This window comes from Fukomys damarensis, unplaced genomic scaffold, assembly GCF_012274545.1.
Source record: "Fukomys damarensis isolate Sample0158 unplaced genomic scaffold, DMR_v1.0_HiC HiC_scaffold_17, whole genome shotgun sequence".
Classification (NCBI taxonomy): Eukaryota; Metazoa; Chordata; class Mammalia; order Rodentia; family Bathyergidae; genus Fukomys; species Fukomys damarensis.
Window position 1 is genome coordinate 44,437,316 of NW_022900929.1, and position 67,105 is coordinate 44,504,420.

Here is a 67,105-nt window from a genome sequence, read left to right on the forward strand (position 1 = left end):
ATTACAGGCCTGCACAAACAACCACATCCAACAATTACAATCTTTTACACATAAGAAATTTCTTATGCTAAAAGTATTAGAAAATCATAAAGGATTTCAACATAATGTTGTTTATCATATTTCTATGTTTAAGTATCCACAATCTTTAATAAAAAGAAGAGAATTAAAGGAATAGAAAATTAAAGGAAAATGTCCTAATGAAGAAATATAACACAGTGTGAACTAGAACAAAGTGAGGCTCACACAACAGATAAAGCCTAGGAAAATATAGATCTCAATGAAGATAATCTCAACAAAGTTTCAAATGAGTATTAAATTTTAATTGTTTAATTGTTTTAATTGTTAAAAAGAGAAATACAGCAAAGAGAGTATAGGAATATTTAGACAAACAAGTTGCAAAATCCATTCATTGCATATTCCATATCCATAAACCATAGAGAAAATAAAATATTATCCAAAATATTAAAATATATATATTATATATACATGGATAGGCATGACATTGCACATTGATATATAAACAGACACTTTAAATGGAGACATAAGTACTACAAATACAAAAGTTAAAATAAACTGGAAAATAGCAACTGAATTACCAAAGTAGTAACTTTTTTCTGCTACCAGGGATCAAACTCAGAACCTTGAGCTTGTGAGGCCGGTGAGGGGCCCCTGAGCTAAATTCCTGTCCCTAAAGTAGTAACATATTAAAATAAAAATTATCTTCCAAATAAATAATAAATAAAAGGCCTGGCCTAACAATTTAAAAATGAACAAATATATAAAAATGACTCATGACAGGAGAAAACAAAACTCACTATGTGACTAGAAAAAATACCAGTAATTAAAGAAACAATACTTTAAAAATTATATACCTAGGATAAAATGGAAATATATTACACACAAAAGTAAAATAAATTGGTATGAGAACCATGGACCCTTTGTAGTCAGAAACTTCAATGTCGCAAGACGGGGTAGGAAGAGGCATCCAGAAGGCTAAACACGGAGCAGGGATTGTAGCCAAAGGAGAAGGGATGTGAGACCCAGCCACTGATTTAAACATTTAAAAATGTATACATGTATCAAGAGTCACAAAATACCCAGCAAATATGTACATCTTCAAGTTTTTATGAATCAGTTAATTTTCTTAATTTAAATTATTTTTGAACAAGGGAGAAAGGGGCAATCACTGAAGTGAATGACTGACTGTACGTAACATATCACAGCCGCACCACCAAGTCTGCAAGTTTTTTTCAAGCAACATGAGGATATTGAGATACACATATTCAGGAATAAAAGAAAAGGTATGTTCTGTATGTTTCCAACTTCAAAATGCAGAAAATGTGTTCAGACCAAAAGAAAGTATAAAACAATTCTGATAAATATGTTTTAACTGAGAAGTTAGAAAACTGCCTGATTTTTGTTTTCTTTTTTAAAAAATTTGAAATTTCTATATTTTTATACAAAGTGTTCTTCTTTTGTGGATTTTAACCAGGAGTGAAAAATTATTCTCATCTGTTGATTATGGATAATAGAATGAGCAATACATTGACACCAAAAGGAGGAGTTCTAAGTTTTAAAGTAGGAAAATATGCACAAGTAACTCATCAGGGACAACCTCACAGGTAAATGGTCCATAAATAAATTTATTGACATGTACTTTAATTAATCATTGGGAGTTTTATTGTTTTTTTATTTTAACAATCAAAAGGGAAAGAAAAATTAGGGAGAGAGAGGTAGGAGGCAGGTGAGAGATTTCATTTTATTTTCAAGGTTTCAAACTAAACGTTACTCCTAAATGCTGGTAAATTACACATTGAAAATATTTAGTAAAATTTATGATGTACAAATCTTTTTAGCAAACATTGCATGTATGTGTAACATATGCTTACACATATACACATAGAAGGTTATAATATATGATTCTTGCAATTCATCGTGTCAATTCAGTATGTCAAATTATAGTACATATAAACAATGGAATACTATTTATTATTAAAATTAATTAAATTTTATATACAAATATCTGGATATATTTTTAAGTAATAAAATACTGCACAATAAAATTAGTGATATGAAAATTTCTGTCTCAGTTCTAATTTAAATTTTCTCTTAAAATACCAACAAATACCACTATTGGTGAATCCTGGATTATATATGGCTTTCATTTTTTAAGGTCTGTATTTCTGTATTGCTAAAATGACCTAAAAAAACTTTAGCTTTTGATTTAAAAGTTGATTCTATAAAAATACAAAATAAGAGGTTCAACATAAATGACCCTGTAAATTTTATGTAGTCATATCAGAATACTTCAAATAAGCATTTTAAAATTGTAACAAAATTTTACGAATATGAAGACATTTCTCATTGAAAAACAAATCACAATGATAATTTAACAGAAAATGTACTCAGTAAGAAATTCAAACCAAGATAAAAACTTCACATCTCACATTCCTGAGCAGCCTGTTGCTAGTTTCTTTAAAATGCATCTGCTTTTCAGTTGCTTGATACCAGTAAGGAAAGAGATAAAAGGAAAAGGCAGAGGAGGGAAAGAGAGAGAAGAAACATGCACAAGAAAAGAAGGAGAGAAGACCAAAATCAAACAAGAAGGGACCCTATAAAGGTTAAACTTTAGGCAGTTAATATAGTTTACTAAAGGATGATCTTCAAGTTTTCTCTTGCTGACTCTGTGCTGGTAGTACTATGTGACTTCTGTTTGCTGAAGACTGGAGAATAAATAAATGCCTCATCAATAAAGCTCTTGGAATCTGTCAAATGACCATCTCCTCAGGCTCTCATTTTTCCTGTCTGATTCAAAAATCTGAAAGACATGACCACTTCTTCTTTCATGAATAATTTTACTCAGACATTTTTCCACTAATCCCAGATCATTTTTATTTAGCTGATTATGTATTATAAATTTTTATCCTACTCATCAATTCATCAAAGATATCACCCTCTCCACTGCAGTCTGAATTAGATATCCTACATCAGTGCTCTTACATCAGACTTGCAAACTTCTTTTGTTATGTGTTCCACAGTGTCACTTCCAATACTTTTTTTTTTTGCTCCCTTGCTAGGTCTCTGACTTTCGTGCAAGTGGGAAATATATATTATTCAAAAATCCTGGCCCATATCAAGTGCTGTGCTTTTGAGAGTAGTGATTTGTTGGATAGATGTATATAAATACATGGATAATAGATAATAATGATTACTTGATAAAGATGTTCACCTACATCTTGATCCTATTGAAAAGCGATGCCAATGGAACTATTAAAAATAATTGGTTTTCTAGAAATTATCACATGGCAGATTTGAGATAATTCACTATAAAACTGAAACCAAACCTCTTTACTGGTCCCTATGTAATATAATAAATTTAGAACCATAAATTTCCCTGTAAAACAAGACAGAATCAAGGTATATGGTGCAATAAAAATTTTAACTTAAAAGAGGATATCAATATTTACTTTTGAAATAAAGAATAGAAATAAAGAGGGAGTTTTAACATAGAAATCAATGCTATACATTACCTACACAAGCAAAATAATTAATAATGTTAGTTATTGACTTTGGTTGTGCCTTTCCCACTTACCTAGCTATTGGAGGAAAAGATGATATAAAGCAGTATTTCCAATGTTCTTGGAGATCCAAGTCCCCTGGCCATTTATTATGGGAATTCTACTTTTAAATCCCCATAGCCTTAAAGCGAAAGAGTATTCAAATTTTTTTAAAGAAGTAAATGGTAAGCAAAGAAAAGTATGACCAATATGGGTGGGGGGCCAAGATCTTCCCAGAATGACCCCTGACCCACCCCTTACCACTGAAAACCCTTGTTCATTCCTTATGTGCTTGTGACATGACTTGTTTCACCACTGGATACCTGTTTAATCAATATTACCTAAGCAAGTATGCTTGTCAAAATCTTATTGATTGTTCATAGTTCTGTCCACCTTGTGATTGCTCACTGGATCACTACTACTTAACCAGCTATACTTATAATCTTACTAGTTAACTACAGTTTTGTTATACCTCAAACCCACCTCGCTTCATGGCATTGTCCCATACAACACCTTTGAGAAATCAGGTGAGCGGGCAACCCATTTTCTAGTCTCCCTTGATCTCTTTTAGACAAAAGCTTTCTTTCAATAAATTTTTCCTACTCTTTTATTTTCTCATAAAATTTATTGGTACATATTAGGTATGCAGTACAGTTACATTCACCATTGGGCTCTTGTACCTTTACAGGACAGGTCTTGGTTCTCATTTTTTCTGCTTGTCCCTGCCTTCCGTTCACCTCCTCCTCCCTTCCCTATTTACAAAAACTTTATTTCCATTTTTTCGTTTTCTCATATTTTTTCTTTTCCCTTATTTCCTTTCCCCTACCATTCCCCCTTCCCCTACAAATTTAGCCCTTTTCTTCCTATTTCACATTGTCAATTATACCATTAGGATCTTATTTACAATTATAGCATTTCTCACCAGAGAAACTATTCAGTAGTTACACATGTATGAATTATTTATTTCATTTAAGAGTATAAGTTCACTATGCATCCATTTTCCTATCAATGACTCTAATTGCTCATTCTTTATGGCTAATTAGTATTCCATTTTATAGGAAAAACACATCTTCTTTATCCATTCTCCAACTGATGGGCAAATGGGCTATTTCAAAATTTTAGCTATTACAAATTGTACCGCTATAAACATGTTTGCACATATATCACTGTAGTATGATTCTTTGATTCTTTTGGAGAGATACCCAGCACAAGGATGGTTGGGTCAAATGTAACCTCTAATCCTAGTTCTTTGAGGTATCTCCACATTGGTTTCCATAGTGGCAGCACCAGTCTGCACTCCCACCAACAATGGAGAAGGGTTCCTTTCTCCCCACATCCCTGACAACATTTGTTTTTGGTTGATTTCTTGATAGCAGCCATTCTTTGTGGGGTGAGGTGGAATCTCACTGTTGTTTTCATCTTCATCTCTTAAATGAACAGTTATGTGAAACATTTTTTTCATATATTTACTTGATACTTTTACTTCTTTGAGAAATGTCTGTTGATTTCAGATGTGCATTTTTGAATTGGGTCTTTATATTTGGGGGGGCTGATGTTTTTTAGTTCTTTATATGTTATAGATAATAGTCCTTTGTCTGAGAAACAGCTGGTAAAATTTTTCCCACATCATAGGTTGTCTGTTAGTTCTGTTGGTGGTTTCTTTTGCAGTGCAGAAGCTTTTTACTAAGATGAGATCCCAATTGTTGATTCTTTGTGCTAGTGCCCATGCTACTGAGGATTTGATTAAAGTCTTCCTATGCCAATGTCTTCAAGAGTTCTGCCTAACTTATCATCCAGCAAATTGTGCCTTTTTTAAATATTTAGGTCTTTAATTCACTTGGATTTTAGATTAGTGCATGGTGAAACACAAGGGTCTAATTTTAATCTTTTCCAGGTTGAAATCCAGTTTTTCCAACATCATTTATTATAGGCTATCTTGCCTCCACTGAGGATGGTTGTCAGAGATGGGGTAGCTGGGTACATCTGGAGTTGTTTCTGTATCTTCCAATATGTTCCACTGATCCTCAGGTCTGTTTCGTTGCCAGTAATATGCTGTTTTTATCACAGTGGCTTTGCAGTATAGTTTCAAATTGGGAATTGTTATACCCGCTGAATGTCTGTTGCCTAGGATGGCTTTTGTTATTCTAGGTCTCTTCTGCTTCTGCAATAATTTTTGGATTATTTTTTCTAGTTCTGTGAAATATACTGTTGGAATTTCAATTGGCATTGCATTGAATCTGTTTTGGTAATATGGCCATTTTCACTATGTGGATTCTTCCTATCCAGGAGTAGGGAATATCTTTCCATTTTCTTATATCCTCTTTGATCTGTTTTATTCAGAGTGTTGTAGTTTTCAGTGTAGAGGTCTTTTGCTTCCTTCATTAGATTGGTTCCTAGATATTTCAGTTTTTTGGATGCTATTGTGAAAGGAATTGTTTCCCTAATTTCTATCGCAGTGAATCTGTTGCTTGCATACAAAAAGGCTATTGATTTTTGAGTGTTGACCTTGTATCCAGCTACTCTGCTGAAAGCGTTGATTAAGTCTAGAAGTCTTCTGGTGGAGTTTTTGGGTCTTCGATGTAGATTATCATATCATCAACAAATAATCACAGTTTAGCTTCTTCTTTTCCTGTCTTTATTGCTTTAATTTCTTTCTCATGTCTAATTGCTGTGGCTAATGTTTCCAGAACTATATTGAAGAGGAGTGCTGTTAATGGGCATCCTTGTCTTGTTCCTGATTTTAACATGAAGGTTTTCAGTTTTTGGCCATTTCCTATGATGTCGGCTGTTGGTGTTTCATAGGTAGCCATTATTAAGTTGAGTTACAGAACATCTATTCCAATTTTTTGCAGGGTTTTTATCATGAACAGGTGTTGAATTTTGTCAAATGCTTATTCTGCATCTATTGAAAGGATCATATGGGTTTTGTCCTTGACTCTGATAACATAGTGTATTACATTTATTGATTTATGTATGCTAAACCATCCTTGTCTTCCTGGAATAAATCTGACTTGGTCAGGTTGTATGATCTTCTTAATAATCCTCTGTATTCTGTTTGCCAGTATCTTATGAAGGATTTTCACATCTGTATTCATTAAGGAGATTGGTCTGTAGTTTTCTTTTTTAGTTGGGTCTTTCCCTGGTTTGGGAATCAAAGCAACACTTGCTTCAAGGAATGAATTTGGAAGTATTGCATGCCTTTCATTTTCATGTAAAGTTTAAAGAGTAGTGGCAGTAGTTCTTCACTATATGTCTTGTAAAATTCAGCAGTGCATCCATCAGGACCTGGGCTTTTCTTCATTGGTAAACTTTTAATTACATTTTCAATTTCACTGATTGTAATTGGGGTGTTTAAAATATTTATATCTTCTTCATTCCACTTTGGTAATTCATAAGTATCTAGAAATCTATCCATTTCTTCATTTTCCATTTTTTTAGAATACAGGCTGTCAAAGTAAGCATTGATGATCCTCTGGATTTCTGCTGGAACTGCTGTGACTTCACCTTTTTCGGTCCTAATTGCATGGATCTGAGCCTTTTCTTTCCTTTTTTTTTTTTTTTTTGACAAAACAAGCTACAGGTTTATCAATTTTATTTATTCTTTCAAAAAACCAACTCTTCAATTCATTGATTTTTGTATCATTTTCTTAGTTTTCATTGCATTGATTTCTGCTCTAATCTTTATAATTTCCTCTCTTGTATGAGATTTGGGTTTTTCTTGCTCTTCTTTTGCTAGGAACATAAGATTCATTATTAGGTTCTTTATCTGAGCTCGCTGTATTTTCCTTGTGTGGGCATTCACTGCTATGAATTTTCAACATAGAACTGCTTTCATTGTGTCCCATAGATTCCTGTATGTTGTACTGCCATTATCATTTATTTGTAAAAACTGACTAGTTTCTTCTTTAATTTCCTCTGTGACCCATTGATTGCTCAGGAGAGTGTTATTCAATTTCCACGTGTCTGTGAAGTTCCTACAGTTTCTTATTCTATTGATCTCCAGCTTAATTGCACTATAATATAATAATATACATGGGATAACTTTGTTTCTTTGCATTTATTCAAACCTATTCTATGAGCCAGTATATGGTCTATCTTGCAGAATGACCCATGTGCTGCCAAAAAGAATGTATATTCTGATTTTTTTTGGTGTGGAAAACTCTATAGATGTCTATTAAGTCCATATATTCAAAAGCCTGGTTCAGTTCTGGTATTTCATTGTTGATTTTTTGCCTAGATGATCTGTCTATTTGTGATAGTGGGGTATTTAGGTCCCCCACTACAAGTTAATTAGTGCTTATTTGGTTTTTCATGTCCTTTAATATCTTTATATAGTTGGGGGCATTAATATTTGGTGCATATATATTTATGATTGTCATCTATTCTTCTTGAACTGTTCCTTTTACAAGGGTATAGTGGCCTTCCTTGTCTCTCTTAATCATTTTTTGTTGAAATTTACTTTATATGCAAATAAGATAGATACCCCTGCTTTTTTCTGGGCTATTGTTGCATGGAGAACTGTTCCCCATCCTCTCACTTTCAGTCTGTGGGCTTCTTTTTGCAATAGGTGTTTATTGTATACAACATATTGTTGGATTTTGCTTCTTAATCCATTCTGCCAGTCTATTTCTCTTGATTGGTGAATTCAGGCCATTGACACTGATGGTTATAACTGATATGTTCTGACTTATTATTGTCATGTTATTGTCATTTTGTTGACTCTTTTTACTTTTTCTCCCCTCTCCTTTCAGTTTCTTGCCTTGCCTATTTGATTTGGTCTGTTGAGCCTCATGGTATTGTGACCTTCATCGTTCTTTTCTAGGATATTATTTAGAATTCCTTGTAGTACTGGTTTGGTGTTCATGAAATTTCTCAGGTGTTCTTTGACGTGGAAGTATCTTATTTCCCCATCTATTTTTAAAGAGAGTTTTGCAAGATACATCAGTCTAGGTAATAGGTTGTTTTCTTTTAGGACTCAAAATACCTCACTCCAGGTTCTCCTTGACATGAAGGTTTGTGTTGATAAGTCTGCTGTGATTCTGATGGGCTTTCCTTTGCATGTGATTTGTTTCTTTTCTCTTACTTACTTTGTAGTATTTTATTCTTCTGTTGGGTTTCTGGGATAATGATTATTATATGTCTAGGTGTAGATTTTTTTTTTTTATCATGGCTTGTTGGAGTCCTATATGCCTCATTTATCTGTATGTCAAATTCTTCCCCTCTGTTTGGGAAGTTTTCTGTCATTAATTCTGTGAACAGCTTTTTTAAGTCATTTTTATTTTCTCCTGCTACTTCATGGATTCCTATCTGTCTTATGTTATTATTCTTTGTTTCATCTAGGAGTTGTTGGATTGATTTCTCATGATTGCTTACCTATTTTTAAGAGACCTCTCTTTTCACGGTGACTGACTGCAGTCCTATCTTCTATACCTGAAGTTCTATCTTCACATTCATTGATCCTGCTGCAAAAACTTTCAATGGAGTTATTAATCTCCTGGATATCTGTCTGAATCTGTTTCATGGATTCTATTTCTTTCCTATGTTGGACATTCACGGTTTCCATTTCTTTCTTATGCTGGGCCTTCATGGCTTATGTTATGGTCCTGAGCTCATCTATTTTTTTGTCAGTTTCTGTTCTGGAGTCTCTAATCATGTCTTTTATTTTGCTCACCATCTCTGCAGGTATTGGGAAATTATTTCTGTTTTGAATTTTTCTAGAACCCGATTTATCTGTTTTGTTACTTCCTGTCTCCTGGTGGTTTGATTGTCAAATTTTCAACCTCATTTCCTCTAGAGTTTGCCATTGATGAACTGAAAGTCTGTCTTTATGTCTTCCTTAAGTGTTTTCTCATTTTTATTTTTATTGTTGCATCATCCTTGGTTTAATTCCTTGGTTATAATTTAAATCTTTCTATATAGTTTCACTTTAGCTTTTGAGACTCTAGTGACTCATAGACATTCTCATTTTCACAGTATCAAAAAGGCCAACTTATTAACTCAGTCACAACCCTTAGCCCAATTGAAACAATCAGCAACACAATAGGGTCAAGCACAGCTTACAAATTGACCATTTGTGTTAGTCATTAATCTATTACCTTTAAACCATGTGAATTAAATCAAAATTGAGAGCAGCCCAAAATATGTTTACGATGAATAAACTCTTCAATATAGCATCTTTATGCTTTAGGATGGGGGCTTACACAGAGTTAGGAAGAGAGGAGTAGATAGGTAGAAGAATTGGAGAATGTTTCAAGTGAAGCCAAAGGACCAGAATGACCACAAAAACCTGTTGAAGACAAAAGAGAAAGACAGAGTGCAAGAATAAGGACAAGAATATAACAGTGTGACAGTAATTGGGGCTCACTTTCCTTTGAAACTACTGACACTTGAGTGAAGGAAAATGAGAGAAGAAAGAAAATAAAGAGAAAAGAAAAACAATAAAAGAAGAGATCTGAGTTAGGGCAGGAACACGAATAGGAAGGGAAATGAAGAATAATATGGGGGAGCAAGAGACTGAGTTGGAAAAAGGAGACAGGAAAGAGAATTTGCAGAGTGTAATGAGGGAAAGAAAGAAGAAAAAGAATTTGAAGGGCCTACTTCAGACTGTATCTCTGCTGTCACAATAGACAATGTGCATAGCCATGTGCAGGACTAAGTCATTTAGTCTCAGCTAGCCAACGGCTGACTCCTGAGATTCAGGCTGAAATTGAACTGCAAGGCCAAAATTGAGTTCCCTGACCTCCTGCAGGGTTAAACTCTGCAAGGTTCTACTGCTGGTTCCCTCTGCCCTTTCTCTGAAGATATTCAGTGTTCTGATGGAACCTGGTGATCTCTCCAACTTACCATTTATGGAGATATGGAGATCTGATGTGCCTTTACTACAGTTGTTCACTTGTGTTCCATCTTCTGAAGCTCAGAAAAATGACCTTTATGACCACTTGTGCCTCTGCAGAGTGGATCTAAGAACTGGCACAATCAGGAGGCCTGAGAGCACATGGTGGGGGGCTTACTGCAGAGGCATGACCCAGACCTCCTGACATGAAATGTATCTTGGGTGTGGGTATCTAATTGTTCTATTATCATTTATTGGAAAGACTGTTTCTCCTTTGTGTAACAGTTTTGATACTCATCTGGAATCAATTACTATACATATATGTATTTATTTCTGGAATCCCATTTTATTGTAAATGTCTACATGTCTGCATAATACAAGCATCACTGCTTCTGTTTTGATGTGGAAAAGAGGAAGGAGATCCAGAAATGGGTAGAGGGGGGGAGGGAGGAAAGGGAAATGGGATTTTACAAAAGACATTACATTGTATTATGACCCTGTATCAAGTCCCACAAAGAATGAAAACATTATGTACTACAAACATGTAGTAATAAAAAATTTAAAATTAGAAAGTATATTTCCAATTTTTTTGCTTTATTCAAAGGTAAATTTATTCATGCTGAAACAATTTCAAAATATGAAACAGTATAGAAAATTATATATTTTATATAAAGGAAAACATCTTCTCTTACAACCTATACCCCAAAATGACCACTGCTAAATATTTTCTTTAAAATATTAAACATACTGTCTTAGTTTTTATTTTCATTTAGATTATTTTAATTTCAAGATTTACAGAAAAATTGACAAAATACAAGAGACTTCATAAATTTCACACCCACACATTCACATACACACACATTTGACGAGATTGGGTGCTTTCAGGGTGGTATGACCATACATCACAAGTTTGATAGTTTTCTTTATTATTGATACCAGTGCATTAGTGTGTGATACTTATCATTAATGAATCAATATTGATTGATTATTATTAATCAAATACCACAGCTAAATTGGGTTTTCTTATTTTTGCCTAATTTTTTTCTGTCACATCTCCTTAGGTTATTCTTAACTGTCACAATTTCCTAGGGTGTCTTTGTGACTGATTATCTTGACAGTTTTGAGTAATATGTGTCAGGTGTATTATAGGTTGTTCCTCTATTAGAATTTGATGCTTTTGCTATAATATATAAGTTTGTGAATATGAGGGGGGAAGACCACAGGCAAAGCAAAATGTTAATCATATCATATAAAAGGAATATTTTTCAATGTAATTTATGTCTATTTATAGTCATAAATTGACCTTGATCATCTAGTTGAAATAGTGATTAAAAGGTGTTTTGTTTTGTTGCAAAGGGTTTTTTCCTCTTTCCATACTATGCTTTTTAGAAATATGTTACTACAATCAGCCCATATTTAAGAAATAGAAAGATACAGTCCTACACAATTTATTGGGATTCTGCTATAACACAGAGTTGATGCCTACTCCCTTATTATTAATTCAATCATTCATTTTAGTGTGTCCTTATTGATATTAGTTTTACAAAAATCAGTTTCTCCTGGGACTAGTAAGTAATTACAGAAATTATTTGACACAGATTTAACTTAAAATTAGTTCAGATCTACATATACATCTAGAGATGCATCTAGTTACTCCACACCATTTGGTGTAATATGTTGGGGTTTTTATATTCATTAAGTTTATTGGTACATTTTAAGTATACATTGTGCAGTATAATATGTTCTATTGCTTTTTCACATATATTATTTAAGAAACTGAAAAAAATTTCTGTTTCTAGTTTGCTGATAATTTTTATCAAGAATGGCTGTTGGATTTTGCCACAAAACAAATGTGTCACTTGAGGTAATCGTGTAATTTTCTTTCTTTACCTTACTGATGTATTTGCAGCACTAAGGAAGCCTTGCAAGAATATAATAATATACCAGTTGGACCTGGGTGTAAGATTTTTTTGTTTTTTATTAACATATATTGATTATTAATGTTAATGAGGTTCTGCATAATATCTTACACATACATATAATCATGCATTGAACAGGTACATCATTCTTCTACCACACAGGCCCTCCCTGCTTCCGCCTTTCTAAGTCCCTAAAATTCACACAGTCCTGTTAAAGAATTTTACACCTGTTCGAAAGAATTGTTGGTTTGTGGATTTCATATTTTGTAATGTATATAAGCTTTGATATGAAGATAATACTAGTCTATAAAATGAATTAGTGTCAGTTTCTATTTTTGGAAAAAATTTTAAACATTTAATATAATTTTTTTAACAATGTATTGTAAAATTCAACAATGAAACCGTAAGTCAATTGCATTGCTTTGAAAATTTATTCAGTTTCTTTATTAGATTCGTGTCTATTCATATGCTATATTTTACATGATTTTTAATAACTTGTATATTTCAAGAAATGAGCACATTCCATTTAGGGATTAAATTTGTGATTTTAATATGGTTCGTAAAGCTTTTGTTATCATTTTAATATCTCATGGGATCAGAAATTATTTTTTGGTGCCTGAAATTTAACTTTTGTCTCATCTCTCACTCTCTGCTTTGTTATTGCTTTTTGATGATGATGATGATGATTGCTTTTCCTGACTTTAAAAAAAATCGCCTTTTTTGCTATTATTGAATTGCTCTACTGACCTTCTGTTTTCATGTTCATTGATTTCTTCTTCCATATTTATCCTCTGCTTTTTTCTTCTTTACTTTTAAAAGACAACATTGCTGAATACAGGGTTATAGTTTAGGATTTTTCAACACTGTAAACATTTCATTGCAGTATCTTTCTACTACATAGATTATGTAATAAATCTAATTCAATTTGTATCTTTGTTAGTATAGAGATAAACTGATACTTCCCTAACTTTTGCATTTTTTTTGAGATTTTTCTCTTCTTTGGGGTGTCTGTATTTGTGAATGATATACCTAGATGTAAAATTTTTATCTTTTTATGTCAATCCTACCTATTAGGTTTTGGTTTTGCTTATTTCTTTCATCAGTGGTTTCATGTCTATCAATACTTTTGGGAAAATCCTACCCATTATTGTTTTAAATATTTCTTTTTTATACATTTCTTTCTTTCAAGTATTTCAAATATGCACATGTTGTACTCTTTTTAATTATCTCAAAATTCCTACATATTCTATTCTTATTCTATTCTTTTCTATAAATTTCCATTTACAATGTTTCTATTGACAAACCTTCAAGCTCATTGATTCTTCCCTCAGCTGTGTCCACTCTACTGCTAGAATGATGGATACATTCTCCTGTGTTCATGCGCAGAAGAGAACAAAACAGGTAGTTTTCAGGGATTCAGATACCACAATTTCATATATTATTTAGTGTCACTTTTCTTCTACAAATTTTTCCTCCATCTTTCACAATATAATGTCTCAGAAGATAGATTTGATTAACTAGTATACAGATTTGAAGATTAAACAAGGATGAATTATTTTTAGTGAGAAGCAGAGCAAGAGATGGTGTTGGGGAAGAGAAGAAAGAGAAAAGGAAGTAGAAAATAGAAGAAAAATGGGAAACAAAGCTCTGTAAATAGAGGGGAAGAAGAGTTGAAGAGTGGGAAGGGAATTGGGGAATAAAGGAGAATCAAGACATTATGTACAGTACAAAATCTCTATGATAAATGTGATCATTATGTATATCAAACTTTACCAATAAAACAATATTTTAATATGTATAAGATTTTGTAGGTATTTACTTATGTTTTTAGGATAAGAATAAGGCATTACTTTCCAGCCACCACTTTACCATTTAATGTATATTTCATATTAGACTGCAAAAGAGGAAGTTATATTAATGAGTAAAAATATCTACTACATAAAATCTTTGAAAATTTTCTAATATAATTTTATGCTATTGCAGTTCTGTCCAATGATTATGTATTGTTGCTTTAAATCTTCTAACAGAAAGCTCATACAATTGATCATTATTTCTTCAAAGCTAATATAAGTATACCCTGTTTTTCAACTTATCATTTATTTGTTTGTTTAATTTTAATTTTACACAGATTCCATTCACTTTAAGGTGCTAATTTTCATTTGTGAATTTATTTGTTCTTTCCTTTGGATACACACAATTTTCAAAAATCTTACTTAACTGTGTGTCTTCTCCATATATGCTAGATTTTTAAACAATTTCAAAAAAAAATGCTCAGCCATTTATAATGTTGTTAAATTAGTATTGATGAAGAGCATGGCCTAACGTTTTTTAAACAGGAAATAAGTAATAGAAATTTCATTTAAAAACAATCAAATTAGCATTTTTATTTCTGCTAAACCATGTGCTGAAAAAAATTACTATCAAACTTTGAGTGTCCATGATTAAAGTATACAGAAAATGATTTTATATTTGTTTTTTTTTTCTGAGTAGCATTTAGTATGTCTGGTGTCAAAGCAGAATCTCAGATTCATGTGAGTTCCTGTATCTATCTGCTACCAACTTTAAGTAAATTATATACTACAATTTCTATTTTAATGTATTAAGTCAAAAGAATATCATTCTTTTACCTTACAACCTTATCATGAATGATTCAGTTCACATATTTTGAAGTGTAAAAGCTATAAAAACTTGTATTTTTATTTTTAGGCATTATCAACTATGAATATTTAATGTGTTAATAGCTACTACCTGATCTGTGATATTAGTTTTGAAGAGAAGTAACTTAAAGACATTCTAGTACCTGAGAATATTGATTCTTTTTGAAGGAATTCCTTAGTTCTTATTTGTTGCATGGATATTTCTTTGTTGTCTTTTAATTTGATCTCAGCATGTATCACTCTTTTGATATTTCTTACTTTTCAGGCATTAGAGATTCCAAGGCAGAATTCCCAAGATAAATGGCCTGAAAGCTATTAGGTCACCCCAAGTACCAAGTGGTCGCTGCAAGGTGAAGTTAATCTTGTAGAGGTCTCATTCACTTTAGTTATGTCCCAATAATGACCACAAGGAAACACAGGAAACATTTTTGAAACTGTATGGGCATATCTGGAGAGACTGCCTTTCAATATTACTTTTTTCCCCCTTTATTTTTCTGGTAAGTAGTCAGGTAAGTAGTAAGATAAATTGGATTTGGTAGCCAAATTAAATCCCAGAATTATAAAAATCTCTGTTTTCCAATTCAACGAACATTTGGTTAAATACCTCTCAAATGTTAACTCACAAGAGAAAGTTAAAACTTTGGTTTCAGGCTCAATTGCTTGCTCTTTAGATCTGGAAGACATCCTGACTCATGGGGATATTTTGTGTCTGGATTATAACATATTTCAGCAGGGAGTAGAACACCTTGAATGGTTGATTCATAACCTCACTGCTTTGGATTGTGCCTTAAAGATTTTTTAAAATTCATTAAATCTAGAGATTCTTTTTTCTATTTCTTATACTGCTGATTTCAATGTATCTGTTGTCATCAGTATTTATTCAAGGAGTTTCACAGACCACATCAGTTTCTACTCCAGGTTTGATATTATACATCTCACAATACTGCAGAAAAACTAATTGCTCTTTAGTTAAATTCTAGGTCTCATGCTTGCTGGGTGAGCAGGAGTAGGAGCAGGGAAAGCGGAGAGATGGGATTCAATGGGCTTGTTAAATTTAGCAAACATTCACCAGGAAATACAAATGTGTAATGATATGTATCTCAAAAAAATGCGCTTTTGAGTTCTGTTAATTACACTTTAGTGGCTTTAGCAGCTTCGTTATTCTGGGGTAGAGAAATTCACTTGAAATTCATAGATCTGTAGATATAAAGTATTAGAAGAATACCTATACTTACAAGGAGTCATTGATTTGTAGACGGCATAAATGTTTCTAGTGTCAAAAAATCTTGTTGGTCAAGTATATATATTTTAATTCAAAAACATGAATTCAACATGTGAATGAAAACAGTGTCTTATCTTTCTTTGGGCAGATATTTAAGATGTTGACAAACATTTTTTTTCATATTTTTAACATTTCTTCAATAGTATGAACTATATATATGCACATATTACTGGCAGGCCATATACTTTTTAGTCATAAAGAATGTGTTCAAAAGGAATGCATTTTTATAAAGACATTTTAAAATATAGAAACAAAATTGTAATGTAAAATACTCCAAGAACATGTTATACAGTGAGCTCAAAGACTTGAGAGATGAATATAAGGAGAATATTTTTGAAATATTACATTATTTATTTTAATAAATTATAACACATATTAAAAAGAGAAATGAGCAGTTACGAAGGAAAGACTCATCTAAGGAACTAGCTAAATACAAAAGTTTGTGTTTCTTTATAAACATTTTGATCATTTTCAATTAGTGAAGATCAGTAGGAAAAAGTGATGAATGAAGTGAAACACTAGACAGCCACAATTATCCTTTTATTTTTTGATTACTTCATTTTTTATTGGAGAAAATAATTTCCACATGTGGAAATACTCAAGACTATAAATGAGCCATAAAAGAAAAGTGCAAAAAATAACTGTAGATGTCTATCGGAGGAAATGGAAGATAAACCTATAATTCAAGATAGAGAAATTCAAGACAAAAATGAAAATGATTTGCTTATAATGACTGAAAAACACCACCAAGTAATTCTTCTTTGATAACAGTGTCATAGCTGCTGCTCAGGTTTCCAGCTCCTGCATCATCACTGAATGAGAAACTAAGTGTATTTAGAAGGAAATAGTGTAGCTTTAAGCTGCAGTGAAAGATACCTTAGGATGTAAGATTTGGGAGATTCTAAAGGTGTAGACTCAGAAATGAATGGAAAACTATTAATTAAAGTTATTGTGGAAGAATTTAAAACACAATAGAGTATACTTCCTAAAGAAAATGAGGACATAAATCTTTAATAAAAGTAATATTTCAGTAATAAAGAACAGGGCAAAACTCTCCTGGACTCTGAGGTGCCAGGTGTGGGTGTCATCAGCAGTGTTCAGAAGTGCAGCCCACTGACTGTACTTTCCCACCTCGCAAAAATATGGATAAGACCATGGATCCTGTGGACAGCCTCTTCAATTAGCATAGTGGGTTTCTGCTGACATGCTCACTTGTTAAGTCTTTCTATCTTACTGCAGGAAATTATTTCCTGGGATATGGTGCTAATGAAGTCTAATTTGTTAATTATTTTTCCATTGAAATTAATTGAAATAAGATGCCTGCATATGCTTCAAAAGTCAATTCTGAATTTAGATTATCCTTTGCATGAACATCCCTTAAGCTTGTTGAATTCACCTTCTTGACAGGATACTATGATAAACACGTTATGCAGGTTTATTTCATCCTGCCAGATGTTTGAACAGGTTTTTTTTTTTTTGGTTGACAATATAGTTTACCTTTCTACAGGCAGGATCAAAACATAGTATGAAACCTATCCCAAGTATCTATATACCCACGAACATTTAAGCAATACTTACTATGAGCTAGAATTTGGGAATAATATATCTCTGCCCTCATAGACATGGCAGAAGCAGTAGACCCATGAGTCAAATGTCAGTCATAAAAATATCACTAAATAGCCTTATGATTGATGTTTGTACAAAGTGACCTGAGAGAATAAAGCAATAAGTCTAGTGCAGGCCAAGAAGAAGGAAGACGAAAGAGAGGAAAGAAAGAGGAAATGGTCCTTGAGAAGGTGATGTGTGAATGGAACTTAAGGATGAGAAGTAGTCTACAGAAACAAATCGGTAACAAACATGTAAGAAAAGAAACACAAATAGGATTATTCAGTTTCCAAGTTTTAGCTATTACAAACTGTGCTGCTATAAACATAGGTGCACATATAACATTGTGACATGATTCTTTTAATTCTTTTGGAAAGATACCCAGCACAGAGATGGCTGGGTCAAATGGAACCTCTTTTTTTTTTTTCAACGATGCAAGTTTTCTACATATAGAGTCTAGTATTTTTACTACCTCATATAATAAACTAGGAATAATATAATTGACAATTTTTCAAATCTATTTTCAATGTTTTCTTTTTTATAAATAATCATACTTTCCCAATGACATTGGAACTGGTATTAACTTAAAATTATTTATAATAGGATTTTCAATAAGGTAATTTTTTTATATTTAATTTATGTTTAGAAATTGTGTCTTAGAAACATAAGAATTCATAATTTGATTTGCAGAGGAAGGTCCCTCATAATTTCACCACTGGAATTTTGTTGTTTTTATTTTAAACTCTTACAGTTTTACATAAAAAAAAGCATTTCTATATTTTTTATTTATATTTTTTGGTTATAAGTGAATGTAAATATGCTTTATATGTATTGACTATTTGAAATTCTTTTGCTCATATCTTTATGTGTATTTATTTTAGTTTCTTTTTCATTATATTTTATAATTACATTCTTATATTTATTTACAATTAAAATTTACATGGATTGTTGAAATTTCAATATTATATTTCAATACTGTTAATGGAAAAGTGTCAAGTCTTTCTGCATAAATCACATGGATTTATGCCTAGAAATATTTTCCTCACATAATTATCTAAATATTTGTATATTTGTCGTTTCCTGTTCTTAAAAAGTTTTTAAAAAACATCATTAAAATTAATTTTAATTTTTAAAGATGTCACATTTTTGCCATATTTGGTAAATTACATCTATACATTTTATTGACAAATTCATCCTTTCTGGATTACTTGATATTGTCTTTTGAGAAACTCCTAAATGGTCTGTCTTCCTTTTCTTTAGCACTTTCTATTCCATCTTTATTGGTAGACACTGTTCACTCTTTAAAGGATAAACATTATTTTAATATTCTGTCTCAGTAGTTTTCTATCACTTTTTAGGTATGAAACAAAACTATGATATAGAATTCTTCTTTGACAACATCTTTACAGGTCTTTAATTTATTCCAGGATTTTTACTTCTTTTTGCCTCAGAGCATTTCCTCTGATAAGTGACTTTTGCTTCTTTTTTTAGTTTATTTCACTCTATCAACACTTTAGATGTTAGCATGTGAATCTTCTAACCAGGGAAGATACAATTGTGATGAGGTTTTCCGGTTCGCCCTTGGTTTTTTTGCTTAACCCAAGTTACTGCCATAAAAATTATACAGATACATGATTACTTACTTTATGCGCAGATTCACAAGTAAACTGAAAACTCCATAGAGATGGGCTCTGTGATTATTCTAGAATGTGGTTCAGTGACTGATATGCTCACTGGTACATACACAGTGCTGTTCTTGATCACCACTCAATGAATACTTGATAAACAAAAATGAATATATATTTTAAAAGGGCTTTTGGGATTAAGGGTAAGAATTTTTCTTTAATACCAAGACAGTAATAACTGATTCTTTTAATACTCTCAGTGCATTCTTTAACAAATATTTCTCTTTTGTTCCTTTCAGATAATACAGACAAAGCCAATGTTTACAACAAATTATTCTCCTGAATTTATATTCCTGGGACTTACTAGCTACAGACCAATGCAGCATCTCCTGCTTGGCTTCTCCACAGTATTTTATGTAGTAATTGTTTTGGGAAATATTCTTGTTGTATTTACAGTGGTCTTTGACCCTCATTTGCATTCCCCCATGTACTTCTTTTTAGGAAACCTCTCATTCATTGATCTGTGTCTTTCTACCTTAACAGTTCCTAAGATGATTTGTGACATGTACTCTGGGCACAGTACCATTTCATTCAAGGGGTGCGTCATCCAGATATTTGTCCTTCATGTGCTGGGTGGATCTGAGATGGTGCTGCTCATAGCCATGGCCTTGGACAGATATGTGGCCATATGCAAGCCCCTCCACTACCTGACGATCATGAGCCCACGGATGTGCATTTTGCTCCTGTCTGGTGCTTGGGTTATCGGTCTCATTCACTCAGTGGCCCAGTTAGCTTTTGTTGTCCATTTGCCATTTTGTGGTCCAAATGAGATAGACAGCTTTTACTGTGATCTTCCTTGGTTTATTAAACTGGCCTGCACAGACACCAACAGAATGGAGCTCATAGTAACTGCCAACAGTGGATTCATTTCCACAGGCACCTTCTTCTTATTGATTATCTCCTATATCTTCATCTTGTTCACTGTGTGGAAACGTTCTTTAGCTGACTTGTCCAAGGCCCTCTCTACTCTCTCAGCACACATCTCTGTGGTGGTTTTGTTCTTTGGACCATGCATTTTTGTTTATATTTGGCCATTTCCCACAGTTCCAGTGGATAAATTCCTTGCTATTTTGGACTTTATGATCACTCCCATTCTCAATCCTGCCATTTACACACTGAGGAACAAAGACATGAAGGTGGCAATGAGAAGACTAAGTAATCAATTTCTAATTCAGAGGAAGATGTTCTAAAAAATTCATGAGAATACAATTACTTAACATTTTTAAATGACTCAAATAACGGGATAATTCACTTCAGGTCTATCTATATTTCTACAAATTGCAAGGTTTTCTAAATTCCATTGTATATATAGCCAAAATATGTTATTTATTTACCCATCAAGGCACACTTCAGTTGTTTCCACATTTTCACAAGGGCTATTATGAGTAATGCGCTATACATGCAATAATTCAGATATCTCAGTGTGAAGTGTAGTTCTGATTTCACTTCCTTTGTGAATATACTCAGAAAAGAGATTGTTGAGTCATATAACAGTTCTATTTTTTAAGCCTTTGAAGAACTTCTATACTGTTTCCTATAAAGACCATGATAATTTACAATCCTATCAAGAGTGTAGAAAGTTTTCCTCTTCTTCATTATTTCACCAAGCACTATGTCTTGATTTTGGACTCTAGCCTTCTTCTCAAGTGTATGGTAATATTTCACTATGGCTTTTATTGACACCCCCTAGTGATTAGTGATATTGAAAACCTTTGTTCATCCATTGCTCATATTTATCTCCTTCTTGGACAAAAATCCATTTCAGCTATCTATCCAATTTTCAATTGAGTAATATGGTTGCTAGACATTGATTTGTATGAGATTTTCATATATCTTTGATTTAATTCTGTATCAGAGAATTTATTTATAAATATATTTCCCATTCTCTAGGTTTCCTTTTCATTGTGTTGATTATTTCCTTTGTAAGGAGATATTTTAATAAATGAGTTAACTTATTTATTATCATTTTTGTTGCATGGTCTTTTGATGTCATATTAAAAGAAATCTTTGCTTACAACAATGTCATGGAGATTTTTCCTCCTTTATTCTAGTTTTACATTTTCAAACTTAAGTTGCAGTCTAAACAATAACACCACAAATTTGGTATAATAGTTGCATTCGTATACAATAGCAATAGTATCTCCAAACAAATCAAAATACTAATATCATTTAAAATAAAATTGAAATGAATAAAATATTTTGGGATAAATTGAACTAAGGAAAAAAAAGAATGTCATACTGAAATTTATTGAACATAGATGAAAGAAACAGAATTGTAATAGGTAAATGGAAAGATAGCCCATGTGCAGTTTCATAGAATTACTATTGCTAAAATCTTCATACTACTTAAGGCAATCTAAATATACAATACAATTGCTAACAGTGTTTCAGTGGCATTTTTTACAGAAAAACAAAATCTACAGTTTCATGGAATCACAAAACCTACAGCCAAAAGTATCTAAAACAAGAAGTGCAAATAAGGAGGCATGATGCTTTCCAATTGAAATTATGTTATAAATAGATATAATCAAAACAGTACTGGTGTAAAATACATCACATGAACCAATAGAATATGTTGAAAAATTAGAAATAAACTCTAACATCTATGGTCAGCTAATATTTGACAAAGGAATACTCATGAAGCAAAGATACTGTCTTTAAGAGATATCTACATAGAAAAATAAAATTAGACACAGCATACATAACCCACAAAAATTAACTCAACTGACCCACGGCTGAAATTATCTAAAAATTACTCTCCAAATCTTTTACTGACATATTTTCTCTAGTCATTTGCCTTACATATACAGTTTCTTGCTCAACAAATGGGTGCGACAAGCATGCATATTTGTATATACACATATGTATGTGTGTCATCTTTGCAAACACTAATCTTTAATTTTTATTTGATTTTCAAGACTAGAAAACAGACAAATTTCCTTCTAAACCATGAGAATTCTGAATATTGAATATCACTGATTCAAAATTATTGGTAGATTATACAAATGGTCATAGCCATTGTTTTCCTGATTATGTTTATTTTGCTGTACAATAGGACAGTTATAGCTAATTTAGAGACCTTACAGTGACACTTTAATATTGTGTGTTCCTGAAATAACAAATGAAATCCATTTGCTAACATTTAGTCTCCTTATGGCAATTGTAATCTCTTTGTTTCTGAAGGTGTAAATGCCAAGATTTAGTAGAGGAGTGATCACTGCATAAAACACAGCAAGAAACTTGCTATCCCATGTAATGCTGACTGGCCATAGATAGGTGAAGATACAAGGTCCAAAGAATGACATCACCAGTGTGATGTGGGCCGTACAGGTAGTAAGTGCCTTGGGTGACTCACTCTTAGAGTGAAGGAAGACAGTCAACAGAATACTACAGTAAGAGATCAGCAACAGAATAAAGCAGATTGTTGCTAGTATGCCACTGTCAGCATTTATCAAATTTTCTAGAATATAGGTATCTGTGCAGGCTAGCTTGATCGCCAATGGAAGGTCAAAGAAAAAGCTATTAAATTCTCTAGGTTCAGAGTCACAGAAGGGCAGCTTCACAATGACAACTAGTTGGCTAATCGAATGTAAAAAGCCAATGATCCATGATGTCATCACTAACCCAATGCACATATGTCTGTTTATGATGCTAGAGCAATGGAGTGGCTTACAGATGGTCACCTGGCAGTCATAAGCCATTGAAACAATCAGTACCATTTCACCTCCTCCAAAGAAGTATCCAAAGAAAATCTGACACATACACCCTACAAAGGAGATGGTCTTCTTTTCTTTTGGGTTTTTTGGTTTTTTATTTTTTTTATTTTTATTTTTTGGTCTTCCTTTCTTTGAGAAAGACTGTGATCATTTTAGGGGTAGTGACAGAGGAAAGGCAGAAATCAATGAAGGAAACGTTAGCCAATAGGAAGTACATGGGGGAGTGGAGTTGAGGGTCAGTAATGATTATGACCACAATGAAGATATTGCCTAAAATGGTGATCAAATAAAGTGAAGAAAATATCACTAGAAAGAAGCCCTGGAATGAGTCACAAAGCTCAAGTAATGAATTTTGACACCAGATTGGTTTACTTCTTCCTTTTAGTTCAGTCTAAATCTATCTAAAGGAAAAGACAAAGCATTAGATTTTCTGAATATGTGAATTGAAAGTATTTCTTAAACATTACTAAAAGAAAAGACTTCTAGATTAATCACTTTGAAAAAAATTGGCCTTATCATAGAACATTCACACAGCCAGCAAGGCCACTCTAAAGATCAATTTTTGCATATGTCTGCAAGCACTGTATACAAGTTTATAATAATGCCCACTAACAAAACACAGTATATTTTCCTGAACCACAACTGCTGAGGTGCTTCTCTGTATGATATAGAAATATCATACTAAAATGTAATAACAAAGGAAATGTGCTCAGAAAGGATCCATTCCACATGATTTCCAAGGTGAAACAAGAATAGTAAAGTAATTTAATACCTTGTAGGGCTATGATAAAACTACACATGAAATTTTTTAAAAAGAGAAAATTTAAGACCTTAGTAAATTCAAGGGAGAAAAGGCCAGAGGTAGGTAAGGTACAAAGCTGAGCACACAAGCATGTGAAGGAATTATAAATTGTTTACTTGTTATATTAGGTCATATTTTCAGAGCTTTAATTTTCTTCAACAAAGAAACAGAGGGGTCATAGAAAAATGATTTTATAGTATGAAGCAAAATTAATTGAATTTAGTAAACCTGCGATTTAAATACCATACATTTTTAAAGTATATTTTATTGCTTAGGAGGTGTTTTTAGAAAAATAGTCCCTATGTGTAAATTTAAAATATTCCAGGAATATTTAGCATATAACTGAAGGTCAATGATTATTTCACTAATAAATAAATGAGTCAATTGAATAAAAATAGAGGTATTAGTACTAGTTTTGATAAAATTAATAAGACTATTTTCAGAAATAAATATTTAAGTACAAGAGCACATTAACTAGTCAAGGAGATGGTGGTTAACAATCTGTGGAAGAATAAATGTCCCAAAGAAAAGATCAAAAGAAAAAATAAAGCATGAGCATTTGGAAGAAAAGTTCTCTGATCATAAGTCCCAAATATTATTAAACCTGTAAGATACAACTTAAAACCTGAGGTCTGCCTCAAAATCAAAAGTCTGGCTCCTGAGAATTAATATTCAGTATAGAACTCTAAAATGCATAGAATACTCCAACTACTATTAAATTTCCATTCCAAAAAAGATGGCATTTGAGAAACTGAAACTGCAAATATCTATGTGAATTAAATACGCCAGAGTCTGCGGTTAAGTCAGAGACAGGGACTATGCATCAAATAATTTAACACAAAAGATTTACAGTTACAAATCAGAACATTCTTGGGACCTCACACTTCTGCCGCATGTGTTCAGAGTTCAATAATTCCTGTTTTCAACATCTTCATCTTCATAGGTGATGTGTCTACTCTCTTTTATCAGCCTGAGAAGCTATGATGTTTGAAATATATCATGTTCCTCTAACCATAATAAAAGGTTTTGCAGTATCACAGTAATGACACATGAGACAATTGGATTCCTTACCAACAAGTTATAGAAACTTTGTCTTTATTCATTTAGCTATTTAAATTCACATCTGTAGAAATTAATTCTGTCAAGTTGGAAAATAGATTTATATTCCTTTCCCTTCTAGTTTTGTCTATTTCCTTCCCCTAAACCCATTTTGTCCTTCCCTTCTTTTTCCTTTCCTTCTTTCTTTTTGTGTCCTCTTCCTCTTCCTTCTCCTTATTCTCCTTTGTATTCCTCTTTATTCTTCTCCTACCTTATGGGCTATGCTAAAATTTAGCAATTAATTCCAACAGCCATTACTATGTCCTACTGACTGGTGTTCATCACCCTCTTTCAAAGTTGCCAACCAGACAGTAGTTTGTTATTGCTCTTGTAATTTCCATTGCTTTTGATTTCCTTTATAGCACAGGTCTATGTTAAAACATTCTAATCACTATTTCATAATCATAATTATACTCATTTTACAACTGGAAAAAGCCAACAAAGAGTAACAGTATGGCAATTAATTGAAGACCTACTAATTAGCTGCAGGAAAACATTTTGTTTAGAGAAAAGTTTAGTTTGATTACAAACAAATATGATTTTTATGAGTCATAAAAATTAATAAAACTTTTCCTGAGAATACATCTCCTATGAAAAGTCATGGCCAAATAGCTATAAGAAACATTCTATATATTTATAAAAATTACATTATTGTTTTTCTTGGCATAATATTCTCCACACGTTCTGCTTGTGTAGTCTGTGTGTAGCCCTGCTGTTGAATATAACTGAAGGTATTGATGTTATTGTTTTAATTCAACAATGTTATAAAATACCATTGATGGCAGTAAGAACAGAATTAGAAGTACCAGATGTACAAAGGGCTTTTGTTATTTCTAGGAGATTAACAAGAATTCAAGTATTTTCTTAATGGATACATTAAATCCTATTGGGTATATCAAATTAAAAAGCAATAAACTCTGAATGTGATGTGTTATACCAAAAAACAATGCATTTTTGCTCACCTTATTTGCTTCAAAAGTCATTGAATTATAAAACAGAAAGTACTACTACTGCAGCAATTTATATTAATATCAGTATTAAAAATACCACTAGAATTAACTTTAAAGCATCCCTAAGTGGTTGATCCTAAAAGTACACATTTATTCATAAAAAGACTCAGAGTAGAACTTTTATAAGAAAATAAAAACTTAAGAAAATGGGACTATTCACATTTTTCTTTCAAATGTAAAGATACAAAATCCCAATGATAAATGTAACTGTATTGTACACCTAAAATGTACCAATAAAAAAGGAAAATAAATAAATAAATACATGCATACATACGTACATACATACCAGGGAATTCTATCTCTAAAATGATAGATTTTATTTTATCTGAATTTTAACTCAATAAAATAAAGACTAAAATAAAGATAAATGAAGAAATATTTTAAATTATGAAGTAATATTTTAATCATTCAATTTGGATTAATAGTTCTTTCAGCATCATACTTGAAATAGTTTCATCTTTCTCTTTGCTTGATGTTAGATAAAAATATACTTTTGATTTGAAATGTTATAATTAATATACTAATTTTTCTCCCATTTTAAATTGTATAGGTTAGGTGTTATATAAAACTTGGGCTAAAAATAGGAAAATTGGAATAATTAATTTTTCACTAAAAAATTAAGCTTAAAATAATGCACTGAAAAGGAATGTGTACAACCTACAACATTAGATATGTGTGAATAATTAGGTAGAATATGATCTCCTATTTGTTTATATATTGTTTATCAAGGCTACTCCTTTCTCATTAATACTATTCTAAATCATATTTAATTTATGAATAGACAATAAAATATCAAATGTTAATTTTCTTTTGAGGTATTTTATTAGGCATAGTTTCCTCTGATTTCTATTTGGTTTCTTAATGAAACTTACAGTGCTTTTCCTCTTAAGGCAATAGAGATTCAGAAGTAGAATTCCCATGGTAAGTGATCTGGGGACTCAGAGCACAGGCCATCCAGTGATCACCAAATTTTGCTATTTGTTTTTAGAGCTAGAGCACTTGTGAGAAGCACTAAACACACAACATCAGAGGAAAACACATCTTAAGAGTACCAAGAATAGTGGAAATGCAGCTCTCTGCCATCTTTTCATGGGCAGAGTGAGGGTACAGGTGAGTATGTTAAAATTAAAGTCAATTTAAACTTGGGTGTGCATATATCACTGTGGTATGATTTTTCTTAATTCATTTGGAAAGACACCCAGCAGAGGGATAGCTGGGTTCAATCAAACAAGAAAAGGGCTAAAAGAGTAGGGGAAATGGGAAGAGCAGGGGAAAGAAAAGAAGAAAAGAAAAAAATATGAGAAAAGGAAAAAAATGGAAACAAAGTCTTTGTAAATAGGAAAGGGTGGAGGAGTAAAAGGAGGGCAGGGGTATGAGGAAAAAATAAGAACCAAGATAAATTATGGAAAGGTAGAAGATCCCAATGATGAATGTAAGCATACTGTATACCTACAAAGTACCAATAAGCACAATGAAAAAAAAAATTAAAGTCAATAGTCTAAAAATATCATGTTATTTTTCTTATATAGGTAATGAATACTGTGAAAACTCATGCACATCTTGCTTTCTGTCTTTTATTTTAAATGTATTTATTAAACAGCCACATATGCCTGAATTTCCAAAAGGAAGTTAAAATTGTCATTGCTCCATAAGCCTGGCTCTGTGGGAAATTTCTGCTTTTATATTTTATGCCCCTGAAGACTCAACAAAGACCTTGGAAATGTGTTTTACAATAAATCTACTCAGACCTACTATTTGTGTGTGATAATTTCGAGAGAAACAATTACTTGTAATAGTTCTGATGGCATCAGTTTTCAATAGGATAAAGATGTAGGATGAACTTTCTTCATTAATAAACCATTATCATCACTTATCTATCCATTTAAATACTTATGCATGCTAACATCCACCCCACCACTTACCTCTCTTTCAAACTCACATTTACCATGAACCAGAATTTAAGAAGAAGATACAGTTCTTGCTCTCAGGAATTTCATGGTTTTAGGAAGGGAGACAAGGAGACTACTATTCATTACATTATGAAACAAGTAATATAAGAGGTTGATGGGATGGTGCGTAAACTCAAAAGAAGACTAACATACTGGAGTAGAAAGGGAGATATTCTTGATGAAATGATGCATGAGATATTCTTGATGAAATGATGCATGAGATGAAATTTTTACAATGAGAAATTATCAGTTAAGTGAACAATGTTTTTGTTTTTCTTTTTAAATATGAGTGCATTCATGAAAGAACAAGAAGCTGTCATGTAGTTCACAGGTCTGAGGTGGTCGGGCCAGATTAAGAGGCTGGGCAGAAACCCATTCAACAAATTACAAGAGCTTTATTGCTGTTCTGAGGTGTTCTTTTTTTTTTTTTTTTTTGGTACAAGGAGTCAAACTGACAACCTTGTGTTTACAAAGCAAGTGGTGGCATCACTGAGCTAAACCACCAGCCCTGTCCTGAGGTGTTCTAAAGACAGAAAGCAATACTCTAAGCAAGAGTAGGTAACAATAGACTCAGAAATCCTCCCTTGGTGCTTTATTTTAACTCCCTCCCTTTTAACCTGTATGGTGTCCCTTCTAGCTTTCTTTTCCTACTTCTATTCTCTCCTTGCCCATATCTCTCCTCTCTGAAATATGCTCTGGTTTTTGCCTTTAATCCCTTTCTTACTTGTATCAAGCAACTAAAGAATAAATGCATTTTAAAGAAATTAGCAATAGACTGGTCAGAAGTGAGGAAAGTGAGTTTTTATCTTACAGATAAATTTTCTTATGGAGCACATTTTCTCTGAAGTAACATTGTGATTTTATAAAATAGGAAAATAATTGTTTTCATACTTACAAAACTTAAATTTTTAAACGCTATTTCAATGATTCTGACATCAGTAAATTAAATTTATGAGGAAATTCATTTTGAATCTTTTATTTTGTTCTTTGAAAAAATAAATGATTAGATAAGACAATACAAGCTTGTTTTAGACCATTTAAATAATACATAAATATAGACCTTAGGAAACGAAATCCTACTTTTCAACGTTAGCCATAGGTATACATTCTTGGAGAACTTTGTTCACTCGCTCATATAAAGTATCACATTACTATTTTTATTTTATATTGTCTTGCTTATTGCATATATGAAATACATTCTAGACCTATATATGCAGGATTCTTTAGATGATGTTAATAGTTTTATTCCATTGTAGACATGTACTATAATATGATTAATACAATCACTATTTATTGATATTTCAGTCACATCCTATTACGTATTTGCATATATGTAAATAAACATGCTACCATTTTATGTGTGTACATATATACATATGCATATATTAAAGTCTGCCTTTGTCTAGATGTCTAGAAATAGATATATTAAAATATAGTAAATATTTTTAATTTATATTATATTAAAGAGTACTTTTATTTTTAAAACCTCAGAAATTCTAGGAATGCTTTCTATTATCTACCTCTTCACTCTCTCTCCCACTCTCTCTCTTCACAATTCTCTCTTCCTATTTCCCTGTGATTGGTAAACAGAAATAATGAGGTACCCTAATGACTGATGAAGCTGAGTACAGCGAATATGTTTATTGGTAAACTTTGTGTCATTCCTATTGTGAGTACCTGTGCAGTTTCCCATTTTCCCAAAGCTTTCTGTTTGTAGAGCCAATATATTGACCTTTCCATGATTCATAAGATTCTGATTGACTGATGACAATATTTTGCCATCGTTTGAAGTTTTACAAATAAAAAATTTCAAGCATTTATAAAATAACAGTAAAACAACAACAAATCACCCATTTTTTATCACTTAGAAAACTAACCCATCAGCACTGCTTTTTTAATTGAATTTTTTGATAGTTACTAAACATTGTCATTCATATTGCATAGACTCCAACCCTCTGAACTTTTTGTAATTCATAGTATGCATATTTTAATTCCATACATTGCATTGTTAAAACTTTTAGATAGGTACATGTCTGAAAGTACTTGCAAGTCACGCCAATTGCCATGCAGTTGGTACCTTCTTATTCAGTTCTACCCTACTTTATCCCAGCTATTTCCTATAAAAGGTCCCCTCCAGCTCCTCATGGAAAACTCTCTAGTATTAGCTCTGCAGTGTTTCTTTTTGCCTACAGGCCCTGCTCTATGGTAACAACACTTAGGATACCCAGTCCTGTGTCAGAGCAAGGTAGTGGCTACTACCTTGTAATGTAACTGCTTAAAGATATAGTAATTTAGAAAATTGCATAAGGAAAAAAATAAGTTAACAAATGAGATTCAACTGAATAAAATTGGTGATATTTGCTCATGTTTTTATGTACTAAAACAATGATTTCTTATGATTCTAACTAATAAGTATATATAAGCCTGGGGATTATCGATTTATTTATGTAAGTATTAAACATGAGCATCTTTAGACTTCACACTAGACAACTTTTTACACTTTATCTTAGTCAAAGGGCCGAGAAGTGATGTTCTAAACAATTTTTAAAATAGGATTGCTATAGTTTATAACTTGCAACCTTCACTTTCTACTTAAATCCATTTACATAATGCAATTATATGTTCTGATTTATGAACATTCTATATATGAGATTGAATAACTTCTTTCGTTAAAAGTACCTAACACAGGCATTTAGTTATGTTACTACAGCTTACTTTTTAATTCATCTATCATTAATTTATTAAGTAAATTTTCTTGAAGTAGTTAGTATTCTTAGTCATGGGTGAAGAGTTTTACATTTTTGAGATGTACTTTAAATGTGCCTTCTAAGACATGTATCAGTTCACACTATCACTACCAGCACTTGAGTGTCTATGTCTTCAGAGCTTCAACAAATTACACAACAAATTACAATTTCTAAAGATTTTGACAATTTATTATCTACAACATAGCTCCCCAGGCTATCCTACTTCTATTTTTTGATTGTATGACTTTGACTTTCAATATGATTGACTATTAAGATCTCATCTTTTGCTATGAACTTTATGTATTTTTTATTTTTAAATTGATTTCCCTTCTTTTCTTTAACCATTTGAAAGAAATAATTTTATATGAAATATGTTGATTATCTGAAATTTTGAAACTATTTTAACAATATTATAATACTTATATTTTGTAATAGTTATGTATCCATATAAAATATATATATATATACCTATGTATACTGTATTTATAGCTCTACCTATACACATAATAATTTTTTTTTTTTTTTGGTACCAGGGATTGAACTCAGGTACTTGCACTTGCAAGGCAGGCCACCGAACCGCTGAGCTAAATCCCTGGCCCAACACATAATAATTTATATTTTAATAGTTTGGAAACTGTTATTTCTTTGATGATTCGTGAAAGTAATGATTAAGAATTAATTTTCTAATCTAATATTTATCCAAGTATTCCTATGTTTCCTTATAATTTGTTTCTCTTTTTAATATTTAAATATCCATTTGAAGCTTCTTTGAGTTTATATTGAGAAGAAATTTTTGCAATTTTAAAGTCTTAACTGTGAGGAACATGGATTGAATGATGTGACATGTTTTTTCAGTAATATCCTAATCTTTATTACAGATTCTTTAGTCTTTTCATTCAATCCTTTACATTGTGATAATTTGAAAGCAGAAATATGATCAGGCAACTATTTATAGTCTTGCAATCCTTCTTATTACTCAGGGTAAAAAGCAAAATTCTTATTTTACTTATAGTTCAGTAGTACCTCCTCCCCCATTTGACAGTCTCAGCAAATGCCACTGTTATAAATCACATTGTTCCCATAATATTCTGATCTCTTACTTAAAATTAATTAATAAAGTACACGTGGATTATGGCTATTTATTCAACTGCCCTTCTAGTCATGATCAGTATTTCATCTTAGAATTTGAAATATTTTCTGGGATATAGTAGATAATTAGAAATATTAGTTGGCCAGATACAATGAATAAAAGGGAAGTAAAAAAATTTTTAATTCAATGTAATAAACAAAAATGTGTATTTAATTCAAAATTTGAAAAAAAATCAAATTCTATTTTTCAATACGTATTTCTGATAAATTCTTTTTACAGTTACGTTGTTTTCTTCTTTAGGTAAACCAGACAAAGTCAATGCATAAAGAAAATTACAGTGAAGTGTCAGAATTTGTGTTTCTGGGACTTTCTGCTTCTAGACCAATACAGCATGTTCTCCTTGCATTCTCTACAGTGTTTTATATAACAATTTTCCTAGGAAACATCTTTGTTGTATTTACAGTGGTCTTTGACCCTCATTTACATTCCCCCATGTACTTCTTTTTAGGAAACCTCTCATTCATTGATCTGTGTCTTTCTACCTTAACAGTTCCTAAGATGATTTGTGACATGTACTCTGGGCACAGTACCATTTCTTTCAAGGGGTGCATCATCCAGATATTTGTCCTTCATGTGCTGGGTGGATCTGAGATGGTGCTGCTCATAGCCATGGCCTTGGACAGATACGTGGCCATATGCAAGCCCCTCCACTACCTGACGATCATGAGCCCATGGATGTGCATGTTGCTCCTGTCTGGTGCTTGGGTTATCGGTCTCATTCACTCAGTGGCCCAGTTAGCTTTTGTTGTCCATTTGCCATTTTGTGGTCCAAATGAGATAGACAGCTTTTACTGTGATCTTCCTCAATTTATAAAGCTTGCTTGCTCAAACACTTACAGAATGGAGTTCATGGTTACCGCTAACAGTGGATTCATTTCAACAGGCACCTTCTTATTACTGATTATCTCCTATATCTTCATGCTGTTCACTGTATGGAAACATTACTCAGGAGGGGCTTCCAAGGCCCTCTCAACTCTCTCAGCACACATCTCTGTGGTGGTTTTGTTCTTTGGACCGTGCATTTTTGTTTACATGTGGCCATTTCCCACAGTGTCAGTGGATAAGTTTCTTGCCATTTTGGACTTTATGATCACTCCCATTCTCAATCCCACCATTTACACACTGAGGAACAAAGACATGAAGCTGGCAATGCGAAGATTTATTAGTCAGCTACTGAGTCTCAAGAAAATTTCCTAAATAATTTCCAAGAACATAAGTGATGTTTTCTGTAAGTTTGTAGCATTCTGTTACCTTGAGACTATTTATTCTCCTTTAGCCCTCCAAAAACTTTGGGTAGTTTATTTCACATTTATAGCCAACATCTTGATTATATGTTCAATTGGTTATCCGTGGGAAATTTTACATAGCTTAAGAGTTTAAATACAGTTTTTATGTGGATCATATATGGATTATTCCATAAAGACTATTTGTTTTATTTATTCATTGTGTTTTGTTTTTGTTTGGTTTGGTTTTTTAGGATAGGTTCATGCCATGTATTTCAGACTATCCTTGAACTCACTAGGTAGCCCAGGCTGAGCTCAGACTTCCGGCAATATCCTGCCTGTGTCCTGATTGCTGGGAATACAGGAGTGCACCACCGCACCTGGCAAAAAACTATAAATTTTCCTCCAATTAACAGTATACTTTTGCAGAGTTACTTACTTAAGTTGATATTTTCTTCTTTCATTGGGTTAAAAATATTCTCAACTAAACAGTATAGTTTTTCTCATCATAGCCTTTAGTGAAGCAAAGCAGATTGAGATTCTATATTGATCAGATTTTTGCTCTTTCTGTCTGTCCTTTGTTCTACTGTTTATACTAATAAGTGTACTGAGTTACATGAACATAATTTTAGAAAGTTTAATTTTTTTACTAAAATACATATTGCATAATATTCATGTATGTAGAAAATAATAAAGTTTATGAAGAAACAAATGTGTTTTCAATGCCATTTGGGATCTGGTCATTAAGAGGACAAAATTTGCCCTCTTCTTCTCAACCTTGATTGTATCCTAGCCCTTTAAATATATACAGTAAGGAAAAGTAGAAAATTTAGAAGTGATATTAAGCCAACAAAGTAAACCAACTTGAGATTCAAATGTATTAAAGAAGGAAGTCTCAGATATGATCTCACTCAACAATTTATAAAATGCAGTAATGAATATCATTCTGTGTTCAGTGATGAAACCTGTGTTCTGAGACACCCAGGCCTGGGAAACTGACCAGCACACAGAGCATCACAGTACCTTTTGGAAAACTTTAATTGTTGCCATTGTCTTCTCATATTGAGGTGTAATTTGTTTCCTTATCACTGACATTGTATAGGGCATCTTAGAGTCTGGAATTGTGGATAATTCACAGTGTCCCTTTTGTATGTCTGAAAATAAATACAATCCTATTAAATTTAAATGTTCCATCTACAAATGAATCTTAAATTATTTAAGTTAAAATTCCCTATCTTGAACATTTAATTATAAACTGTTTTAAACAGCCTGGATTATCAGTTTAATTTGTAAGACCCAATGAATTCTTCAGCAACTATTTCATAATATTAATTTTCTTCAGCAGTTGCAAGAAGTGTACACATAAATTTTAAAAGTTGCTTAGTCGGGCAGCCTCATACAACATAGCCTATTTTCTAATTAAGTAGCCAGAAGGCAGTTTGCAAAATACTTTGAAGGCAATGCAAACTATTTTGTGGTTTGTTGAGTTTTTTTCATACATTTTTTGCCAATGGTCAAGAGATGCCATTGAGATGGTCAACAATATTTCAAGCAGTGCACTGATGAGTGGAATTCTGTGGAATTTGGTTTACTAGAGTCAAAGGGTTAAAAAATTCTGCAAAAGCCAAGGACAAATGGCAGATCTGACTTAACCATCAAGTTCAAGTGTTAGGAATTGTTATAAGAATCAGTGTTATGAGATGAATTTTGCCCCTCCAAATTCATACATTGAAACATATGCCCAGTACCTCTAAAAATAACCCTTCTTGGAGGTAAAGTATTTTAAAAAGTGATGAAGATAAAATAGGATCTAAAGAGATCCTTATCGAATATTAGCGATGCCTTTATAAGAAGAAAGGCAGTACCAGAGATATTCAACTACAGAGAAAGGGCCATTTGAAGAAATAGCAAGAAGGTGGCCATCTGCAAGTTAAGGAGAGAGAGAGAGCTGGAATTATTAATTATTTGGCCTTGGATTTCATTCTCTAGGACAGTAAGAAAATTAATTGCTGCTGTTTTGTCATGTGCTCTATGGTAGTATGAACAGTTCTCAGAATACAAGCTATTAACACAGTTGTGGGATATTAGTCCCATATATACAAAGTCTATTGCTTTACAAAGCAGCAATAAAAGGGGAAGAATCTGAAATTTAAAACAGGAGCATTTACACTACTTCAATAGCAGTATACTCGAAATAATTTCAGTATAATCTAACAAAACTGATTCAACTTGGCTATAATCAAAACTTCCACACTCTGATGAAAGAAATTAAATAATTAAATAGAAAGATGTATTCCCTGTTCATGGGTGGAAAGATGCAATGTTGGTAAGACGTCCATTTTTCTGGGATTAATTTATATATTCACAGCAGTCCAAGTCAAAGTCCTGCCAAAGCACTAGGTGAACATTGAAGAAGTGCTCAAAAGTAAAAAGGAGATAGGCAACGTCACCTTGTCTCACCTGCTGTAGGTTTATACACTATATTGAGGTTTAGTAATGGCAATTCTCTGACTTTTCTTCTCTTTCAACATGCTGTCTATATTATGTATATTTTTCATTATTTATGGAAACAGTAGAAAAAACATACACTACAATCTTGGCAGTGATTAGATCAATGATTAATAATATTATGAGAAGACAGATAAAGGAAATATTCAATATTTCCTGAAAATAATTCAATGAATTTTTATTCTTATTAAACTGGGCTGTATTAATATATTATTTTTATATAGTCGTATATTAGTGAGACAGATGAGAATCATATGTTCCTCTGACTCACAAGAAACGAGAGTTCCGGTAGGCTCTTAAGTCCTGAGCACAGTGACAACCTCCGAAGGGTGAGCTGGCTGTCACTGCCAATCTATATAACTCATTTAATTTCTTAGGCCTGCAATTCACATCTTGATTCATTTGTATGAAATACTAAATACAGAATAAAGAATTGGATATTATATCCTACGAAGAAACAGAAGAGACACACATTTTAATCACATTTTGTTGTGTTGCAGTAACATTCTTGTATCTTACTATAGATTATCATTATAGCTTGAACTCTAAAGTAAGAGAAAGTAAAGCAGCTAAGGGATTCCCCAGGAGAATGACAGGGAAAGTCTTTCCAAATTTTGCCGCTACTTAAAACACCAGTGCTACTGCCCCAGTGCTACTCTACACAGTATTGCATCCTGAGGAGGACACCTTCTAAATAGAATGTGCCATTGCAGAAGACAAGTTGGGCTTCTTGTGAACCTTAATGTAGAATCTAAAGTAAACAACATCAGCCAAGAAGGACCTTATTTCCAAGGTGATACCCTTAGGTAAGTAAATCACAAACTCTCTGATTTGGAAACTTTCACTTTCTTCCCACTCACTAATTTAAACATTTTTGGTAACATTTCTTCATAGCAACATGTGGATCTTAGAGTTCGGAATGTGTTATTTACTTGTTGTTTTACTTACCAAAATAGTATAGGTTTTCTCTTCCAACAAATCTCTGAGACTTATGGGCTTCTTGGACCAGCGTTTCATTCTGATAAAAGATAAAATCCTACAATCTCACAGTCCCAAACCTTCAGTTTGGAGAACGATGGTCTTCATAGATCATTTGAATTATCTGACTTCTGTAATTCTTTTCAAATTTTGCTCATTTCATCATTTAAACAAAGTGTTGAACGTGGAAAAAGCTTAGTTATGATATTAATAAAGTGAAGTATATCCTAGTCTGTAGACATACAGAAGGACACTGAGATGATTTTCATAATAACAGAAACTTTTATTCCAACTTGTTTAGGCCATTTGAATTTGTGTGTCTGCATTCTCTAGAGAGGACAAAGTGTCTTACTTCAGAAATCTTGTCTTTTCATCTTAGTTTTTCAATATCAAAATTCCTACCAGAAACCAGTGTGGAGTTATAGTGTAGGACTTGGAGTCAGAGCTCAGTTAATCTTCTAGATCTGCTACTGTCTTTTTGTATGACTAGGACAATCAAGCTTTTGCATCTACCAAATGAAAAAAAAGCTATGATTATTAAAACATAATGTTTGTAAAGTGCTTAGTGCTATGTAACACATGCTAGTTAGGAAAACTTACCATGTTCCAGGGTCTAAAAAAGGTAAAGGACAAAAAAAAAGAGAGGGATAAAGGAGACAAAATATGAAAGAAGAAAAAGAAGGGCAAAGGAGGAAGGAAAAAAGGAAAGAAGGATGGGAGGAGATTTAAAAAGAACAATTTAAAATAGTTTAGAGACTACTTCATCCATAAGGTCAGTATAAATAATGTAAATGAAGAGTTTAACAAAAACAAATGAACTTAGGCACATATTCTTCTTTGAATAACCATAGGAACATGATATGTGCCTATCATATGAGCTAGGCTCACAAATGAAAGTGTTTTTGTCAGTGAAGACCAGTGGTCAGTCAATGCATAAGGTAGATACCCCCACTTAATTTTCAGTACTGCTAATTGATTGCATTCTGAAAGAACTATTTGAGCATAATAATTAATATAAAGGACAGTGAGTTTCTGTTATCATCCCCCTAAGATGCTGAGGACAGAACCTGAACTTGAACAGGTAGGTAAGACGCCCACACCTTTTCAGAACCTACATCTATAATTACTTTCCCTCCTTGTTTTTACTCCCCATGATCTATTTTCCTTCTATTGCCCTTCTTCCTTGGTTAATTCTTCATATTTCATGGTTTTTACTCATGCTGTCTGACATTCTCAAGATTTTATTCTCAACTGAAATGGCATTGTGAGCGGAATATAAAATATTCTTCAAAATGCTAGTATCTGTTTAAAACATGTGAAGTATGTTGAATATTCCATTCTCTTACTGTCTGAATATCAAGATTATGCAGACAAAACTACTATCTATGTCCTGCTTGTCCCAGGCCTTATAATACAGCATAAGAAAGCAAGCTACCTTTACTGTTGCCCAGAGGGTTTTCGACACTGGAACGTGAAATGTTTTAGATCTCCTTCCTGAATTTTATGAAGTTCTGGTGATGGACAGAACTTCTTTAATATTAGTAGAGGGCTGGACAGTTTCTGACGTTTCTCTTGTTTCAAATTATTTTGCTCTCAAAATAGACATATGAAGTAGAGTCCTTTAGCATTAATCTTTGCAGATGAAGGAACTGAGGCACCGGACATGCAAGTAACTCACACTAGAACACAGCTAGTATAAAGAGGACTTGGAGAGGCAGACAGCCGGCCTCTGTGTCTGTGCTCTTCTACACTGCATTATGTTGGGCACTGGAAATTGCTGGTATAGAAATGTACCCTTCTTCTTCATTGATTTTCAGACATCTGGTTTGTAAATTTAAAAAAAAACAATAAATGAAACCTCTCAAAAAATAGAAAGTTGGGTTGGGTATAAAGGGATAATTAGTTTAATTCATTTAAATCTCTCCATCTATACAAATAATGAGTAAATTTTAAGTATTTATGTATGCTAAATGCCATTGCTTCCACTCTCAAGTTAAAAAGGATTCTGCTCTGCAAATGTTTCTTTATTGAGAGCGTAACTTCTTGTTAGTGCAGATTTAATAGTAGTTTAAAAATATATATTGTATAAATGTGAACATTTAAGCAATCCCTTATCCTTAAATAATTTCTAATTAGTATACATTTTCAAAAATACTAGGTAGATTAAAGTAATATTACACATTTATTTCATATTTTCTTTATTTATCCTTTCAAAATTGATCCACGACAAGGGATGTAGATTTCACATCTACTATTTCCTAACCCTCTAGAGGGAAAGTATACATTCTATCAGCTGAGATTGAGAAACAATTTCTCCTTGGTCCCACAAAAGCAATAAGTTTATTCCTCTGATCTGAAAATAATATAAAATAGAGTCTAGTTCTAAATTTGGAGTCAACTTAGAAAAGTTTTCTGAATACCAACCATAAAAACATTGATCCAGAAATGTAGCTTAGAGGCAAAGTTCTTGTCTAGTATGCATGAGATACTGAGTTCAAACCACAGTACCTCAAAGAAAACAAAAAAAAATTAAAACATATATATTTATAAAAGCTTGTACTTTACTTGAAAGACTTGTAATCATACAAACCTATTTTACCAAAATATCTATGGTAAAACACTCAGAAAAATATGATTTTAATATTTCCCTAAAAGTCTAACAGCCATTAAACATTATGATTTTTTATTAATTCTTATAATATATTTTTATTAATTATTATAATCTGCTCTTTGCCATATTTTAAATTATTCAATACATATCTAATTTTAACTGACTTTGTTCCTTTTTTTCCACTTTAGTTGTTACATTTTGATACCCTTTACAGAAAACATTCTCTTGTGTCTGCAATATTTTCTTTTCAAAATTTCTCTTTGTGTGAGATGGATATTTGCATCTCTTGAGAGCAACTGGAAAAAACTACTGGACATTTAATGAGCACTGTAGTCATTCATAGATTATTTAAGACAAAAACTTTATTTTCATAACTTTGATTGAAAATTTTTTACCTATTAGCATGATTGTATCTCTCCTTTTAGTCAAAATTTCAAATATAACAGAAGGTTTTGCCTTTTTTAACTGAATTTTTATATTTCACATTCACTTCTTTTATAAATGACATTTTAAATTATGTTTTAAGGTAGTACTTTTATATTTATTTAAATTATTGTATTAGATTTAATTTACTTAACATTAATTTTGAGGCAGACACTTGTGTGGTTTGTGAAGAATTAATATTCTGCTACATCTTGTTGAAGAATATTGCTTGATTTATTCTGTTCTACATAGAATTGTTTCACCATATTGCTATTATTTCTATTTTTATTGTTCACTTAATGTTTCATGTATAGACAGATGTTAGTTTAAAAGCATACTTCAAGAATCTTACTGCTTAATATTTCTTAATATTTCTTAATACTATATTATCAAAAATTTTGTCAGTGTTCAACATTTAAGTTTATTCAGCAATAGCTCTGTAAATTAATTCATTAAATCGTTTATAAAGGAAATAGAAGTGGAGCTTAGGGTACAGTGCTTCCCTAGCATGTGCAAGACTCTGGAATTGATCCCCACCACTGACAAAACGGTGTCTATGGATATATCCTCTGAAATCAAACTCTGCCAACATTCTCTCAGGGCCTTATAGAAATTATCTGAGCCTTAGCGTTCTTGTGGTAGACTCATTCAGGCTTTCAGTAAGATAGACAACGGATCCTACTCGCCTTTGCACAAAAAAGTCTGGAAACAAATGAGAGTGGCAGAATTTAGGGAAGAACGGAGGCAGAGAGCACACCCAATAGACTTTCTAATTATCAAGATGGAAAAACAGACTTAGAAAAGAAGAAGGAAGGAAGGAAGGAAGGAAGGAAGGAGGGAAGGAAGGAAGGAAGGAAGGAAGGAAGGAAGGGCCAAAAGCTCAGAAAACAGAACCAAACGTAGACAAATGGGATTATATCAAACTAAAAAGATTCTGTACAGCAAAGGAGAAAATCAACCAAACAAAGGGACAATCTGAAGTTTGACAGTGAATATTTGACAAATATTTATGTTACAAGAAATTAATTCTAGAATGTTGAAGGAACAGAAAAATCTTGACACCAAGAAGCAAATGTTCAAGTTTCAAAAAGACTAATTTATAAATGCTTCTTAAAAGAAGAGATACAAATGGTTAACAAATGCTAAATATCACTTGGATAATGAAAGTCAAAAACTGAGACACTACATCCAAGTTCAAATAGCTATTATCAAAAAGAAAGCAAAAAAGAACAAATGCTGGTCAAGATGTGGATTAAAAAAGAATTGTCATACACTGTTGGTGGGACTATAAATTAATAGTGTGACTATGGAGAATGGTGTGAAGGGTTCTGAAAAAATTTTTAAAATTACTATATAATTCAGCTGTTCTATTTTTGTTCTATATGCAATGTGGAATTTGAGAAAAAGAATCAGCCAAGATATCCAGTAGAGATAAAGTACAGCACATATGTCAATTGCCATAAAACAAAATAAGAGGACATTATGTTATGTAAAATCAACTAGACACAGAAAGAATATAGCCCTTGTTTTCCCTCATACTTGGAATTTTCAAAACAACTGATCTGAATATAGAATAGTGATCACTATAAGTAGGGGAAAGACAGAGACAGGGTGGAGAAGGAAGGTTGAATTATGTCAGGGTACACTATGCACCTCAGGTATTTGCAAACATAAGACATGTTTATCAAAAATTAAAACCCAACTTTTAAAAAAAAGAAAACACTGGTGAAATTTATTTAAAGGTAATGGCATAAAAATATCTATTTCACCAGGGAAATAAGAATTTGGAAAAGGATAATTTACAAGGTAGCCCATGAGCAAGCTGTGTGAAAACTTTGTCACCTGGGCTATTAGCATGAAACAACATAGAAAATAGGTCAGAGAAAAAAAGAAGATAATCATGAGAGGCAAAACAAATGGAACAAAATACCTGATCAACAATTTTCTAAAAGAAACTTTTGGCATTTCTCTAATACACACTTTTTTTTCTTTCCTTGCATAATTAATTACATTCCCCATTCTGTCAAAACTTCTAATTGCTTTATTAGTTATTTTTATGTTACACATCTTTACCTTTACAACTCACACAAAAATGTAATATTCTAAGGATATTAAGTGTACTTTATTTCCACTGAATTAGACATTTCAACATTTTCTTTCCTCAGGTGATGGGAAGTCAGCATTCAGCATAAATTAATGGATGTGCTAAATAGCTCCACTGTTTCTGAATTTTTGTTGCTTGGACTCTCAACTGCCTGGGAAAATAAAGTTTTTCTCATGTTCACATTCTCCTTACTCTACTTAGGAATCATCCTGGGAAATCTCTTCATTGTCTTTTTAATAATTGTTGATTCTCATTTGCATTCTCCTATGTACTTCCTGCTAGCTAACCTCTCCTTCAATGATGTGTGGGTTTCCTCTACCACAATTCCCAAGATGATCTCAGATCTCTTCAGTGAACACAAAGTCATTTCTTTCCAAGGCTGTATGACACAGATATGCTTCATCCACATCATGGGAGGAGTGGAGATGGTGTTGCTCATAGCCATGGCATTTGACAGGTACACCGCAATCTGTAAGCCTCTTCACTACTTGAACATCATGAGCCCTAGAAGGTGTGTTTCATTCATAGCCCTTGGATGGGTAGTAGGAGTGGTCCATGCTATGTCTCAATTTTCTTTTGTTATAAACTTGCCTTTTTGTGGTCCCAATAAAATAGATAGCTTTTACTGTGATTTTCCCAGGGTTATAAAACTTGCATGCTTAGATGGAGCCAATTTTGAGTTTGTTGTTGCAGCGAACAGTGGCTTTATGAGCATGGGCACCTTCTTCCTTCTTCTGCTTTCCTATGTCTTCATTTTGATCACAGTCTGGAAACGTTCTTCAGGAGACTTATCCAAGGCACTTGTCACTTTGTCAGCTCATATCACTGTGGTTGTCCTTTTTTTCACTCCATGCATGTTTCTCTATGTGTGGCCTTTCCCCACATCATCAACTGACAAATACCTATTCATTGCTGACTTTGCAATCACCCCTGCCTTGAATCCTGTCATCTATACACTAAGGAACAAAGACATATTGATAGCTATACAAAGATTGAACAGATTCATTATGACAGACTTTGCTGACCAGATTTGCTTCTGGATCTCTAGAACTGTACATCCACCTTCCTGTTGTTTATCTCTACTGTGATGTCTGAATTTAGCATGGTCAATGGAAATGCATGGCATCTACCTCACTAAACATAGTCCTACTCCTCCCATAGGGTATTTGCTTACCCACTGCTTTCTATTAACATGAGAAATGAGAATCCCCTATGATGTGTCTATTCAGGAGACAGAAACAATGTGCTAAAACATAAGCTTTTAGGATTTAACTTGTGGTTATTTGACCAAAAGAAAAGATACAATGACATGTATTTTGTTTCCTATAGGTTTAAAAGTAAAATGCAATGCTACCTTAGTGAGTATAAGAAACACCAAGTTAAATGCTTAGTTAACTCTGGAGAGCACATTAGAGTAAAATCCAAAGATAAATTTGAATGCAGACATTTTATTTTGAAGTTGATTTTTGGAAGCATCAATGGGGGAATAATACCTAGACAAAAGGCATGCTTATGCTAATAAACTATCTACTGTGCCCCTTTAGGAGATTATATAAACTGTGATTAGAATTTTCTAATGTTGAAGGGCAACATGGAAGAATCTCAAGTACTGAGTAAAGACACCTACACTAAAAATGAAAACACAAAAAAACACAATGGGATAAGATCTGGTACCAATTAGTATGTCTATTATCAAAAAGCAGAGACATCAGATATGCTGAAGAGGTGGAGAAGTGAATACTTTTATAATCTTGGTATAAATGTAAATTAGTAATTCCCCCAAATTACAAACAGACCATCTAGGCATGGTGATTCATGCCTGTAATCCCAGCACTCTGGGAGGCTGAAATAGGGGATCATAAATTCTAGCCTGGCCAGAGCAGTTAACTCAGCAAGACTCAGTTTCAAAATAAATTTTAAAAATTAAAGGGAGATAGGTCATAGCAAGACAAATACTCTGAGTTACAGTTTGAAGATAATGATACACAGTGTATTAACTATTGTTGCTCTCTAATTATTTTCTTGTGAACTTTTTCATAAATTAAAAAAAAATTTTTTTTAATGTACTGAGTCCAAACATGACGGAATAGAGGAGGAGCCATACTGGAGCTACTCTGAGAAAATCAACTAAAAACATAGCAGCTAACCTGAACCTCCAGTGACAAGGTGAGGGACCTGCAGTGCCACTGAGAATAATGAGTAGAACAACAATATGATCCCTCCTGCCCTACGACTGGCACAAGATAGAGGGACTCAAAGCATGAATGTGGCTGTGACTAATGGTGTGAACAGACTTAGGGAGTCGGGGACAAGGTGTGGGAAATTAACATGCCCCCAGCACTGCCACTAATGGAACAAGCACCCTTTGGCCAGAAAGTCAGCACTCCTGCCCTCCAACTTCCAGCCAGCAGTGCAAGCAGCCTTAGGAGGACACAGCAGGACAACAAGGAGGACAGCTCTTGAGAGGAGTCGGGGTGTGAAACAGAGGAGGTTGTGCAAGCTGGGAGGGGTCAACTGTACATGAGACCATGAACAGCCTGGAGCTGTCTCTGAGGGAGCCAAAGCAACTGGGAGATCTACACAGAAGCAAACAAGATAAGAACATGTGGTCAGGCCATCCAGAAGGCTGCTAGCTAAATGTTGGTCCCAACCTCCACATCTAGAGGCCAAGATCAGCCCTGTACCTAGCCCTAATCCTGCTGGGACTTGGTAGGATTACCCAGCCCAGATTTGGGCTCTAATTTGGACACTACCACAGAAAAGTAGGCACCAGAAGAGTTTTTTCCTTCTTCCTCTCTTTGCCAATTAGTTTCCTTTTCCTTTTTCTGTTGGGTGTTTTTGTTTTGTTTTGTTTTGTTTTTTGAAGGGTTGTTTAGGTCTGGAATTCTGCCCTCAACTGTCATTCTTGATTTTTTGGTACTTTCATATGAATGAATATTGTTGCCAATCTTACTGGTTCACTTTAATATTACTTTGCTTTCACCTTAATTCTTTCTCTCCAGTCTTTTTCTCAGGTTTCCCAAAGTTTGAAGGGGTGTCCTCTCTCCCTCAGCATTGCTTCTACTATATTTCTCTTCAGTTATAACTGCTTTGTCCCCTAACCTTCTTAAACTTCACCTCCCCCATAGTAAAATCACTCTACCAATTGGAAACTCATGGATAACAAGTGGTTTGTGTTGGCTATTATTGAACAGGTATTGATCTTGATCCTATGGTTAAAAGTACCAAATTAGCAATTGCCATAGTTTTTCAGTTTCTAAACTGTGCTTGAAGATATTGTTACTGCTAACTGTATTACTTTACCTGGGATGCCATACCTGCAATCGGTCATTCCCTTTTCACAACTACACTGCAACTGGTCATTCCCTTTGTACAACGAAACACTGTGACTGTCTAGGATTATAATCATCACTGTACTACAGCACCAAAGGACTGGGAACTGAGCCAAATAGATAGCAAGTTCACATCTCTAATAAATTGGGAAGGTAGGACCTTTGCGACAGACACAAAGACCAAGAGCCAGCTACAACTAGAGGACATCTCTGAGAAATATACATTTCCTAGGGAAGGCTTGATACTAGTGGTAAAACTACCTACCACAAGTGGTTTACAACCATCAACACAGAAAATAAATTAAAATTTTAAAAATAGAAAATGACAAGCAAAATGCAACCCAACCTCCATCCCACCTAGGCCAAATCCAGGGAACAATGAGATGAAGCAAATCAGAAGCCACCCATTGGAATTTTTCAGAAATGATAGCAGCAGAAGTAAATAAACAGATGAATAAGGCTATAGAGAAAATCATAGAAAAAGCAATCTCTCAGGTTAAAAAAAAAAAAAAAGATGATCATACTGAAGGGCCTGCTCAGCAAGTCTAGAGTAGAGATACATTTAAAAAAAGAGAGAAAGAAGCTTAAAAAGTAATAGAAACCATGAATATCAAACATAGGAAATAAATGAAATATATAACACAGTTTCAAGCAGATATCCAGGAAATCAAAAATTCCACTACAAGTTTGCAAAGCCAAATGAAAGTGAAAACAGACTATCAGACCTAGAAGGTAGGATTGTGGGTAGTTATCACAAAAAGAAAGATCTCTTAAAAATAGCAAGGGATCATGAAAAAAACAATCAGCCAGCTGCAAAATAATGAAGAGAAAAGCAATGTAAGATTGCTCAGAGTCAATGAAAAAGCAGGAGTCACTGCAAATGACACAAAAAAAAATCTGTTCACAGAAGTAATAACAGGAAACTTCCCAAGTATGGAAAAAGAATTTGACATAGTGAAGCACATAGAATTCCAATTATGAATGACCAAAATAAATCTGTAACTGTTATGGATGAGCAAGGTTGAATAAGAGAGATGTACCACACTCTGTACCAGATTTGAGCCCTTTATTATAGCTGATGGCCGTGGGGGCTAGTGCCCAAAAGTTTCCTTGACAATAGGAAGCAGTTTGATTTCTCCTTTTACATCATGTGTTCAGTTGGGGAGGCCTCAGGGGAAAGCAAGTGGAACCTTACAGAAGCAGAACCATGCCAGGTTAGTGGGGGGAGCAAAGGAAGTTTCACACACACTAGGTGTGCTACAAAACATCCTGAAACAGCAGCAAGTTTACTTCTGAGTAGGATGTGGGGGGTTTGGATGCTTTGTTCAAGTGCAAGCACTTTGTGCAAGCACAAGTACAAAATAACATTGAGGCACAAATGGAGTTGGGCTGGCTATCACATCATAAGGCATATAATAATTAAGATTTCAGATATTCATCACAAGACAAACATATTAAAATCTGTTGGAGAAAAGAAATAAATCACCTATAAGCAAAGCCCATCAGAATCACAGCAGACTTCACAACCCAAACCCTTACATCAAGAAGAGCTTGGAACAAAGTATTTCAAGTTCCAAAACCATACTAATGTGCACTGCAAAACTATCTTTCATAACTATTTTTCCATGACAAAGAACACCTGAAGAAATTCATGACCATTGATGTAAATGGTCTCAGTTCACTAATCAAAAGAAACAGATTGGCAAAAAAATGAATCAAGAAATAAGATCCAATAATTTATCACATATCTGAAACATATTTTACTCAAAAAGAAATTTGACTGAAAATCAAAGGCTAGAAAACAATAGTTCATGCAGCAGGAACCCAGAATAAAGCAGGGGTAGCTATCTATTTGCAGACAAAATGAACTTCAAGCCAAGACCAACCAAAAGAGACAAAGAAGGTCACTACATACTTGTTAAGGGAAAACTTCACTAGGAGATAACAATCAGAAGTATATATGCACTAAATACCAGCACACCCAACTTTATAAAACAAAAATTAACAGACATGAATAATCAAATAAGCACTAACACAATTGTAATGAGGGACCTCAATACCCCGCTGTCATAAATGGACAGATAAACTAGACAAAATAAATCAACAAAGAAATATTAGAACTGAACCAAACCTGTGAACAAATGGATTTAGTAATTGCCTGTAGAATTTTCCACCACATATCAGAATGTACATTCTTCCCAGCTGCATATGGGATGCTCTGCAAAATAGACAACTTACTAGCTCATAGAACATGCTGAATTAAATGCAAAGAAATTGAAATTATCCCATGCATATGATCACATGATATCACAATGAAATTGGATATCAGTGGCATAAGAAACCACAATAAATTCATAAAAACATGGAAATTAAAGAGTGCCCTCCTAAACAACCAATGGATGAATAGGAAATTAAAGAAAAAATTAGACAGTTTCTACAATGAAAAGATAAAGCTGATTCATCGTACTGGAAGGAATGGGACACAGTGAAAGCAGTCTGATGAGGGAAATGTTAAGCGGTGAACTCTCATATTAGGAAAACAGAGGAAACTCAAATAACCAACATAATGTTAAATCTCAAACATTTAGAAAAAGAAAACATCAATCTCAAAGCTTCTAAAAGAGGAAACTTAAAAGATTTGAACAGAACTTGATGCAATTGAGACTAAGAAAATAATACAAAGAATCAATGAATCAAAGTTAGTTCTTTGAAGGATTAAATAAATTTGATACTCTTAGTCAATCTTATCAAAAAAAGAAAGAAAAGACTCAAATTCATGGAATTAGGAATGCAATGAGTAAAATCACAATGGATCTTGTAGAAATCAGATCATCAGCACTTATTCAACAAGCTTTAAAGAAGAAATGGACAGATTCCTAGGTACATATGAATTACCAAAGCTGAATCAAGAAGATATAAAAATTCTAAATAACCCAATAAAAGACAATGAAACTGAAGCTGCAATAAAACAAAAAAACTAGCAACAACGACAAGCCCATATCCTAATGGATTCACTGCTAAATTCCTCAAATTTAGAGACCTAATGTCAATACTCCTCAAACTCTTTGATGAAATTAAAATGGAAGCAATACATCCAAAGTCATTTGCAAAAGCAAGTATTACTCTGAAGCCAAAACCAGAGGAGTATCCAAACAAAAAGAAAGACTATAGGCCAATCTCCCTAATGAACATAGATGCAAAAATCCTCAAGAAGATACTGACAAACAGGATGCAATAAATCATTAAGATTATGCACCATGACCAAGTAGGATGAAGGGATGGTTCAACACATGCAAAGAAATAAATGTGTTATATTAACAGAGCCCAGGACAAAAATTACACGGTCATCACAATAGATACAGAAAAAGCACTTGCCAAATTCCAACATCCATTCAGGATAAATAAAAAAAAACCTACAGAAAATTGGAATAGAAGGTCTTTATTTCAATCTAATAAAAGCCATCTATGACAAACAAATAGCCAACATAATACTAAATGGTCAAAAACTGAAAACTTTTCCTCTAAAATCAGAAACAAAGACAAAGATGTCCACTACCACCACTGCTATTCAATGTAGTTCAGGAAACATTAACCGAAGCAATTAGACAAGAGAAAGAAATACAACAGACAAAGATAGGAAAGGTACAAGTTAAACTACTATTATTAGTGGATAAGATGCTCTATATATAACCAAATGCAGTCAAGTAGCTGGGTACAAAGTCAACACTCAAATATCAAAAGGATTCCTGTACACAAATACTAAACTTACTGAGAGAAAAACTGAGGAAATATGCCTCTCACAATAGCGTGAAAAAAAAGAAATACTTAGGAATCAACCTAACAAAGCAAGTAAAAGAAATTTACATTGAAAACTACAGTACTCAAAAAAAGGAGGTCATATAGGATATCAGAAAATGGAAAGATATCTCTTGCTCATGGGAAGGAAGAAACGACATAGTAAAAATGCCCATACTTCCAAAACTGTTTACACAGATTTACTGCAATCCCAATCAAAATACCAATAACATACCTCACAAAAATAGAGAAAATATTATTAAAATTCAGTTGGAACCAGATGAGACCTAGAATAGTAAAATCAATTTTAGGCAACAAAGGCATAGCATAGGGCATCATAATCTCTGATTTGAAATTATGCTGTGATAAAACAGCATAATACTGACAAAAAAAAGACCCAAAGATCTATACAAAAGAATAGAAGATGCAGAAATATCTTCAAACACACTCAGTCACCTTATTTTCAACATAGAGACCAAAAAGGTTCATTAGAAGAAAGTTTCTTTAATACTTACTGTTAAAAAACCTGGCTTTCCACCTGCCAAAGACTCAAACTAGCTCCATGTCTCTCTACCTTCACTAAACTAAAGTAAAAATGGATCAAAGATGCAAATGTTAAATCAGAAAAACTAAATCTGTAGGAAGACAGAATAGGTACAACCCTTGAAGACATAGGTTTAGGCAAAGATTTTATGGATAAAAACCTGTTTGCATGGGAAATACTATAAAATATCAACAATAGGGATCTCATCTTATTAAAAAGCTTTTGCACAGACTCACCCAGATACCATTGGTAAGTACTCACAGACCCCAGCAGGAACTCCATGTGGACAATAGCACTGCGCAGGGATCCAGATGGCTGCCATTCTGAACCCAGGAATCGGTGCAGTGGTGAACAGCAGAGAAAAGGCATCTCTGAGGCTTGGTGAGAAGTGAAGCCCACTGGGCAAGCAGAGTTGCCTCAACAGAGGCACACCAGAATGTATCTGATGAAATGAGAAGACATGAAAACAAGTCTCAAAACCAGGCTTCCAGATCACCTAAGGCAATCCCCAGGGGCAACAAGATTGAACAATCTGACACTTCCCAAACTGGCAACGAGAGGATCTGGAAAAAACAAAATCAGAAATAATTTCTCAGATAACAACAGAGATTGTGTCCATAGTGAAAGACATGAAGCCAGGCATGGTGGCACATGCCTGTAATCCCAGCCCTTGGGAGGCTGAGGCAGGAGGATCACTGTGAGTTTGAGACCAATCTGGGCTACATAGTGAGGTCCAGGTCAGTTTCAACTACATAGTGAGGCCCTGTCTCAAAACAAAACAAAACCAAAAAAAAAGACATGATTAATAACTCTAGAGCAAACAAAGATTAAAAATAAAAAATAGAGGAGCTCAGGAACATGAACATGATGGAATCTCCACATAGGAAACAAATGGAATCCATACAACAGATGTAAACAGATATCATGCAGATTAAAAACTCCACTGAAAGTTTATGCCACAGAATATGCCAATGTGAGGACAGAATATCAGATATAGGAGACAGGATTGCAATTAGTGGCCAGGCAATGAAAATTTTCTTTAAAATAGTAAGGAACCATGAGAAATCAATCAATGAAGAGTCAATGAAGAAACAGGAGATAGCACAAATGATATAAAAAACTGTTCACAGAAGTAATGGCAGAAAACTTTCCCAAGCAGGGGAAAAGAATTTGACATACAGATAAGTGAGGCATATAAGACCAACTAGCTGTAATTAAAAAAAATATATATACCTAGGCATATAATAGATAAGATTCCAGAAACCAAAAGAACCAAACACAAGCAGTTAGAGAAAAAAAAATCACATACAAAGGAAAGCCTATCAGACTCACAGCAGGCTTCTCAACACAAATCTTCAAGTCAAGAAGAGTCTGGAGTGAAGTATTTCAAACCTTAAAAGAAAATAAACTCCCACCCAGACTGATGTACCCTGCAAAACTATCTTTCAAAATGGATGGAGAAATAAGATACTTTCATGACAAAGAACACCTGAGGAACTTCATGAATACCAAACCAGCACTCCAAAAAATTTTAAACAATATCCTAGGAAAAGACTATGAAGGTCACAACCCAACCCCATAAAGCCAAGCAGAATGAATCCATCAGAATGCAAAGGGGAATAATCCAATAACAGGAAAAGGTAATGACAAGGATAAGTCAATACATATCAGTTATAATCATCAATATTAATGGTCTCAATTCACCAATCAAAAGAAATAGACTGGTCGAATGAGTCAAGAAACCAAGATCCAACAATATGCTGCATTCAAGGAACACACTTAATTCAAAAAGAAACTAATAAACTGAAAGTTAAAGGGTAGAAAACAATATCCCTTGCAATAGGAACCTGAGAAAAGCAGGAGTAGCTATCCTCTTTCCAGATCAAATGCATTTCAAATCAACACAAAGAAGGTCACTGCTTCCTTTTAAGGGGAACAATCCAAGACGAAAAGATGAAAATCATAAATATATATGTACTGAATACTAGTGCACCAAACTACATAAAACAAATATTAATAGACATGAAAAATCAAATAAGCACTAATACAATAATAATGGGGGACATCAATACACCACTTTCAAAAATAGATAGATCAACTAGACAAAAAACAAATGAGAAAATATTAGAATTCAACCAAACTCTTGAACAAACGAATTTAATACATGTTTACAGAGTATTCCAACCAACAAAATCATAATAAACATTCTTCTTGGATGCACACAGTTCATTCTCCAAAATAGACCACATATTTGCTCATACAACGTGTTTATGTAAGTACAAAAAAATTGCAATTAGCCCTGAAATATTATCTGACCATATGTGATGAAATTTGAAATCGATAGAAAAAGAAACCACGAGAATTTCATAAACACATAGAAATTGAACATATGCTTCTAAACAACCAATGGGTCACTGTGAAATTAAAGAAGAAATCAGATGGTTTCTACAATTGAATGACAATGCCAATACAACATATCAGAATCTATGGGACACAGTGAAAGCAGTATTATAAGGGAAATTCACAGCACTTATGTTCATATTAGGAAAACAGATTGAACTCAAGTAAACAACCTGATGCTGAACTCAAGCTAGAAAAAAGAGGAACAGGACAAACTCAAACTTCAAACAAGGGAAAAAAATTTAAAAAGCACAGAAGAAATCAATGCAATGGAACCTAAGAGAGAGATACAAAAAAATCAATGAAGCAAAGAGTTGCTTCTTTGAAAGAATAAACAAAATTGACAAACCCTTAGGAAACCTTATAAAAATTTAAAGAAAAAGCCCAAATCCATGCAATTAGGCAAGAAAAGAATGAAATTACAGTGGATCCAGCCAAAATCCAGAGGACCATCAGTACCTACTCTGAAAAATGATATACAAATAAGACGGAAAACACAGAAGAAATGTACTGATTCCCAGATGTATAGAAATTACCCAAGTTGAATGAAGACCTAAATATTCTAAACAACCCAAAATCAATCAATGAAATGGAGAACATAAATAAAAACTTACCAACTAAGAAAAGACTGGATCCTAATGGATTCACTGTTGAATTCCACAAGTCATTTAGAGAAAAACAATTGCCACTATAGTTCAAACTCTTCAACGAAATTGAAAGGGAAGCAATACTCCCAAATTCATTCCTGGAAGCAACAATCAACCTTAATCCAGAAAACAGAGAAAGACCCAATCAAAAATGAGAACTTTTTTTTAGGCCACTCTTACTAATGAACAAAAATATGAAAATCCTTTAAAATATACTGGCACGAAGAGTGCAGAAGATCATCAAGAAGCTCATATGAGTGGGATTCATCCCAGGGATGAAGAGATGGTTCAACACCAGCAAATCAATAAATGTAATAGACTATATAATTACACCCAAGAACAAAAACCATATGACCATCTCAATAGATGCAGAAAAACCATTCAACAAAATTCAGCACCCATTCATGATTTTAGAAAAAAACTATAGAAAATTGTAATAGACAGTCTCTATCTCAACCTGATAAAAGCCATCTGTGTAAAACCAACAGCCAATAACATATTAAATGGTCAAAAACTGAAATGCTTCATGCTAAATTCAGGAATAAAACAAGGATTCCACTATCACTACTGTTGTTCAATATAGTTTAGAAAGTATTAGCCAAAGCAATTATGCAAGAGAAAGAAATAAAAGGAATAGAGATAGGAAACTAAAAATTAAACTTACTATTTTCAGATGATATGATATTTTATATAGAAGATCCAAGAACTCCACCAAAAGTCTTCTAGACTTAATAATCATATTCAGCAGAGTAACGGCATACAAGGTCAACACATAAAAATCAATAGCCTTCCTGTACATCAACAACAGATGGAAAGAAAGGACAACAGGCAGACATAAAGAGCAACAGACAAAGAAAAAATGTAGAAGCAACTCCATTCGCAATAGCATCCCAAAAAAAAGGAATATCTAGGAATCAACAAAATAAAAGTAATCAAAGAACTCTATCTGAAAACTATAGCACTCTGAAGAAAGAGATATTAAAAAAATAAGGATATTAAAAAGGATATTAAAAAAATGGGCAGCCCTTGTTCCTAGATAGGATGAACCAATACAGAGAAAATGGCCACACTTCCAAAACTGCCATATACATTCAGTGCAATCCCAGTTGCAATCCCAGCAGCGCACTAGCAGCACACTTCACAGAACTTGAGCAATCCCAAAATTTATTGGGAACAAGAAGTGACCTAGAATAGCAAAATCAATTCTAGGCAACAAAGGCAAAGCAGGGGGTATCACAGTTCCCAACTCGAAACTATACTACAAAACCACTGTGTTATAAATAGCATGGTACTGGCAAAGAAACAGACCTGAAGATCCGTGAAACACTCTAGAAAATGCAAAAACAACTCCAGACACACTCAACCACCTTATCTTTGACAAAGGAGTCAAATACCCTCACTGGAGAAAAGATAGGCTGGTGCTGGAAAAACGGGGTTTCAACTTGTCAAAAATTAAAACTAAACCTATATCTCTCACCATGCACTAAACTAAAATCAAAATGGATCAAAGATCTAAATATTAAATGAAAACCAAGACCACCTGTCATGTAAAGGTACAAGATCCCAATAATGAATGTAACTGTACTGTACACCTAAAATATACCAATACATTCAATAAAAGAAAAAAAAAAGAAGAAAGATCTAAATATTAAAACAGAAATACTAAACCAGCTGAAAGAGAGGTTAAGTAGAACTCTTGAAGACAGCGTAGGAAGAGATTTTTATAAACAAAACGTCAGTTGTTCATGAACTAGCACAAAGAATCAACAAATGGGATCTCATTTCATTTAAAAGCTTCTGCACAGCAAGAGAAACCACCATCAGAGTGAAGAGACAACTCACAATGCAGAAAAAAAAATTGCCAGCTATTCCACAAAGGTCTACTATCTAGAATAAATAAGGAACTTAAAAAAATTGGAAACAGTGCAATTACCCATCAACTGGAGACTGGATAAAGAAGATGTGTTTTTCTTATAAAATGGAGTACTACTCAGGCATAAAGAATGAAAAACTAGAGATATTTGTAGCTAAGGGATGCACATTGAGGTCATACACTTAAGTAAAATTAACAAGTCACACATATGGAAATGCCGAATAATTTCTCTGGTGTGAAAAACTAAAAGTGTAAATAAGGATCAAAATGTATAATTGATATTGTGTAATAGGAAGAAAAGGTCTAAAAGAGTAGAGGAAGTGGGAGGAGTAAAGGTAAAAAGGGGAAAAATATGAGAAAAGAAAAAAATGGAAACAAAGTCTTTGTAAATAGGGAGGGGTGCAGGGGGTGAAAGGTGGGCTGGGAAATGGGTAAAGATAAGAACCAAGTCATGTAAAGGTGCAAGATACAATGATGAATATAACTGTATCGTATACCAAAAATATACCAATAAATTTAATAACGATTTAAAAAATCAAACCTCCCAAATTTAAAGACCCAATCCAAAAATGCGTATCTGAAATGAACAGACATTTCTCAGACAAAGATGCAGAAATAGCAAATATATGAAAACATGTTCAATATCACTGGTAATTTAGAGATTCAAGGAAAATAATGCTGAAATTCCCCCTCACTTCATAAAGAATGGCTGCTATCAATAAATCAACAAATAACAAATGCTGGGGAGGCTGTGGGAGAAAAGGAACCCTTCCTTCTAGATTGTTAGTGGGAGTGTAGACTGGTACAACCACTGTGGAAATTAGTGTGGAGACACCTCTAGGATTAGAGGTTCACTTTCACCCATCTATTTCCCTACTCAGTATCTTCCCAAAAGATTTTAAAGAATCATACCACAGCAATATATGTGAACCCATGTTCATAGTAGCACAATTTGCAATATCTAAGTCTTTGAAGCAGTCCAATTTGGAGACTGTATAAAGAAAATGTATTTTTTTAAAAAGCAAAGTGGAGTACTACTCAGCCATAAAGAATGAGAAATCAGTGCTGGGGATTTAGCTCAGTGGTGCCGCTGCCTGCCTTGCAAGCACATGGACCCAAGTTTGATCCCCAGTAGCAATTTAAAAAAATGAGAAATAAGAAACATTTGTAGCTAAATGGATGCACTTTGAGATGATACTCTTAAATTTAAAAATTAGGACATGTGTAAATACCAAATAGTGTTTCTGGTGTGAGAAATGGAAAGTGTAAATATGGATCAAAAGGTATAATAATAGCTATTGTGAAATAGGAAGAAAAGATCCAAAGGGGAAAGGGAAATGGGGAGATTGGCAAAAGAAAAAAAGGAAATGGAATTAATATAAGAAAATGAAAAACTTTAAACAAAGTCTTTGTAAACAGGAAGTGGTGGAGAGGTTGAAGAGAGAGCAGGGAAAGAGGAAAAAAAATAAGAACCAAGATAGATTATGTAAAGGTACAATTTTCCAATGATGAAAGTTGTTACATTGTATACCTAAAAGGTACCAATAAATTTAATTTTAAAAAGTAGGGGAGTAGAAGTAAAGGACCCACTCAGGAATATTTGCTACAAATCCATTTACTGACCTATGCGAATGTTAACTAGACTGTATTCATATATTATTTCTTTAACATGGTAGTACATTTGAAAGTATCCTCCAATTATCTTCCCATCACTCAGTCACACGCCTGTCATATGGTTTCACATTACGGGTATTACTGCTCAGAGCTCTAATGAAGGAAGCATGTAGAATGATTAGACCCAAATACTCCTCTGACTGACAAGAGGCAGATGTTCAAGAATAAACCTAACTTCTGAGCACTGAGCACAGCGACAACCTGCCAATGTTGAGCTGTCGATACCCATCTGCATAACTTATTTAACTTTCTTCGAACTAGAACTCACAAATTGGTTCAGTTGTACGACACACTAGATACAAAAGAAAGAAAGACTATTATATACACTAAACAAAAAGAAACATTTGATCACTTGGTCATGTTTAATATTTTTATTGTATCGTACTAGTACAATATGAATCTAGCTTTGACAAATGTTCATTATCACTTGAGAACTAAATTTACAGAAAGTTGGTGGCTAATAAGTCCCCCAGGAAAATGGTAGGGAAAGTATTTCCAACTCTTGCCTCTATTTAAAACATACAGTTGAACAGGTTCTTTGCCCTAAGCCTACTCTGCTGAGTATTCCACACTGAGGAGGATACATTTTCAATTAAGTGCATCACTGCAGAAAACAAACTGGACTTTATTTCAGACTTAAGGTAGAATCTAAAGTAAACTTCATCAACCAAAAAGGACTTAGTTTCAGAGGTGATTCCTGTGGGTAAGTATGTCACAAGCTCTGATTAAACTTCAGAAGGATTCTTTAGTTGATACACTTGCTGAAATAATCATACGCTTTTCTCTTTCTAAAAGATCTCTTGAGACTTCTGAACACCTACAAAAATTTTTAAGTATTAATAAAAATAATACCCTACAATCTTACAATTTCCCAGATCCTCAGCTTCAAGAATAATGGTTGTTTTTCTATTTCACATTATCTATTCTACATTTAGATCCTTCGGAATCACTGAGCTAAATCCCCGGCCCTTGATCTTTATTTACACTTTCAGTTTCTCCCACCAGTGAAACTATTTGGTATTTACACCTGTGTGTCTATTTATTTCATTTAGAGGATAAGACCCAAAGGAGAAGGTGAAGTAGGAGGGATAGGGGAAGGAAAAGAAATAAATATGAGAGAAGGAGAAAGTGGGAAAAAAAGTCTTTGTAATTAGGAAGGGATGAAAGGGTAGAAGGAAGGACAGGGGAATGGGCAAAAATAAAACCCAAGATATATCATGTAAAGGTACAAATTCGCAATTATGAATGTCATCATATTGTTTACATAGAATGTGCCAATAAACAATGAATTTTAAAAAAATAGTGGTTGCGACAGACCGTTGAATTTGCCCAGTGTTTTCTAATTATTTTGAATTTTTGCTTACTCCATTGGATGAAACTAGTAATTGAATAAAAATTTAGTCATTTACATTAGGAGAGCAAAGCACATGCTAAACTAATGGCAAACATAACAGATTTTGGAATGACTGCAATGTAAATATGAATTTCTTTTTCTACCCTGGCCATTTACATTTCTGTCTCTTTTCTGTTTGAATAACAACGTGTTTTATTTTAGAAATCTTTTTTGTCTTAGTTTTCTCAAAATCAGAAAAACTCAAGGTAAATAGGTACTACAAATACATATTTTCTTTTCTCTATTTGCTTTCAGTATAGTTTGATGACATAGACTTGCTCTGTCGTAGTTAAATGAGATTTCATATCTGTTATCCCCTTTCCCTCTGGGGTGAGTGGACACTTCCCACTCTGTCCACTGAGCCTGAGAAGCTCTGGCACCCAGCCCCGCATCAATGACAGGTTCGCTGCTTGGGAAATCGTGTGAAATGGAGTCTAGTTTTTTTAATTTGGAGCCAATTTAGGAAAGACTTTTTAGTATCAAGTTTAAAAATGTTAATTCACTTCTATTTCACTGAAGCTCAATGAACTCATTGGACTCAATCAAACTTATGGAAAATGAGATTGTCACAATTTGTTTAGAAACACCATATGGGGTGCTTCTGATCTCAGAGAAGGCTGCTTCCTTCAAAAATCTTCTTGAGAGACTTTAGCTCAGAGTATAAACAAATAAAATTTTTGCTGTCAAGGGGTGGCAAGGTAGTACCTTTATAAAGCCAAGAAGAGCACAGGAGGAATTACAGAAGCAAGGCCTTCATAGAGTTCAATCCTGTGGGGAAATAAAGGATAATGAGGGCTGAAGGCTGAAAGTTATATACATTTTCAGGAATCTAAAGTTTCTATAAATAAGGCATCTTTGTTTTGACTACTGAATGAGAAAAAGGTATTCAACTGCAAATAAAGAAAATTCATGATAGAGAAAAGGGTAGTCAGATGTGATCCAAAATTCAGAGGTTTCCCATTAATAAAGGAAGTTTATTATGTGGATAGGTAAAGGGATGGAAAAGTTAAAGCACATTTGCTTGGAGGATTTTTGCATAAATTCCAAATGTAGAGGAAGGAGCTCTCCTTAACAACACAGAGCCTTGGTCAGGAATATGTCCGGTGTCCAGTAAGTTATAAATCCTGGCTCACACACGTCATCCCACTAAGACTCAGTTTCTTCATTTATATAATGGGGATAATTCAACAGTATCTTCATGTGGAATTTTGTGCAGTTTCAAGAGATAGTTTACTACCTTCTGACTGCAGGAAGCACATAATAAAAGTTATCTATTAATGCTGTCATTTTTCAGAAACAAATGTTTACTTACTATGACTGCTCTTATTTATATCCATGTTATTAAATACTGATGTCATGTATTGACCTATGATAATATGTCATGAGAAAACGGAATAATCTCAGTCATTACTTCACCTCCATGACAAATTATGCACTCAGAAAGTAAGCTTACACAAGAGCTGAAATGGATAAAAAGAAATTTTTCATCTAAAATTGCCTATTGTTTACCAATGAAATAAAATATTTATCACAAGAAAACCTTAACATAGTCCAGGAACATTAAGGAATACTATACCTGAGATTATTGGGCTGCTACACCAATAAGACAAGAGGTCAGAGAAAATATTTATAAATCCTTGAGAAGCAAAACAAACCAAAATATCTAGTCATGGAGTAAGAAGGAAGGTAACGTATTAGTATCCATCTATTTTATCATTTTCCTATTAGTTTTATATAATAATTCCCCTCAGCATAAATGTTTTCTTTGCTTGTTTACTTTTATGTTAGACGATTCAGTGGTTTTTCAACTCTGAGCTTTGCAACCCTTAGAAAAAGAAATAGCACAAATGAGAAATACACCTTACTGTGACTAATTCTGACTTTTCATCCTTTTCTTTTCACAGGAAATTTGAAAGTATCTCATTTGTTCAGTGAATGGATAAACTAAATAGCTCCACAGTATCTGAATTTGTGTTTCTAGGACTCTCTACTTCTTGGGAAACTAAAGTTTTTCTCATATTGACATTCTCCTTGATGTATCTAGGGATAATCCTGGGAAATCTCTTCATTGTCTTCTTGGTAATTGCCGATTCTAACTTACATTCTCCTATGTACTTTCTGCTGGCTAACCTCTCCTTGAATGACATGGGGTTTTCCTCAGTCACGGTTCCCAAAATGATCATAGACCTCTTAAGTGAACACAATGCAATTTCTTTCCAAGGCTGTATGACACAGATATGCTTCATCCACATCATGGGAGGAATGGAGTTGGTGTTGCTCATAGCCATGGCATTTGACAGGTACATCGCAATCTGTAAGCCTCTTCACTACTTGAACATCATGAGCCCTAGAAGGTGTGTTTCATTCATAGCCCTTGGATGGGTAGTAGGAGTGGTCCATGCTATGTCTCAATTTTCTTTTGTTATAAACTTGCCTTTTTGTGGCCCTAATAAAATAGATAGCTTTTACTGTGATTTCCCCAGGATCATTCAACTTGCGTGCACAGATGGAACCAAGTTTGAGTTCATTGTTGCTGCCAATAGTGGCTTTATAATCGTAGGCACCTTCTTCCTGCTTCTGCTTTCCTATGTCTTCATTTTGATCACAGTCTGGAAACATTCTTCAGGAGACTTATCCAAGGCATTTGTCACTTTGTCAGCTCATATCACTGTGGTTTTTCTTTTTTTCACTCCATGCATGTTTCTCTATGTGTGGCCTTTCCCCACATCACCAATTGATAAATACCTGTTTATTGTGGACTTTGCAATCACCCCTGCCTTGAATCCTGTCATCTATACACTAAGGAACAAAGACATATTGATAGCTATACAAAGACTGAGCAAACGGATTCATTATGATAGATTTTGCTGACCAGATGTATTTTGGGGTCTCTAAAATTGTACATCAATGTTCCCATTATTGATCTCTACTGAGGCACCTCCAATTTATCATGCCTAACTGAATATGGCATTTACCTCTCTGAACATATTTCTACTCTTCTTCTGTAGCATTTTTTGTCTATTAACATGGGAAAAGAGAATCCACTGTGACAGTTTTTTTCAACAGAGCAACAATAAGTACAAATGATATTTTATAATTTGATTTGAGTTAATTTGACATTAAGAAAAGATATAATAGCATTTCTTATGCTTCCCAAAGACTGCAAATAAATTGCAAACTTGCTCTGCTGAATGTCAGATATCATCATAATGAATGGTTATATACATAGAGCTTAGCAGCACTACTTAGTTACTTAGATCAGGCTCCCTCCACATAAACCTGAGTCAAAATTTGTTCCTTGATGGTTTATTATGAAGATAATTTTTGAAACATCAGTGGGGATATGATTCCTAGACAGGAAACCCACTTTTGTTAATAGATCTACTTGGGAGGCCAGTCTACTGTGAGCTTGTAGGAGACAATGCAGATTCTGATTTAGAAAAGTTCCAATTGAATACCAAGGTTTCAGGAGTATTTCTAAAGGGTACATTAATTCCTTAATTCTGTGACCATTTTAGGAAGCTGGAAGGCTGCCAAGGAATTCTAATGCTTACAAAAAGAAGCATCACAAATAGAAGTAAACCGAACACTTTTTAATGTTTTTTTGTTTTTCCAGAATTATGAGTTAAACTTTCTAAATCTTAATTTATAAAATACGCAACTAATAAGTGAGGTTAGAGAATTTTTTCCTCTGAAAAATTACTTTGACTCTATGCTGTCCAACAGTCTCACAAAATCAGCAGCTCAAAGTGTCCAAGTCCATGGATCAGCAAGGCAGTGGCCACCCCATGGTATTAGCTGACACCACTGGCTGTCATATGCCACCTATGTGAATCATATGACTTACAATATGACCAGAATTTAACTCTGAGTTCCTGATCAAAGCCTGCAGCTATACACTGAAGTAAATTAAGATTTTAACCACTACTACTTTAGAATCATTATAAAACATTCACTTCATATCATGATTTTGAATTTGAAAAACATTCACACTTTTGAAACTTACAAAAAAAGGAAGTCCTGAAAAAATTGTCAACATGCCTTGTTGACCCACAACTTTCATATTTTCTATGCTAGAAACTCCTCTCTGAATTATGTTCTACACGGATGATAATGCTCTCCATTAATATGTCCAAAGTGAAACTATGTTGCACGTTTCACTAGTGTACAAAAAATATATCAGGTTGTAGTTAGAATTGAGAATCAGTATTATTCATGGAAAAGAATTTGATCACATAGAATCATATTCCTGAGATATGTCCTGTAATAATGTCTTAATGCCCCTCTTCTGTTTGCCCCTCAGACCAATTTCTATCTCTAGAACTGAAAATAATAAATGAATAAAATTCTCTACATACACTCACATAATACCCAGGAACTTGTGAATGTTCTTTAAAATGTCCTTAAGAACTGAAAATTTCTTCTCAAATAATTTCTGGTGTCCTGGACTTTCTACAGCAAAGAACCTTCTAGCACTGATGAGATACTTTCTTGTGTGCTATCCCAGAGCTCCCTAAATAACAAGACTCTGGCTGGCCAATTCTCATATCAACCCAGCTTCTCATAGATTAAGGGATGAACCTGGAAGAGATGTGTTACAGTAGTTTATGTTTCAAGAAGCACCTGAATGATCCATGGGGAGAGAAGTCTCCAAAACGCTATGAAAATCACTCATTTGTCACAGAAAAGAAAAAAGCTTTTAAGACTAAAAGAGTCAGAATGGTGCCTTAAAGTAGTAGTCAAAGCACTTTAAATGTGTCAAACTGCCTCTCAGCTCGTGACTTCTAATAAGTTACACTCCCAAAGACAAACTCTTTCAACAAGTTCCATTTCATGAAGTTACTGTGAAAATTAGGTCAGATAGTGAGAGAGGTAGCTGCTGGATATGTGGAAGAGATATTCATGTTGTATGATTTTTCTTTTTTTCTAGCACAAATAACTGAAAAAATAATTTCAAATTATTTTTTCCATAGAAAAATATTTTCCATAGATCACTTGTTACAAACTGTTTCCACAGATGATAGTATAATCAACATTAAAATCACAGCCTGGTGTAATGGCAACACACTGGCAACCCTAACCCTCTAAGAGACAGGACAATTGCAAGTTTGAGTCCAACCCAAGCAGCATAGCAAGATCTTGTCTCAAAACAAAAAATGAGAGCTTTACGCAATGTACAGGTCTTAGGTTCAATCCTTAGGACAGACTCCCTGTTCATCACAATTCTAGGGGTTTTCTCATACTTGCACTGATACCATACTTACACTGTTCCCAAATGGTAACTCCTGGCCCTGAGACTCTCAATGCAATCCCTGGTCATGGAAAGCTTTAGCTTCATTGTATACAAGAACATATTCTTCAAGGAAAAGCTCCTTTCAAAGACCTGTGAGAACCAATGGTAGTGACAGGCTGCTTAGACACAGAGGTTGCCCTTACCCATTGCCAGTACTACTCTCATCCAGGCCCCAGGTAGGACTCCCAGCTCCTGATGTGCATCAGAATCTCTGCCCAGGGCTATGGAGTCACAGCCATCTTGCTAGTTATAGCTGTTTCCACTATGAAGACTCAACAGTGAGCCTCTGAAAATGATACAGAGATCATTTCAAAACTCCACCAAGACAATTCTGTTCTTTTTTTCTGGCAGGTACTGTGCCATTGGGCCAGTAATTGGCCAATTGTGGAATTAGCAGGTATTTTTCAGAAATCTTAGATTTAGTTCAGTTTGAGTGATGCATACTTGTATGTGTGCTGTACCTTCTCTGGGATTGATCTAATAAACTCTAATTTGCACCTTCAAAAAACAATCTTGCACTACATGAGTTCAAACTTCAGCTCCAACTTGTTTCTAATTACGTAATTTTGAGAAAATTAACATTTACTGTCCCTACTTGTACAATGGGAGTAAAAGCGTTATTCTGCATGCTTGTTTTGAAAAGTAAATGAGTTCAATATATAAAGTGCTTAAAACCATTTCTAGGAAATAAAACATTTACCAATGTTAAGCTTACTAATTATGATTTCCTTATTATCCAATGGGTTTTAAAAGGAGGAACAACTAAACTCAATCCCTATATGTGAAGTATAAAAAGGAAATTATTATTTTTGGTTCTTAAAGTAGATTTGAATTTTAATATTTCTAAACTGATAGTTTGGAAACTTTCCATCATTTTTAGGAAAAACACTGGTTAATTAAGTCTAGGAAAAGAATGGTGCACTAGCTATATGCGGTAAGTAATTTAGGATCATTAATGTTTAGAACTGGCAGAAACTTTAGATATCATCTGATCTACATTATCGTACTGATGAGAAAAATTACTACTGTTACTTTCAAATTCACAGACAAATTAAAGCTGTGGCTGTACTGCAATGATCTCTTTGAATACCTAAACTGTTAATACAATTTGCTTCAAAGTAGTAGTCTATAAAATAATTCGAGGGAACATTAATTATTTTAGGCTACAAAGAATACAATTAAAAACACATGAAGGACTATTTAATGGCACTGCTTATTGTTTCTTGCTTTAAAGAATTGATCTTTCCAGGATATATGAATGAGCTTTCTCTTTTCAGTGTTTCTGATTTTTCTTTCTTTCTTTTTCTCATTGAGTTTGTTGGTACTTTTTAGATATACAGTACAGTTACATTCATTTCTTTTTTATTTCCACATAGGTATACTCTTTCCTTAGGGAGACACTTGCTTTGAACATGAAGATCTAACTTTGCCATCTCCTAGCTCTGTTTGCAAAAACTTCTGGTTTTACATAGAATTATGGTAAAGCCAGACTAATTTAGAGTTGACTAACATTAACATTATGATGAATGCGCTTAAGACATGTCTTCTCATGGATAGTGAATATTTATGTAATGTCTTCATTATCATCCTTAAGGATACATGCATCATGAAATATGCAGAGTATAAGGAATGTACAAAAAAGAATGTAGCTGAGCCAGTATGATTGTTACTCATCTCCAAGACTCTATTGAACCACCATTTTGTACATATAATCTTCATAAATAGGCATTTCAAATCTACTCCTATAGTTTAAATAAAAACACAAAAATCTCTTTTTAAGATATTTTGATGTCTGAAATTCACTGTGTCATTTACTGAAACTGCAATGAAAACAAGGTGATTATTCAGGAAGAATACACTGTAAGTAATAATCCCTGGGCAAAATAAAATATTCCATTGCTTTTACCAAAAAAAAAAAAAAAAAAAAAAAAAAGTGTATGGATCACCACAGCGACCAAGATCCCAGCACTTGTTAAGTGAGCAAGACTTGAATATTTAAGTTTTCTGGGATGATTATCTCAAGACCTCAGGTCACAATAACAGATGAAAAAGCAAATAGACTTATATAAATGCCTGGAGACCTGGAAATGAAACAGATAAAGAAAAGACTGAGAAGGAAACAAAGAGGGGAGGGAGAAGGGAAAGGAGGGAAGGAATCAGGGAGGGAGCGGGGAGAGAGAGAGAGAGAGTGCAAAAAGAAAGTCACAGGAAAAAAGAAGCAGAAGGGGGCTTCTTCCTACATTTTACATCCATTTAATTGAAAATAGCAAACCACAAGAAAGAAATAAAAATGAAATCCCAAATGATATGTATATTGGTACAGAACTAGTCCTTATCCATAAGATTATGGTCCAAGATCCATCAGATATAACTGAAACCACAAAGAATAACAAACTCTATACATGATGTTCTTCTCTAGAAACATACAGCACCTAACGTCAAGTTCAGTTTACAGAGAAGGCACAGTAAAAGATTCACAATAATAAAGAATAATGAAATAATAACTATGTGTTGTAACACTGAATTCCTCCTCTTCTTCTCTCTCTTCCTTTCTTCTCTCTCTCTCTTTCTCTCTCTCTCTCTCTCTCTCTCTCTCTCTCTCTCTCTCTCTCTCTCTCTCTCTCTCTCTCTCTCTCTCTCTCTCTCTCTCTCTCTCTCTCTCTCTCTCTCTCTCTCTCTCTCTCTCTCTCTCTCTCTCTCTCTCTCTCTCTCTCTCTCTCTCTCTCTCTCTCTCTCTCTCATCTTTTTGTGTCTTTAATTTTACTATACTTACCCTTCTTTCAGGCCAAAGCTAACAGTGGGAGCAAAAAATGAAACTGTTGATATGGGAAGTGAGGAGTACTGCACATACACATCTCCTACACAAAAACGTTACTGGTATGCACTCTAGGCTTGTTAAATCCAAACCCTGTTATATCCCAAGAGTGGATAAGAGTTTGAGAGGAGAAATGAAGGGAGCCTTCAGTATGTCCCATAAGTATATCTAATAAATCATTGGATTCTTATTTAATTAGACTGAATTCATATATTATTTTTTTAATTTAGTGGTCAATTAAAAAATAATTTCTACTATCTTTTCATCAGCTAGAGAATTAATAAAACTTTGCTCAAAATATAAGCTTTCAACTCTATAAATGGAATTACTTAGAATACCAAGATCTAAGTATTCCTGAGTCACCAAAAGTAGAAATTCTTACAGGCCCTTCATTTATGTTTTTATGCTATTTCAAGATCTAAAATTCACCATGTCATTTCCTGAGGCTGCAAAGGGAAAATGAGGTGATTGTTCAGGAAGGATGCACTTTAAGCAACAATTTCTGGGCAAAATAAAATATTCTATCTCTTTCCCCCCATCAAAAAAAGTGTTTGGAGCACCCCAGTGACCAAGACCCCAGCACTTGCCAGGTGAACAAGATGAATCTTTATGTTCTCTGGGTTGATTATGCCAGTGTTGAGCTGGCTGTCACCCCCACATCTACATAATTAATTGTTTGGACTGGGTCTGACATATTGTTTCACTATTATGATGTAGTATGCTTAGGCCAAATAAAAGAATGTTATATCCTCATAACAAACAGAATAATGAAAACATTTTACCATCTTTTTCTTGTACAACTGACATACACTAAATGCATATATTTAATGTTCACTATGTGATGAGTTTGTACCTACACTCACATCTGTGAGATCATTGCACCATCAAGGTAACAGACATACCAACATTTCCCAGTTTCCTTGTATCCTTTTGTTTATTCTTGTTTTGTAAATTCTTGGTGAGATCAAAGACTTTCTTTGTTCTCTTTCCTTTTCATTTCTGGAATTTTTAGTATGAATGCCACATGAAATAGAGTCTTTCAACAGATATTTAAGTGTATAATGCTATATAGTTAATTGTAGTTACTGTAGGGTATAGAAAATATCCAAAACTTATTCATCTATTAAAATTAATCATTTATAGTTATTGACTACATTCCTAATTCCATCCTACACCAGCAATTGGAAACTGCTATTGTATGAATTTGACTATTTTACATTATGAGCAGAAGTGGAATCATGAACTGCTTTCCCCTTCTACGAATATTTTATTTCACTTAGTTTAATACCTGTCAGATCATTCATGTTTTGATAAATGGCAGCATGTCATTCTTTCTAAGGTGTAATAATATTCATTTTAGTATTTACTACATTTTTTTATCAATCCATCTGTCCATAGACACTCAGATAGTTTCTATATCTTGGCTATAATAACTATGAACTTGGGAGTGGAGGCATCTCTTTGAAATACTGATTCTATATAT

General features: G+C 33.5%; 5 protein-coding genes across 5 annotated transcripts; 4 read left to right on the forward strand and 1 right to left on the reverse strand.

Moving 5' to 3' along the window:
* The first annotated feature begins 19,794 nt into the window (after positions 1–19,794).
* Positions 19,795–20,727, forward strand: LOC104849733 (olfactory receptor 4F15). Its single transcript, XM_010606260.1, has one exon. It carries the CDS (start codon positions 19,795–19,797, stop codon positions 20,725–20,727), a length of 933 nt encoding a protein of 310 aa, XP_010604562.1.
* A 1,890-nt stretch (positions 20,728–22,617) lies between these two features.
* On the reverse strand, positions 22,618–26,136 carry LOC104849734 (olfactory receptor 4K3-like). Its single transcript, XM_010606261.1, has 3 exons — positions 26,116–26,136; positions 23,379–23,572; positions 22,618–23,323 (listed from the first exon to the last, which is right to left on the reverse strand). The coding sequence occupies exons 1-3, from the start codon at positions 26,134–26,136 to the stop codon at positions 22,618–22,620; spliced, it is 921 nt and encodes a 306-aa protein (XP_010604563.1).
* Positions 26,137–32,249: 6,113 nt separating this feature from the next.
* On the forward strand, positions 32,250–33,206 carry LOC104849709 (olfactory receptor 4F15). Its single transcript, XM_010606236.3, has one exon. It carries the CDS (start codon positions 32,268–32,270, stop codon positions 33,204–33,206), a length of 939 nt encoding a protein of 312 aa, XP_010604538.1. The 5' UTR covers positions 32,250–32,267.
* Positions 33,207–41,948: 8,742 nt separating this feature from the next.
* Positions 41,949–48,426, forward strand: LOC104849735 (olfactory receptor 4F21-like). The gene is made up of 2 exons (XM_010606262.2): positions 41,949–42,847; positions 48,390–48,426. Exons 1-2 carry the CDS (start codon positions 41,949–41,951, stop codon positions 48,424–48,426), a joined length of 936 nt encoding a protein of 311 aa, XP_010604564.2.
* An 11,023-nt stretch (positions 48,427–59,449) lies between these two features.
* On the forward strand, positions 59,450–60,385 carry LOC104849736 (olfactory receptor 4F15-like). The gene has a single exon (XM_010606263.1). It carries the CDS (start codon positions 59,450–59,452, stop codon positions 60,383–60,385), a length of 936 nt encoding a protein of 311 aa, XP_010604565.1.
* Positions 60,386–67,105: the final 6,720 nt, after the last annotated feature.

What these genes read in the sequence shown, in the direction of transcription:
- LOC104849733 (XM_010606260.1), top strand. Translation starts at nt 19,795, where the DNA reads ATGTTTACAACAAATTATTCTCCTGAATTTATATTCCTGGGACTTACT.
- LOC104849734 (XM_010606261.1), bottom strand. Translation starts at nt 26,136, where the DNA reads ATGACTTTTGAAGCAAATAAG. An exon ending in TGACTTTTGAAGCAAATAAG is followed by an intron (nt 23,573 to 26,115) that starts GTGAGCAAAAAT and finishes GACTCATTCCAG; the next exon opens with GGCTTCTTTCTAGTGATATT. An exon ending in ACAGTCTTTCTCAAAGAAAG is followed by an intron (nt 23,324 to 23,378) that starts GAAGACCAAAAA and finishes CCCAAAAGAAAA; the next exon opens with GAAGACCATCTCCTTTGTAG.
- LOC104849709 (XM_010606236.3), top strand. Translation starts at nt 32,268, where the DNA reads ATGCATAAAGAAAATTACAGTGAAGTGTCAGAATTTGTGTTTCTGGGA.
- LOC104849735 (XM_010606262.2), top strand. Translation starts at nt 41,949, where the DNA reads ATGGATGTGCTAAATAGCTCCACTGTTTCTGAATTTTTGTTGCTTGGA. An exon ending in ATATTGATAGCTATACAAAG is followed by an intron (nt 42,848 to 48,389) that starts ATTGAACAGATT and finishes CATAGATGCAAA; the next exon opens with AATCCTCAAGAAGATACTGA.
- LOC104849736 (XM_010606263.1), top strand. Translation starts at nt 59,450, where the DNA reads ATGGATAAACTAAATAGCTCCACAGTATCTGAATTTGTGTTTCTAGGA.